The sequence below is a fragment of the Alnus glutinosa genome, chromosome 1 (genome assembly GCF_958979055.1).
Source record: "Alnus glutinosa chromosome 1, dhAlnGlut1.1, whole genome shotgun sequence".
Lineage (NCBI taxonomy): Eukaryota > Viridiplantae > Streptophyta > Magnoliopsida > Fagales > Betulaceae > Alnus > Alnus glutinosa.
The window spans coordinates 40,241,435-40,313,523 of NC_084886.1; the positions used below are offsets into that span (position 1 = coordinate 40,241,435).

At 35.5% G+C, this 72,089-nt stretch overlaps 5 protein-coding genes, 1 non-coding gene and 1 pseudogene across 7 annotated transcripts; 4 read left to right on the forward strand and 3 right to left on the reverse strand.

Annotated features, from left to right (window-relative positions):
• Positions 1-3,571: 3,571 nt before the first annotated feature.
• On the forward strand, positions 3,572-10,316 carry LOC133881133 (uncharacterized). The gene is made up of 6 exons (XM_062320092.1): positions 3,572-4,120; positions 4,610-4,821; positions 8,575-8,860; positions 8,947-9,032; positions 9,124-9,215; positions 9,458-10,316. The coding sequence occupies exons 1-6, from the start codon at positions 3,782-3,784 to the stop codon at positions 9,715-9,717; spliced, it is 1,275 nt and encodes a 424-aa protein (XP_062176076.1). The 5' UTR covers positions 3,572-3,781; the 3' UTR covers positions 9,718-10,316.
• Positions 10,317-12,217: 1,901 nt separating this feature from the next.
• On the reverse strand, positions 12,218-16,058 carry LOC133881142 (protein DEHYDRATION-INDUCED 19 homolog 4-like). Its single transcript, XM_062320099.1, has 5 exons — positions 15,720-16,058; positions 15,443-15,591; positions 14,523-14,600; positions 13,451-13,710; positions 12,218-12,673 (listed from the first exon to the last, which is right to left on the reverse strand). The coding sequence occupies exons 1-5, from the start codon at positions 15,781-15,783 to the stop codon at positions 12,565-12,567; spliced, it is 660 nt and encodes a 219-aa protein (XP_062176083.1). The 5' UTR covers positions 15,784-16,058; the 3' UTR covers positions 12,218-12,564.
• Positions 16,059-26,774: 10,716 nt separating this feature from the next.
• On the forward strand, positions 26,775-26,848 carry TRNAT-AGU (transfer RNA threonine (anticodon AGU)). Its single transcript has one exon. It is a non-coding gene; the product is annotated as a tRNA-Thr (tRNA).
• Positions 26,849-39,381: 12,533 nt separating this feature from the next.
• LOC133881151 (two-component response regulator ARR2-like) lies at positions 39,382-43,659 on the forward strand. 2 transcript variants are annotated; one of them, XM_062320107.1, is made up of 6 exons: positions 39,382-39,857; positions 40,375-40,527; positions 40,606-40,992; positions 41,401-41,477; positions 41,651-42,835; positions 42,920-43,659. In XM_062320107.1, exons 1-6 carry the CDS (start codon positions 39,683-39,685, stop codon positions 42,992-42,994), a joined length of 2,052 nt encoding a protein of 683 aa, XP_062176091.1. In that variant the 5' UTR covers positions 39,382-39,682; the 3' UTR covers positions 42,995-43,659. The 2 variants fall into 2 exon arrangements, with proteins under 2 accessions (XP_062176091.1, XP_062176099.1); XM_062320115.1 differs by having other exon boundaries at positions 42,923-43,659.
• A 998-nt stretch (positions 43,660-44,657) lies between these two features.
• Positions 44,658-47,960, reverse strand: LOC133881165 (COBRA-like protein 7). The gene is made up of 2 exons (XM_062320122.1): positions 47,324-47,960; positions 44,658-46,518 (listed from the first exon to the last, which is right to left on the reverse strand). The coding sequence occupies exons 1-2, from the start codon at positions 47,862-47,864 to the stop codon at positions 45,101-45,103; spliced, it is 1,959 nt and encodes a 652-aa protein (XP_062176106.1). The 5' UTR covers positions 47,865-47,960; the 3' UTR covers positions 44,658-45,100.
• Positions 47,961-66,050: 18,090 nt separating this feature from the next.
• Positions 66,051-67,100, forward strand: LOC133881174 (formin-like protein 20). The gene has a single exon (XM_062320126.1). It carries the CDS (start codon positions 66,225-66,227, stop codon positions 66,780-66,782), a length of 558 nt encoding a protein of 185 aa, XP_062176110.1. The 5' UTR covers positions 66,051-66,224; the 3' UTR covers positions 66,783-67,100.
• Positions 67,101-70,055: 2,955 nt separating this feature from the next.
• The window catches only part of LOC133860099 (glucan endo-1,3-beta-glucosidase-like), a 3,677-nt pseudogene continuing 1,643 nt past the window's right edge, over positions 70,056-72,089 (reverse strand).

Here is a 72,089-nt window from a genome sequence, read left to right on the forward strand (position 1 = left end):
ATTCTCTTCAAATTAAAAATCAATAAACAAAATTGAAAAGAAAGTTTTTTGAAAAAAAAAGAAGTAAAGAAAATCTCTGTTCAAAGATTCAGAAAATAAAAATAAATAAATTCTCAGTTTCTTACTGAAATTAAAATTTTCAATTAAATAAATTATGTACTTTTCGACATTCCCATAAGGCTTTGCCTAAATGACATATGAGATATATTAATAGCTGGTTCCATTACTTTTAATTTTTTTAATTACTTGGTCTGTAGGAAAAAGTTGGCGCCACAGGCCAACATGTATTAAGTAATGCATCCTTTAGGTTGAATTTGAAGAAAGTCAGACGTTGGTAATTGGTAAGTTGAGAAGAAAGTACAGACCCGGCCACCTATTAAACGCATCGTTTCAGTGACATATAATTTAAACGCAACGTTTTGACAAAATAACTAAAACACTGAAGTCGTCTTCTTCCCTCTTCTAACCTAAAATTCTTAACAGTAACATTAGAACTAACAAAAATACATAAAAACAGACCACCACCCACTCGTAACTATTTTTTTCAAGAAATTGAGGGGGGGCCATGGCCCGTACCCCCCCCCCCCCCCCCCCCCCCTCCTCCGTCACTGCACGTTACCATTTTTTCATTTATTATAACAGATAACGTTAACGGACGGGTGTTTTTTACACAAAATGGTAATTTGATAATTTTGGTGTATTCAAATGTTACACTTGTCATTTTGTGGGGCCAGCTCGAAAACGAGTGGTAATTTAGGGAGCAAAAGTATATTTATTCCCAAAAAATTATAAAGCTAATAATTAACAATGTCACATTAATAAAGTAAGATAAAAATATAGTGTATAACATTACTCTTATTAAAAACAATTTATGTCAAATGGTAGAAATGACCATTTTTAAGATACTTTTAGTATTTAACTCGATACCAAAAATACTAAAAATCATACTGTTATCCTACTTTGTCAATAAATTTGTTAGGCAAAAAAAAAAAGTGGTTCAAGTAAACCAACTTCATGCTGAAGCCCTTGTTCGTCGAATTACAAGCTAGTGTAACTTAGTTCGGCTATTGGACAGAGATGTAATCACAATATAAAGTAATATGAAAGTTTTAGCCTAAGCCATGTGGGACAACAAACATGAAAATTGATAAATCTCGACTGGCTATACTGACACTCATTCAAGTGGTGTGATTCACCTGATTTCGTTAAATTTGGGTTGTTTTTGACAATTTTTGCAGTGCGTGGGTGGTCAAGATAGATTGTTATTCATTAGATTTGTTGGGGTGCAACAATGCCGCCCTGCTCATCTAAACGGTTTTTAAAACATGCTATGAGGGGTACTATTTCAAATGTCATAAAAGCCTTTGACTTCATTCACTGATCACCAATTGGTTTTCGGATGAGATGATTTGTTGGGGTGTAACAATGCTGCCCTGCTCACCTAGACGGCTCTTAGAATATGCCTTGTGGGGTGCTATTTCAAATGCCATAAAAGACAATGACTTCCTTCACTAGACACCAATTAGTTTTCAGATAAGATGGTCAAAGCTAGGCCCGATTCAACAAATAGTATCAAAGCCAAGGTCATGGGTTCGAGTTGTAGGAGCGTCACATTGAGGGATGGATTATTGGGTTACAATAGTGCTTGCTCTGCTCACATAGACGGCTCTTAAAACATGCCTTGCGATGTGCGATTTTGAATACCATAAAAAGCTTTAGTTTTCCTCACTAGACACTAATTAGTTTTCAGATGAGATGGTCAAAGACTTGATCCAACAAGATTGTTAATGGAGGAAAACAATTCAAAATTGTAAAATATATATATATCAAATAGCTTTGGCAATTATGTGAGATGAGGTATGTTAATTAATTACCCAAAGAGTCTAACATAAATCAAGTGAGATATACATGGGGGTGCTTTGTAGGTAATAACTGAATATTTGAACGTCTCGTAACAGGTAATGCAACATGGCTTTGATTGATAAAACTTTTTTTTTCCTTAAAACTATTTTTATTTTTATGTTGCTTCATAACACCTTTTCAAATAAAAAGCAAAAAATATTATCTAAAAAGCATTAATAAACGAAGCCCATATGTCAATCACTAGAGCTAGGAAAAAACTATATCAAGTTTACGTGGCGTTCTAAACATTAATATATTAATGCTACATTAATATATTAATGCCAAAGTAACTAGTAGGCTAATTTTAGAGAGGGTAGGAATCAATAGTACTGTGGAAAGGAGAGTAAATGAGTAATGGGCACACCTCGGGACTTAGGGTTTCTCACTTTCTTTATAAGACCGAAGACCGCCATAAGTAAGCAAGTTTGATATGAAAAACATCGGAGGTCAAGGGTTTAGTACTATGGACACAGACAGATCCTCCTAAACGTTTTTCCTTCTAGATATTTCCTATCGTGCTCCTTTCTTAGAGGGTTAATCCTTTTTTACAGTGCTAGATCCCAATAGGCAAGGCCGTTAAGGGGGTGGTACTTTTCCTTTATATAGCCTGCTTAATGTGTATATATATCAGTCAGTTAGAGGACCGTCAGTTCATGAAACCCATTGAAGACCTTCAAACAACGTACTGAGGATTTGTCGATCAATCGTCTAGTTAAGGGGGCATTTCAATAGTTGGTGTTCCTTCATTCAGTAAACTTCCTTCATCCAGTAAACCATTCGAGGAACCCATGTTGGGGGGAGTCGGGGGACACTTGATCCCTTGCAGTATTTCATATCACCATTTTTCTTTTTCTTTTTGTCTTTTAGTTTTGTCCTCCAAACTTAAATTTTTAGTTCCAACCCTGGCTCACCGCAAATAAAAAAACTCAACAAGAAAATACCAATTACAATTTGAGAAATGATTATTGGACAACTCTTGACATAATTTTTGTACAACTCCAACAACTTTTTTTCAAACTAATTATCGGATTTGTTTTCCTACATGTGGATCTTAAATATCTAATGATTTATCTTATAAAAAATAAAAAAATAAAAAAATTGTACAAGATTTATATGAAAATTGTAAACTATTATAATATCTCTTAGAATTTAGCACTACAAAGATTTAGAACAACAATCATATAACATGAATGTGTGGCTCACAAGATTCGAATAAAGCTTAAGCCCAAATCTAAACACACAAATGGACTTTGGAGCCGAAACCAACACACACAATTGTGGGTTTGGACTTTGGATTGTGTTGTGTTCCATCATCATCCATGAACAAGGCCTACTGGGTCTGGTCCAAGCAACTTCCCCTACTAAAAAAAGAAGATTCCCAGAATAATAACAGTAGATGCGAAAGCTAACACAGACACAAACACTGGTCACTTTCTAGACTCTTCTCGTTTCCTCGAATCCCCATCTCCTTTTGACAAATGAATTTTGTATATCATGTGTTTATTTTTATTTTTACATTTTATTTTTAAATTTATAAAACTTATATATTAAAATTCATAAATTCAATAATAAATTTGAAACTTAATTATACGAAAAATAAATAAATAAATATACAAAAATGTGCAAAAATTTCCAGGTCTCCTTTTTCTTTTCCTTGAACAAAAGGCAAAAGCCACCGCACTCTCCTTCGCACACCAAAATAGCCATCAACACGAACATATAGAGTATTAAAATAATTAAGAAAGACAAATATAACAAATATCTTTGCACGCAAAAGAATAATTAAACCCTTTTGAAATCGTCCACTGTTCACCCAAACAAACCTGATTCTCTACCGATACCCATACGACGCCGTATCAGTTTCTATCGCCTGCCGACAATGTCCGTCTCCGGAGGTGTCTCGATTGCCCGGAACCGCGGCGAGAACCGGTTCTACAATCCCCCACACGTGCGACAACGACAACAGCAGCAACAACGACAACAAGTAGAGCAGCAGCAAGAGAAGCATCAGAGACCGTCGACTTGTTCTTCTTCGGTGGAGTCGGAGAAAAGGGCTGGCTCCGATGAGTGCGCGTCGTTTTCTTCTTCCACGACGATGAAGTCCGATTGTTCGGTTTCTGGGTTGGGTTCGGGTTTGGGAGCGAGCGATGCCGCCACGAATTTGGATCGGTTCTTGGAGTACACGACTCCGGCGGTGCCCGCTCAGTATTTTCCTAAGGTGAGTTTTGGATAAAGAGAAAAAAGAATCGAAATTTAGGGTTTCTAAACCCTAATTTGTTTCCTTTCCTGTTGGGTCCTTGTGCTTCTGTTTGGTTGCTGAGAAATCATTCGGAAATGTAATGAATATGAGGTTGAAGTTTTGGGTTTTGTTGGTTTTGATGATTTGAATTTAGATCATTAGGTCCCAAATGCTGAAATCTTATGATTCGTAATCAAAGCCTTTTTCTTAAAATCGCCAGCTTTTGTATCTCTATGATCAAAAAACTTGAACCCTTGTCCTTTAGAGATCAATTAGGATTAAAAAAAAAGAAATGTATGAAAATGCAACTAAATGGAGCCCAATTCGATTATAGGAATCAGGTTATTCTGATTTTAGGAATTGAAAGAAAACAATTACTTAACATTTGTTTGTGTGATTTTTTACTAGTGAATTGTTTTATCTTAAACGTATGGTTCTTATTAACGGCATTGTTTGGGGTAATATTAGACAAGCATGAGGGGATGGAGGACTCGTGAGCCGGAGTTGCATCCATACTTTGTGCTCGGCGATCTGTGGGAGTCCTTTAAGGAATGGAGCGCATATGGAGCAGGTGTGCCTCTTTTGTTGAATGGAAGTGACTCTGTCGTTCAGTATTATGTGCCATACTTGTCTGGCATTCAGCTCTATATAGATCCATCAAAGCCCTCTCCAAGACTGAGGTGAGGAATTATAACCGGGTTCTATATGTATTTTCAATTCAATTAACTGATTCTGTTTCAAATGAATATTCTATTTTATCCTTTTAATAGATTTATTCAGGTTTGGATTTTTGATGCACCAAACTATTAAATTTGTCTTTTAGGAGGACTTGCCTAGATAGAATTGTTGCTGCTCATGAAAAATTTATGAATTAAGAAATCCTCTTGGATATCAATAGACACCTGTAATTGCTTCTTTTAAGCAATGTGCTTGTTTGGATCTCTGCTGCTATGTTAATTTTGCATTTTTGTTATATTTAGGTTGTGAGGGTTTTGATTTAAATGCTATCTTGTGGAGAATCCCTCAATGCATAATTGAAATTAGCAAGAAATGTAGATGGAAACTGATATGTATTTTAATTAATGGGTTTTGGTTTTTTCTTGTACTTGGTTTTGGGTACTATGTCTCTTGAGTCCACTTCACAAGATTCAATTCTTTTCTTTTCTTTTCTTTTTCTGAGTCACAAGATTCAAGTCTTGCTCACAACATTCTTCTTGTTAGTGAGTCATAAGCTCAGAGAGGATTGTGTGTGTTCGCGCATGCAGGGGCACACGTGCCTTGTCTGGTAGTTGCATAATTTGCTTGCTGTCCCACCCAAGTCAATTTTCTATTCAGGGAGTCTTTCTCTTTTTGCTTTCTGACAAGGTAATGACAGCAAAATATGCAAGTCATGATTTTCACTTCTATGTTGCCCATCCTCTTGTTGTCTCTGTAATAATTTTAGATTACACATGTGAGAATTGGAATGCTTGGTCCTTTTTCCCTACGGTACAAAAGTTATTATCAATGTTTTGCACTTGTATTATTTACATTCTATCAAGCTGAACTATAGATCAGGTGAAAAAAACCTATATGGTTTTTGTATTAAACTAGTAGATTCTTCTCTATCCTTTTGTTGGAAAGTAAGATAAGTTTGTTAGCCTCAAAGTTTTCAAAATAATCATATGGTTCTGAAATTCATGATTAAAATGGATGAATGGAAAGTTTGCTTGGTATGTGGTGTGGCTTGACCACAAGAATTGGGCTTACGCACAAATTTAACTGCAGGAGATATTTAGTGTGAAATCCTTGAAAGGCCCCTACAAGCATGGGAAGATAGTAATGACATAACTACATGCCTTGAGAGGATGCCATTTTTGTGTGTTGCTTTATTGTTATTATAATTAATCTGCATTTTCTGATTAAAAATGTGGTAGGTCAGTGATGAATCTGCAGATCTGGAGACATTTGTTTCAAGATATTTGAGTTTGGTTTGAGAGAAACATAGTATTATGGGTATTCAGATATTGGTTGCTTTTTTTGTTTTTTTGTTTTAGTAAGTAATTACAATTTATTAAAAAGCGCAACCTAAGTACACAAGAAGTATACAAGAGAAACACCAAACCAATTTTAGAATAGAAATAAAGAAAATCATGAAAAATGAAAACAATCCAAAATAGCCGTCCATTGGTATAGGGTATTGAAGAAGAAAGCTTTTAACTCCCCCCACTGTTCTCTCACGGTTTTCAAAACTTCGATTATTTCTTTCCTCCAAATACACCACATCCGACAAGATGGAACCAACTTCCACAATGCTACACTTTGAAGACTAACATAATGCCCTCTCCAATAGGCAAAGAGGTCTACCACTTGTCTAGGCATGACCAACGTAACCCATACAAATTGAAAATATTATTCCATAATGCACTAGCAGTCTCACAGTGGAGTTAGAGATGATCAAATTTCCCACTCATTTTGCACATGCAACACCAATTTACCACTATGATATGTCGTTTCCTCAAGTTAACTGTCGTGAGAATCTTCCCTAACAAGGCTACCCTCAAAGGAACATTACTCCGCCAAATACTCCTCCGAAGGAAAGGATTACTTTTGGGGAATCAAGACATTGTAGAATGATCTAACATCAAACAACCCTCTCTTAGAATGGTCCCAACAAAGCTTATCTTCACCCTCCCGTCTCAATCTAAAAGAGTAAAACATATTAAAAATCAATCTCTCAATCGTGCGCCGCTCTAACAAAACTAATGCTCTACTGATGAGGGTCTAATCCCCACACCATACGTCATACCAAAATCTAATCTTAGAACCATTTCCTACCTTAAACCTAATATGACTAGAAAAATTCTCTCAACCCGTACTGATATTTTTTCAAAGGCCCACCCCATACGACCCATGAACGTGATTAGAACATCTTTTGCCCCTTGAGTTCCCATATTTCAAATCCACTACACCCTCCACAACGCTTCTCTCTCATGCACGTAGCGCCATAACGACTTCCCCAAAAAGGCATAGTTGAAAAGAAGTTTGTTTCTAACGCCCAAGCTCCTCAAAAATTAGAGAATATACCTTGGACCAGTTTACCGAGTGAAATTTGAAAGACCCACCCCCTACGACCCATAAATGGATTAGAACACCTCGCCCCACGAGTTGCCATATTTCAAATTCACCCCATGCGACCCATATTTATAAGTTTTTGACCCCCAACCCCCTCAAAAATCAGAGAATCGACCTTGGACTAGTCTTCACCAATGCCACCCCACAAAAGATCCAGCTACAACTTCTCTATGCAATTGGCAACACCGGCCAGGAAGGGAAAAATAGACACGAAGTAGGCATATTAGGTAAAGTGGTTTTTAATCAAGGTACCCCTCCGGGCCTCCCACCTTTTGACAAATACATTCTCTTCCATCCCTCCTACCTTTTGACAAAGAAACCCTGCAACCCAATAGTAGCCAGACCATTAACATTATTGACATTGCCAACAGGAATCTATCCTGATTTTGCCAGATTAATTTCAACCTTGAAACAACTTAGAAACATAAGAACAAAAATCACAAGTAACGAAGTTGATCTGGGTTTGCCCTGCGCAAAATCAAGGTATCATCCGCAAATAAAAGATGAGAAATGTTAAATGCACCAACATTCCTAGACCCCACCGAAATAAGTGTATGGATTTGTAGATTTATTCTGAGAGAAATCAATGAAGCAAAAACGGAATGATGGTTGAATTTCTTGATATGAGCCTTCTTTGATTGGTCTTTGGTTTACTTATCAAAAAAAGTTTTGTAGATTTAATCCATTTATTTTTAGCTCTAGTGGTTGTTGGGTGCATTCTGACTGGGGGAGTTCATTGTCTGAATATGATAGGGCAATCATATAGAACTGATATAAGCGTAAATAATAGCTCTCAAGTTTTGTTATGTATTTCAGTACCTTAGTGCCTAGTTTTTGGGTGTTCGTCAGTAAATATAGTAAATTCTGCTCCCGTTTTCACTGGGAATGCAGACCTATGGCAAGCTTTTGTTAACACCATAAAACACATCTACACAGTCTGAAATGAGACTCATGTGGGTACATGTTTGGCTATGATAAATCCCGCTGTCAATAGATCTTTTTAATCATACTGAAATCATTTGTAATAGCAGCAAGGCTAGTTGCCAGCCTATGTTTCTGGTGTGCTGGCTTAACGACTGCTTGTGTGTATCCTTTCATTGGAAGTCATAATAAACTAACAATCAATCCACCCTTCTTGACAAGGTTAGTTGGTACGTTCCTTGTCAAGCTCTAATACTTGATGAACCAGAGTATGACCTAATTGTCAGCTGTAAACCATAACTTAATTCAGTCTGTACTTTCAGTTCACAACGTCAGATCTATTGATTGCTAGGTGCAATAATACATTTGACCTTCTACTTGGTTACATCTTGTGACAGGAGGCCTGGTGAGGAGAGTGATTCCATGTCATCCAGGGAGTCAAGTAGTGACAGTAGCAGTGACTGTGGAGCAGAAATAGGAGCCAATGGCGTTGTTCATGGCACTTGGAGTCAGCAGAACATTACAGAAGCAAATATCCAGGGCTTGAAAAGAGTTTCACTGAGAAATAAAACCTTTACGGGTTCATCAAGTGACGAAAGCGAGAATGGCAAACCTTCAGGTCAGCTTGTGTACGAATACTTGGAGCGTGATCCACCATTTAGTCGTGAACCTTTGGCTGATAAGGCAAGTGCATTATTAAGAGTCTAGCATTTTAGTTTGCAATGATTTGTCTTTATTATAACATGCACTCATCGTCCTGCACTCAACAGATTTCAGTTCTTGCATCTCGGTTTCCAGAGCTGAGGACATACAAGAGCTCTGATCTATCACCTTCAAGTTGGATTTCTGTGGCATGGTACGTCTTTCTTGTCTGTTTCTGGATTTAGGATGTTATACTACTGGTTTAGTGCATCATATTTACTTACTATGTACATTTTTTTATGAAGGTATCCAATATACAGGATACCCACTGGTCCGACACTGCAGAACCTGGATGCCTGCTTCTTGACCTTTCATTCTTTGTCGACTCCCTTCAAAAGTACATCTCTCTCTCTCTCTCTCTCTCTCTCTCTCTCTCTCTCTCTCTCTCATAGATTGCTGTATTTATGCATGCATCTGTGTCTGCACACGTCTGTATGTCTGATCCCATTTATTCATGCTTTTGTATATCTATTTTTCATTGGTGTGTATGTGTGCACCTGCATATATGTGTGTGCATGCGCACCCTTTTATGCCTGCATACCTATATACTAAAATGTGGTTACCATGTTGTTGGGGCAGTTACAAGCTCTGATGGGCTGCATTTTCGTGGTTCAAGGCCAAAGGAGGTTCACAGCGCTGACTTGTCCATTAATCTTTCGTTGCCCATTTTTGGGCTTGCTTACTACAAGTTCAAAGTTTCTGTTTGGAATCCCAATGGAGCTTATGAATGTCAGAAAGCCAATTCTCTATTGCGAGCTGCTGACAACTGGCTCAGGCTATTGCAAGTCAATCACCCGGATTACAGTTTCTTTGTGTCCCACAACTCAAACTGGAGGTAAGAGGGATCTCCGACTAACTCATGTCTAATCTGAAAATGCAAGAGAATTTAACCTCAAATTGCAGAAAGGATTATTGATCGGATATTGAGTGTATTCAGATTCTAGTATTCCTTGGCTCCTTTTTCTGTCTAGTCGAAGAAGTGCCAAATAATACTCTGGTTATGGGATTTTTTTATGAAAGGCTTGGTAAGCAGAGTAAATGATGATGATGATGATGATATGATCCTTAAGGAAATGGCTGTTCTGAAAGGGGAGTGTGTCTCAATGATGGATATTACAGACGTGAATCCTTATGAGGTATTTTGATGATAATCCATATTTGAGTCGTTTTGTCTTGTGGGGAGGTGGCTTAAAATAGCCTGAAAATGACAGTTGATACAGACTTTTTAACTAGTTTGTCAGATGATGATGAAAAAAAAAAAGTTTAGTTCATCTGTATATATAGAACTGGCCTCGCTACATACTTTTTTGTGGCAATAGTTTCCAGGATTTGAGCATCTATTATAAACATCAATGTTTTGGCATGTATGGTTTTGAGCTATGTGTTATTTGATTCGTTTTTCTTGCCCGTGAAGCCATGAAAATGGCCAAGGGTCCCATCCACTCTTTCCTGGTCTTAATCTATTAGTGACAGCTGTGCTGAACGTCGCTTAACACATATATTGCTACAAGTAACCTCATTGAAAACAAAAAAAAAAAAAATAAAGGCGTTTTGGTACTAAGGTACTAAATCTGTGCTACTAGTCGCTTGTTGGGAATCTTGCGATCGTGTGGTTAGATAGTTCTATATCACAAGAGATATATCAGTTGTACAATAATTACACAACAATGCTAATGTGTTTAGCATTTTCAAATTTTTTTTTTTTTTAAAAAAAAAAATTATATATATATATTAGACACATCAACATTATTGTGCAAATAACATATTTAATGTTACAAATAAGGTTAGTAATTTTTTGCACAACCTGTTTAATTAAATGAATTATGTTAAGATTGATTTAGACAGTCTAATACGTTTGTCCTAACATGTGATGGCTTAAGGGTTAGCCAAGCTTTTACACAACTGACGAATCAAATACGAAATTAATAAGGTAAAATTGACTTAATTTTATATTATGTCTAGATACAATTCAACATTCAAATACGAATTGCCTCAATATAAACAAAGCCACGATGTGAAGAAAGGATCTATAAGTCGTTTTGGCTCTAATTCTGTGGTAAAACTCGTTTGTTGGAGGAAAAAGAGAACTATAATGTTGTTCAAGGCAAAGCAGGGTCCATGGTCAGGACTAGTATTGGGGCCATCGCAATGGTAGAATATGGACAGTGTCCTGTGTGCCATGTGGCAAGCTAAGGTGCATACAGCACCATACCGCGTGACTAGGGATGGGTTAAAACCCGCCAACCCGCCCCAACCCTTCACCCTATACCGGATTTCAAGGTTTTTTTGCGGGTACAGGTTAAATTTTGTCCAACCCATGCGGGGTGGGGCGGGTTGCGGGTTGGGGTTTTAAAAAGCCTCGAGGACCCGCACAGCAAGAAAGAAAAAAAAAATTAAAAAAAAAGACCTTAACCTGACCCTAACTAAAGTCACCGCACTTGCACTTCATCATTTTTCATCTTTTCTAGAGTCTTCGACTCTTCGGTTTTCATTCTAACTTCTAACCCTTCTAGACTCTTCTCTTCTTTCTTTCTCTTCTCTTCACGATTGCACTTCAGCCTTCTGCTAGGACCTGTCTCCCCATACGCCACTCTTCATCTTCTTCAAGTTTAATTTGTTTCTCTCTCAAGCTCTTCTTCAGTTTTTCTTAAATTCTAGGGTTTAGCATTTTTTAATGCTTCTGGTTGATTTGTATGTCTTCTTGTGGTTGATTTGTGGTCTCGGTCTCTGTGTTTCTTGGCCTGAATTTGGTGGGGCTACGGTGTATAAATTATTTTGTTAGCGAATGAGCGTTGATTTTTTGGGTTTTGTTTGTTTGGCATTGAATAAAGAATAGAAATTTCCTACAAACCGATTTGTAGGAAATTTCATACAACCCACATATAAAAATGACATGTGTCCCTTAGCATGTGAGAAGCACATGTTTTAATCGTATGTGTTTCTCACATATTTTTTTAATAGCATTAATAAAAAAACATATGATTCTCACATGTTTAAAGAACAAGTCATTCTTATACGTGGGTTGTATGAAATTTATTATAAACCAGTTTGTAAGAAATTTGTCCTTAAATAAATGTCTAACTATAAGCTTCATATTTGCTTGGCAGAAAACTGAGCCACCGTTTACTTCGACCCCGCCCTGCCCAACCCGCACCCCCCGCCCCGCACACTTTCCCCCTTTACTATGTAGTTCGCAGGTTGAAAATCATCAACCCGTAGTGTTGCAGGGTAGGGGCGAATCCGACCCGCCCGCCCCGTACACACCCCTAGGCGTGACACGCAGCTCAGCCTGCGTCCCATGGTGGTCCCTTTTAACATCAAAAGCTGATTTGGCACCTCTTTCAGAATTAATCACTTGGGATCTTGCAACTTGCCCATTCTTATATTCAACTTGAATAGATGGCTACCCACCTCGTCTATGTTATTCCAACTTTACAGGAACTAACAGAATTCTGAAATTCTTTTAAGGTACATTCAGGTTTATAATTTAGATGAAAAATATAGAAAGCAGCAGGCAAAGTAGGAGCAAGTTCTTCCATCTTTCCATTATGCACATAACTCTAATTACAACAAAATACATACTTCCTCTGACCTAACATAATATGCATCGGCATCTTCTATCTTAATCTTTGGCTCCCCAGTCCTACTATAACATCGCCATGTCTTCTATGCAATACCCTTTTAACTCATAAGTCATCATCAAAAACAGTGGACATCAACAGACCCTGGATGAATTCACACTTCCGAGTCTTCTCCTCTTGCTCCTTGTCCGATAACAGCAACTGTTGGACATTTCTGTCAAAATAAACTACTGTTAGATTTGGAAGAAATAATACCTTGATCCATAATCAGTTTAATATATATATAACAACATATAATTACCTCTCTCTCTCTCTCTCTCTCTCACACACACACACACACACAAACAACAAGCAAGGAAGAAAAATGGAAGGCTAACACAGACTTGAGTGCAAAAGAAACAGAAAAGGAGGTTTAAATAACAGCTTGCTAGCCCCAGGTACATCACATGCCGATATTCGTTCCCAAGGGAAAAAGGGGGGAGGTGGAGACAATATACGTATATTGCAGGTCAATCTAATAAATTAATTATGCCATGCCGTGAAGAACATCCTGCATTGATTCACTTGGTCTTACTTCAAAAGGGAGGAAGTTGACTACTGACTACTGACCACTGAAGCACGCACTAACAACAAAGAATCTGACTGTGAACAACAAAGAAGACCACAAGTCCTCAATAATATACAATTAGGTACAAATGATCAATCGATTTTCATAGATAGTCTCATTATTCAATTTTGCTGAATATACAGGTGAATTTACAGGCACAAAGCCTAGAAAAGTCAATACCCAATGCCCTTATTTAAACAAATTCATTTAGCACATTCATAAAAACAATCATAAGCAGATAATTGGCCCATACTTTAAGCCGTTAATAACCATATTATGTATTTTCTACAAAGTAAACCATGTGGATTTTCTCATTCACTTCTCAAATACTAAATAGGGAAACTTTAAAAAACAATATTATGAATTAAACCCAGTTTCACATACCTTTCCAAGGAATCCTCCTTTGAGCTTTCCTTTATTAAGCTTGCTTCCACCAAAGAACGAGACTGAACACTCTGAGTTTCATCAACTATTGGCGCATTATATATAAATGATGACAGCAAAGGATCAGGTTCTGTATTTGAGGAGACAATGCAAGAGGATCCTCCAAAAAGGGATTGTAAATTTCCATCTCTTAACTCTTTCCTCAATATAGAAAATGTAGAATTAGAACCACCTTTACGGAATCTCCTCTTGCGCTGCACGTGATCTGAAGTTAAGGAACAGCATGGGCTCTTCATTGTGTCACAAAAAAGCATGACCAAGCATCACAAAAAAGTGCGACCAAGCATCACAAACATGAGAGGGAAATCCTAGAGCTTTTATGGAAGAGATTGACATTATTAAAAATAAAGAAACAAAAGTCCAAAAAAGAAAGCTGCTTTTTGCGTAAGCAACAGATAAGTCAAACAGTAATATAACTGGAAAATGCAAATAAGGAGAAGATTTATAGTGACAGTGGACAAAAGGTACTGAAGATGGTTGGTGAAAAGTGAGCAGACATGAGGATAGATTCTTGAATAAACTGAATCTAAAAGACAGGTTCCCACAGTCAACTTGTCTTTGATTCCAGTCTGGAAACACTGAAATCAAAGAAGATTTGAAATGTGTAACAAATGGATTATAACAGATGTCATTGTGGGAAAACCAGCTCATGAACATCTTAGAGCCCCTCCACTGGGTGGAGACTCAGATCTATATATTGTTAAGTAGTTAAAAAAAATTTTAAAAAAAAAAAAAAAAAAAAAAAGAAAAAGAAAAAAAAGAGCGATGTTCTACCTAAAAGCTCATATTCCTCTCTTTAAATAAAGATAGCCAAGCAATGCTGCAAGAGCTGCTCATCATGTCTGCAAGGTCTTATTACGATATCAACATTTAAACCACGTATATATAGAATCCAACATTATGCAACCAGACCTTGCAGACATGATGAGCAGGTCTGAATCAGAACCAAAACAAGTAACAACACAGCCCAAAACTGAAGCATAACTAAAGTCAACTTGCAAATAAAGGATATCTTTAGAAAACTCCCGTGTTGCATCGTAACATGGCCAACCATATCCGTCCCCACCCTCTTTGCACAAATTGGACATACCTGGAAATCCAAGTAATAACATTGTGAGCAGACATTTAAACAAGCCAAAAGCAATGAGTCCTCTCAGTACTCGGCACTTATACTAATTAAACACAAAAGATAAATTAAATAAAAATACCTACCCCACAAAAATTCACATCCAATAGGTTGCACCACCACCCCAAATAAACATTGCGAGCAGACATGTAATCGAGCCGAAAGCAATAAATCCTCTCAGTAATCACCGCTTATACTATTTAAAAATAAATAAAATAAAATAAAATGCCTTCCCCATCATCCAATATGTTACACTACTACCCCAAATAAAAATTGCAAGATATCTGTCTACCATCTTTTAACAAAAAAGAAAAAAGAAAGTGCTAGAAAACCATCATCTATCAAAACCCAAATCCGTGTTAATAGAAACAAACACGTTGGTCACTAGTGCAGGACCAAAACCCAAGTGAAGCAAATTCTAGTTGATGACTTCATATAATTAAACTCAATGAGCAAGCAAACCCCTTCAAAGCCCAGGAGGCCATAGTAGTAAATCCATAGCCTCTCATTTCTACACTGTCAATTACTCCTACATTAAAAACCAAAAATGTTCTCCAAACACTTACAAAAGACTAGACTAGTATCAAAAATTTATTTTCACACTCAATTTACAAAACTAAACAAATTGTAAAGAATGTTTTCGCACACGCTTTGCTGATATTTACGATAAAAATTTATATAAAATAAATAAATAAATAAAAAGTTTTATTCACTAATTAAATTAAAAAAATAATAATAATAATAACTTTTAAAAGAGAATTATAACAAAAATAAAATAAAAGAAAAGAAAAAGAAAAAATGGGTACCCCATTCTTGGCCTCCACAGGATGCTCCTCATCGATATGGCAACAAAGCCCAACGACGTCGTAATCCTCAGCGCAAAACGGGCACAGAAACTCGGCCCTTGAGTCCTCGTCCCCGTCAATTTCCTCGTGACCCCCTCCCAGGTACAGATCTGCATCATCAAAAAGAAAAATTTAGAAAAAAAAAAACAAAAAAAACAAAAAAAAAGTTTCCAACACATTCTTGCGAAACAAACAGAAAGAGAGGGGCATAATGGGAAATAGAGAAAACAAAACGAACCCGATCGACTCTGGTAGCGCCGCGAAGCAGTGGAGAGGCGAGCGGTCCACGCATCGGAGTCCATTTTCAGGGTATATGATCGATCCTAAGAGAGAGAGAGAGAGAGAGAGAGAGAGCGGGAGGACTTGTTCTGTGGCGGTTGTGGTAATTTGGTAGTTTTAATTGGGAAATTCAGGGACTCTAAAATGGTGGGAGTGAAAAATAGAGCTTTATTGGAACCCTAGAAAGATGAAGGAAAGCGGGTAAAAGGAGCTGTATGCAGTCTCTGCGCGAGCGACGAAAGGAGGAGGAAATTGAGAGAGCCTGCGTCTTCGGGACCACAGTGTGTTGGTGTGAATGGCTAAAATGCCCCAGGCCCAGGGTTTTGTGGTGAAACTTCCAGAATGCCCCCCTAACTACCTCAGGTGGGTGGGACGCCCCCTGGAAAGACTTTAAAAAGGGCACGTTGACCGAATGGTAAAAAGTTAAAAACCCAGACAACTGTAACAGTACAAATGTCCGAATTTTGTTTAGCCCTTAACTCCGATTAGTTATGTATTTTTCAATATAGAATAGCTAATCAAAATCTATTTTATCTAGTTTAGCTAATGAATTTTAAATGCATTATACATCCGATTATCTATTCTTAACTCTATATTTTTTTTTTATTATTTTTAATTTATTTATTTCATTATAGTATTTTTTTCACGTGGGTCCCGCTTTATAACTCCACTACTTTGCACACTTTCTCTTAAATCTCTATTATAAAGGAAAAAAAAAAAAAAAAAAAAAAAAAAAAGAACGTGGAGTGGTGGAGGGAAAAAGAAAAAAAAACAAAGCTAAAAAAGTGGAGATAAAGAATAAAAAAAATAGATAAGTGAATAGTATAATTCTACATGGAGAGTTCCACTATTTATGGAATTAAGGAAAATCTATTATAGAGTTGGAATACATAAGAAGCTGATAGAGTCTCTTTTTAACACTTTTATTATCTATTCTAGCTTAAAGTTACAAATAAATAATCCATTGGGAGTGCTCTAATACCTGTTAACTAACTCAAAGGAATTCCGATTTAAATGAAATGGAGAGGAGCTGGTTTTTTGCATTTGTTAATTTTGATGGACGTTTTATCTTAAAAAATAAATAAATAAAGTTAAATTATTCTATTAAATTTATCACTTTTAAAATGTGGTATTTTTTGGATTTGTTACTTCTTTAATTTAAGATGAATTTTTTAATTTCCGAAGCCAATTTTATCTTGAAATTCTTAGTTTATAACTACGAAAAAATGTTAAATACTATAATTCATTCGATATGAATGACTGACATGGCAAATATTAAATAAGTAAAGTATTTTGATATTTATATTTATAATTCATTACACCTCACACATGATAAATAGTAAATAAATAAAATATGATTTATTTAAAAAAAAAAAGTATACATAACCTACTCAAACTACCACATTTTCGTCAATGTCCTTCCAAAGTTCTAAACTACAAATTGTGCCAATCTCTCCCTCTAAATTATTGAAAAATGTCAATGTCCTCCTACTGACAAAAATGTTCTTCATAAAAATATTAAAATTAAAAAAAAAATCTAAAATAACAAAAAGTAATACAAAAATAATAATAATAAAATAAAAAATAAAAACAGGTTTTTCTCTTTTTTTTAATTTATTTTATAATTTTCAGTTATTTTTTCGTTTTTTTTTAAATAAAATCGTTCTTTTTCTTCTTTTTTTTAATTTTTTTTTTCCTTTTTTTTAATTTTAAAAAAGTTATTTTTTTTTTAGTTTTTTTTATTTTTATTTTTTAGTTTTAATTTTTTTTCGAATTTATAAGGACATTTTTTTCTTAATGAAAAAAAAAAAATTATAGTCATTTTTGTCTTTTTGTTGGTCTTAGAGAGACATTGACATATTTTGGTAGTTTGAGAGAGAACATTAACACAATTGATAATTTGGAATAGGACATTAACAATTGAGTAGTAGTTTGAGAGAAATATGTGTATTTTTCCTATTATTTAATTAATGATTTGACGGAATTCACCATAAAGTTTTCAATAAAACTTATGCTCCGTTTGTTTCGGCTTAAAATGATTTATAGAAAATGATTTCGGTATTTTTCGGTGTTTGGTGGGAGGAAAATAATAGTCAACTAGAATTTTTCACAGGCGGCAAACGCAATCGACCCTCTTTTAAATGACACAGTTGACCTTCACGCTCCAGTCGATCATTGCTGGAATTCAGTAACCATAGTCGAATTCCGACAAGCCAGATTCCGGAACCAATCGGTGCCGAAGTCTGAAAATTTTTGTCGGAATCTAGCTAATCCAGCCGGATCAAGCCTAAATCTGGCCAAACCTGTCGGATCTAACCAAATTTCGGCCATACAGCCGGAGTCCGGCCATATTATGCCAGATTCTGACTGGATCCCGAAGTCCGACCATACAGCCGGACTTCGGCTGTATTAGGTCAAATTCCGACTACGACGACCGGACGTTTCAGGATTCTGGCCACTTTCACCGGAATTCAGCGAACCCTAATTCCAACAGTAGTAGCCGGAATCCGGTGAGAGTCGTTGAAATCCTACATTCCTGCCGGTCAATTATGGAATCTCGTCACCTTTGATTTTATATTATTTTACATAAATATTTATATATTGTGAATAAAAATATAGGGGTAATTACCTTTTCCCCCCATGAACTACCGGCCAGTGTCATTTTGCCCCCACGAACTACCCCTTCGACCAAAATAGAGCATCCAACTACCAATTTGACACCGTTTGCCCCCTTCCGTCAGTCAGACCCGTTATGTCCGACGGTCAACTGCTCACGTGCATGTCAAGTGCCGTCTACCCCATTTTTATTCCGAAAATGCCCTCCGGTACGATTAAAGGCGAGAATACCCTTATTAGCGTGGAATACCTCAAATGCCCTTGAATTTTGTTTCATTCTACCCTAATCTGCGCCGCACACTTCACTATTTTCGGATTCAAACCACACTTCACTTTGAACACTGAAAACCCTAGAACTCAATCCTCATGCAATCTTCAAACATCAAAATCAGCCTATAACAACTACCAATCTGCTACAAGTAACTCTGTTTGTTGGAGATTTTCGGAATTGTAAGTACTTTTTATTTAATTTGTTTGTTTTCATTGTCTCTGATCAATGACCTGTTGCTTTGTTATTGTTGATTTCTTTTTGTTGTTATTTGTTGGTAGTACCCGATAGATTTGCTACTTGGGATTTGGTTTTATTTGTTTAGGGTTTCCTCTTTGCCTTAAGTGGTCCCGCAGTGGTCGGCCCTTTGTCGGTCAGTGGTTCTTTTTTTTTTTTTTTGTTCGGAAGTGGCCCCCTTTGTTACTTTGTTCCCCTTTGTGTGTTAAAGTTCACCAATTTTCCCCTGAAGTGGTCCCCTTTGTTCCCCATTTGTTTGTTGTGTGTGTTTTGAAATTGTTTAAGGTTTTTTTTTTTCGATGAATAAAAACTTTATAAAGCACAATCTCAACATCCAACAAACACTCCAGTGAAGACTGGAAGCACTCCTGCACTACTCCTCAACGAAACACAACTAATAAAGCAACAAGCTACTACACACAACCAAAACAACAGAACAGAAAACAAACACTGCAGCAACCACAAACACCAGAATCAAATATCAAAACCAGAAAACCTCCGGGAACTTCATCTAGTACATCCGAATTATTGAAATATAACTAAAGATATTAATCATTTGACTCTACAAATTACAATTTATGTAAAATGTAAAATAATTTCATATGTAGGGTTTATATATACTTTTGAATTAATTGAATTAATAAATACTGTTATAAAAATATGTGAAAATAGGCTCTGCCCTATCAATCTTGACAGGGCAACGATCATCATACTTTATTTATCATTTAATTTACTTTGGTATTTCATACATTACATATTTGATTTAGCGCATCTTAGGGTGCATCTTAGGGTGCATCTTAGGGTGCATCACAATACTCAAGAGTCTCGTTATATTTTCAAATTCTCTTAGAAAAAATTTATCAATAGAAAACATTCAGAAAACATAAAGTTTTAAAATCGCATTATCAAAACCATCTTCTACTTAGTGACTAAAGCATCCCTACAAGCCAACCAACAAATAAATGAATGCCGAGGAATGGCTAAAGAAAACCAAACCAAATTCAGTGTTGGTTAAAATAATTGATCATCTACAACAGCCAAAGCATAAAATTTCATGCATTGGAGAAACTACTGTAAATATAACTATCTACAACAGCCCAACCTTCTTTTTTACCAAGGTTCTTTTTCTTCAACAATTCATGTGCCTGAAAGAGCAACAAATATGCAAATTCTTAAATGGACAATCTAGCACTCATGAACTTCAAAATCAAAACTGCATTTAAATTGAACAGGAAGACATTACCATGTTTATCCAGTTCAAATAAGATATTAGCAAGCCTCAGCATAAACCAAATAATATATATATATATATATATATATATATATATATATATATATATATATATATATATATATATATATATATATATATATATATATATATATATATATATATATGAGAGAGAGAGAGAGAGTTCTTTAAAGGAGCGACACTGTTCAAAATCTGAAAATTCAACAAAAACATAATAAGCATTCTATTTGTACCAAATGCAGTAAGTTGAGGAAAACACAAGACAAAGACTCATATGCCTTGAAAAACCAAGTAAACGCAAATCCCCTCAGGCTCATCCAACACAAGCACTAGGCATAGGCATATAGGATCATACATGCAAATATTTGCCTTCACTGAAGTGTATGTGTGTGTGTTCTTGTGGCTTCACTTGGCATTAGAGAAAGTACTATTTTCCGAATAATTTCAAGTCACTAATCAACAAAGTAGTTTGACTTCATTGTTCAGAAGTGACCGTGAAACTCTTTGTTAAAAAGTTTATGACCTATAAACTTCTAAGTTTTCGAAATAAAATTTAAAATTTAAAACTCAATTCAGTGTTTGTATGTTTTATGTGCAGTGTCAATCAATCCTATCACTTGAACAATGGCAAACAACGATGTCATTTTTAGGGTTCATTACGGGGGCCGGTTTGATCGGCGATACAAATGCACCTATGTTGGAGGGCAAATAGGGTTGTATGAAGAGTCGTATGACCTAGATTGTTTGTCTTTTTTTGAGATCGAAAGAGTAGCTGGAAAATTTGGATACGAACCAGGTGACCTGGTGTACTATCGAATACCCGGAAGAGAATTAGATGATGGGTTGGTTTTATTAACATCTGATGAGGATGTCTCCAGAATGGCCGATGTCTTATTAGGCCATACACTTGTATTACTGTACACGGTGTCTTTTGCAGATGCTGGTGCTGAAGTAGGGGCAAATGAGGGTGAGGGTAAGGGTGAAGATATTGTGGAAAGTGGTAATGAGGAAAGGAGGTTGAAGGTTGTAAATGATCCATACTGGCATGCATTGATGAGTGACGATGACGATGCATGGGATGGGGCTGATGAACCAGAAGCTGGTGGTTCAAAACGTGATGATGATTATAGTCCTCATTTTGATGATGAGGGTGATACTGATGAGGAGGATGGTGGTCATGGGGAGGGTAGCCATGAAAAGGCAGCTGATGTTGGTGGTTTAAGTGGTTCGGCTACTATGTTGGATGATGAGGAAGAGGATGAGGTATCCTCTAACTTAGCTAGAAGTGATATCCTCATAACTCCCCCTAAAAGTGATGAGGAGTATGAGGCGAGTAGTTGGCCTAAGTGTGTTACTAGGGTTTCCCAGTTTCAGGATGTGGACATGGAAGACCCACATTTGGATGTTGGCATGTCATTTGAATCTGCTGCTCAATTCAGGAAAGCTGTGAGAGAATACAATTTGTTTAGGGGTAAGGATGTTGTGTTCACAAAAAATGATGGGGATCGGGTTATTGGAGTTTGTAAGAGTAGGCCCAAGGGTTGTCCTTGGAGAGTTTATGGTTCACTGGTTACGGGTGAGAGAACTTTTATGCTTAAGTCACTGAACCCTAAACACCAGTGTACACGATGTTACAAGTCTTCGATTGTAACGTCTAGATGGATTGCAGACAGAATGACCCACAAATTTAGGACACAGCCAAACTATCCAATTGCAGCTCTCTTTGATGATGTAAAAAGGAAATGGAATGTGGATGTTACTCCTAGACAACTGTACAGGGCCAGGGTTAAGGCGAAAGAACAGGTAGAAGGTAAGCACAAGGAACAGTACAAGCGGCTATGGGATTATTGTGCAACAGTAAGACAAATGAATAGAGGGAGTACACTGTTGATGAAAGTTGAAAGGCCTACGTTAGACGTCCCACCTACTTTTCAAAGGTTGTATATGTCTTTGGCAGCATGCAAGGAGGGTTTTAAAAGGGCTTGTAGGCCCGTGATAGGTGTTGACGGCTGTTTCCTTAAGGGACATTTCGGGGGGCAATTGTTGGTTGCTGTGGGAAGAGATCCAAACGACAATATTTATCCGATTGCACTGGCTGTGGTTGAAGCTGAAACCAAGGATAGTTGGTCCTGGTTTCTAGAGACTCTAGTGGGGGACCTTGGTCCAAATGGCTGTACTGGGTGGACATTCATTTCTGACAGACAGAAGGTATATTAAAATATTGTCTTTTCATACATTTTCACTTGTGCATTTACTTTCATTGACTCAAATCTCTCTTTATTTATTTTTAATTTGTCTTCTATTGTTCTTTGCCTAGGGGTTGATACCAAGCTTCGAGGAGGTCCTACCAAGTGCACCGCATCGCATATGTATCCGACACTTATATGCAAACTTTAGGGGTGATGGGCACAAAGGATTGGTGCTAAAAGACAAGCTGTGGAAAGCAGCTGCTGCATATAATTTTTATGGGTATCAAAGGGAAATGGAGGCGCTGAGGAAATTGAGTCCAGCTGCCCATGCTTATTTGGAGAAGATTGACCCCCGTACCTGGGCTAGGGCTTTCTTTGACACCACCCCAAAGTGCGACTTGATCATGAACAACTTATGCGAGTGCTTCAACTCGTACATCATCCATGCCCGAGACAAGCCAATCATTACCATGCTGGAGATGATTAGGAAGAAGTTGATGATGCGATACCAGAAGAAGAGGCAAGGAATAAGGGAGTATGTCGGGGAATGGTGCCCGAAGATATTGGCAAAGTTAGACCAATGTGGAAAGGATGCTGCGGAATGTACTTCAACTTATGCTGGGGATGGAATCTATGAAGTGTTGTACAGTTATGGCACATTTGTGGTTAGCTTGACGGACCGTGTTTGTGGGTGCAGGCAGTGGGATATGACTGGCATTCCATGCCCACATGCCATCTCAGCCATTTTATATCATTCTGCCAAACCTGAACAGTACCTGCATCCGTATTACAGTGTTGAGAATTACAAAATGGCTTATGACCCAATGATATACCCAGTGCCAAGTGAGGACCAATGGGTCAGAACCGGGCAAGATGAGGTTCACCCACCCGTTATTAGAGCTACCCCAGGCCGGCCCAAGAAGCTCCGGAGAAGGGGTCCAGATGAGCCAAGAAACCCACATTGCATGAGGAAGGGTGGTGTAAGCATGAGATGCTCGAAGTGCAGGACAGTTGGCCATAATGCTAGGACTTGCCCTAGGAGGAAGAGGAAGTCCACTCCAAGCACTGCAACAGAGTTGAACTTAGATGATGTAAGTACATATATCTTAAATACCACTTTTTATTTTTTTATAACAAAAGACAATTGCCAACTTTGTTAATAATTTTCCTAACCTTGGTTGTTTTGTGTCGCAGATTCCTTCTCACCCAATTGCTGATGATTCACAGCCTACGGAATCATCTACAGCTGCACAACCTGTTTCACAGCCCAAAAAGAGAGTTCCACCTACTACTGTTGATGTAGGTATCAGTAACATTTGTTATTACAAATATATATGTGTTATTTCTAATGACGATGTTACATATGTAGCCTACTTCAACGAAAAGGAGTAAGACAATGGCTCCCTCAATGCATACTCGGGCATCACAAAGAGCAAATTCCACAGCTGTAAGTAAATACAGCTTTCCACCCTATACTTTATATGTAAATAGACTTTGAATTACTAATAAGAGTGTGTTGCACAGGCAAAATCTGTTGCTGCAAGGCCTATTAGGAGGTCTGGTAGGTTGATGGCAGCATTTAAGGAGCCCGATCCCAACAAAGAGATACCCACTATTGACCTAACATGTGATGATTCACAACCAGCAGTATGCACTCGGGAACCGGCCAGGGCACTCGGAGTTGTCATTCGAGAACCAGTAAGGAAGCCAGCAAGAGTGGTGGTACCAACAGTGGAGAAGGGTATACGAAGAATGGAAGCTAAAAACAAAGGGAAAAAACCAATATGGCAGCCTTGATGTGTTTTTATAAACTGTTGTTGGAAATATGATAGTCGACTATGTTGGTTTGTAGTTGGAAATATGATAGTCGACTATGTTGGTTTGTAGTTGGAAACTGTGTTTCGTTTGTTGTTGATAGGAACAGTTTCTTGATGTTGTAGTGGGAAATATGGACTATGTTGGTTTGATGTTGTTGGAAACAACTTGTTTAGGTTTGAAGGAAAATATGCAGGAACAATACTATGTTTTCTGATTTGTATGTTGGAACCTATTTGTTCAGGTTCCAAAACAGTGTAGTTGGAAACAATTTGGTTTGTTGTTGATAGGAACAATTTTTTGATGTTGTAGTGGGAAATATGGACTATGTTGGTTTGATGTTGTTGGAAACAACTTGTTTAGGTTTGAAGGAAAATATGCAGGAACAATGCTATGTTTTCTGATTTGAAATTATGCAAAAATACCAAAATGTTATGTTGATGATGCCAAAATGCAAAGTTGTACAGGAAACTATTTGTTCAAGTTTCGTATGTTGGAAGTATAGGTCAGTATTTTAGCATATGTACAAGGAATAATGAATCAAATTGGGGTTGTCAAAAAGCTATTTTGATGATACCAAATTTCATGCCAGGAAATTATACACATTTTTTACATTTTCGAAAAGAGGGAGACAAACATTACAAGTACACTACACATTACGAAGTTTACGAATACACTAGTTACAAGGTTTCAAAGTTACAAATACACTAATCATTACAAACATATTAGTCATTACAATTTTTCAAGGTAGCTGTTTGTAGGACATATGTCCTTGACTGACACCATACAAGTTGCCCCAAAACACAGCTAAGAAGACAACAAAAAAAACCCAAGAAAATGCCAAAATTCGGCTATTTGTCTTTGCAATTTTCACTTGCATGTCATATCGAATTGCTTTGATCTCTAGCTTGGCCTTCAATTCTACAACTTCCTTGTTCAGCATAGCGTGCTTGTGTTGCACACGAGTCAATGCTCGTCTAGCATGTTCACACATTTCAGAATCTTTCCATTGGAAGAATCCGCAAGACCGACCAACCTATTCAATTAGAGGTCTCATGAACAAAGTTAGTTTTTCAACGTTAAAAAAAGTTCAATGGAAGGCCAAGTATAATTAAGAGTTGATACCACTTTACTTACTAACATAATTATATTATAGGGGTAATTAATGTGGAAACAAGCATACAATGCAATTATGATACATATAGAAATGATGTACATATTAATCTGGCTCTTTTGGAATTTAAGCATGATCATATCTATAAATTAAAAAAATAGAAATCTAACATACATGACTAAGCTCACTGACCTCTTCTCTTTCGATTTGTTAAGATACAGTACATGCATATCACAAAAAGTGGTGCTTTCAATTTGCTTATCATTTAACCAAACCAAATACAACATAATGCTACTGAAATTATTTACAATGCCAAATAGTGGTGTCATTATTGCTAAAGTCCTCAGCAAATGACGAGAAGAAAGATATTAATGCTCTGATTTCATGAATTATCTAAGAGGTATTCATCATGCAATCATTGTCCGAACACAACTAAATAATAACCAATACCTCATTTCAGGATAATTTAACCAAAAACCACTCGAGCAAAAGAAAGAAAAAACGACCCATTGTCTTCAGTTACCCATTGTCCGAAAACAATAACCCCAAAACAGTTCAGGCAAAAAAAAAACACCTCATTGTCCAAAAACAGGAAACCAAGGAACAAAAAAAAAAATAAAATAAAATAAAATAAAAAAAATCCTAAGACAATAATCTAAGATCTAACTTTCAAACCCTAAAAAAATTACCCATTATCTATAAAATATAAGAGAATAAGCAGACGAAGAAGAGGTACTACCCATTATTTACAGATCCATTAAAAAAAAAATCTTACCTCATAGTTCACACAACCGTAGAACAAGCGGCCGAAATTTTCATCGGTAAAGGAAGTCTTCAAAGGTGCAGGTACTCCACACCGGCAGATGGGCTCTCCGGATGTTGCTTCGCTCTTCCATGAACAAGACATTGAAGCTCTTCAAGGACGACTCTTTCAGCGGGCTACTGCTTTGAAGTTGAAGTGGAACACCAAAGAAAATGACGTGAAAGAAGCTTCTGTTGCTTAGTTTGAATTGTTTTGTTTTGTTTTTCTTTTTTTCTTTTCATAAGCTTTAATCTACTGTACCGGAGGGCATTTTCGGAATAAAAATGGGGTAGACGGCACTTGACATGCACGTGAGCAGTTGACCGTCGGACATAACGGGTCTGACTGACGGAAGGGGGCAAACGGTGTCAAATTGGTAGTTGGATGCTCTATTTTGGTCGAAGGGGTAGTTCGTGGGGGCAAAATGACACTGGCCGGTAGTTCATGGGGGGAAAAGGTAATTACCCCAAAAATATAAAAGATATTTGCGATTTTTCGTATACTCCAAACACCGAAAAATACTTTTGACAAAATACAGTTTCCAGAAAAATGACTTTCCTAAAACCATTTTATGATGGAAATTATTTTCGGTCAAAACAAATTGTGCATCAGTAGATTTTAATTTTATTTTACTTGTACGAATTGTTCGATCTGATGCTGTATTTGTTAAAAGAAAATATTAGAGTTTGTGGAGGTATAAACTAGAAACTACAACCAGCAAGCTCTCGTAGCTCAGTTGGTTAGAGCACCCGTTTAGTAAGCGGGAGGTCTTGAGTTCGACTCTCAACGAGAGCACTGTGTCTCTAGGCGGCGATTACCCTTTTTCTTTTGGACTTACGTGGCAGCAAAAGAATTTGTGAAGCAAAAATGGACGCTGAAGCCATGGAGGGATTGAAACCATTGACTAAACCTATAATTATGAATTAGAACTCAAACCATAATGACTAATCCCATCTCACTATTACGGTGTATTATAATTTTTATTTTTTTTATTTTTTTATAATTGTATCATTGGTCTTTGAAGTTTGCCTAAATTACAAATAATTTCTTGTGGTTCAAAAAGTTAATGGAAGGTCTTTATAGTAAATTATAATTACATATCAGTCCATGAATACGTTTTTCATCCACCAAGTTAACAGATTTCGTTAATCAACCACGTCACACTCAATAAGAAGCCGACACATGTCCATTACAATAAAAATATAGAAATCTATAAAAATATAAATAAAGAAAACAAAAATATTTGTTTTTTTTTTTTTGTTTTAAAAAAAATAAATAACTGAAGGGGTGGCTGCCTCCCCAGCCAATGGGGGTGGACGTGCGCCATATGTGGCCGGCAGCCACCCCTTCAGTAGTTTTTTTTAAAAAAATTATTTATTTATATCTTTATTAGATTTTATTATTTTTTATTGTAATGGACACGTGTCAGGTTCTTATTGGGCGTGACGTAGATGACTAACAGAATCTGTTAACTTGGTAGATGGAAAACATGTTACGTGACTGATTTGTAATTATAGTTTATCACAAAGACCCTCTATGAACTTTTTGAATCACAAATAGTTATTTGTAATTTAAACCAGCCCCAGAGATCAATAATATAATTATCCATTTATCCCTATTTTATTTTTTTAATTCTCCTCACTCTTTTTGCTTTCCTCCCTATATCTCCCTCTATACATTTGTGTGTTTTACCCTGTACCAATCATATCATGAAAGTTGATTAATAATGCACTAATGCGTTCATATCATGAAAGATAAATTAATTTTTTTCATCTGCTGTACATTTCTGTATAATTTTTTTTTAATTTTTTTTTCAAATCAACAAGACAACCCACCTCCTTGTGAGGTCCTCTACCACCGTAGGTGGCTTCGCCAAGGGAGAAGGGATGGTTTTCTTTATCTCCCTCCTCCCTTTCCTCCTATCCATTATATCTCCCATGTTCTCTTTGTTCTTCCTCTTCTCTTCCTTTTTTATTTATTTTTTTTCCTACAAAACACTGTGGTAGCTCCCTCTCCGCCAAACCTAGCCCTTGCGCCTCACTTCGTCATTGTTCTTTCTTTAATGGTCGTTTTGGTACTGGTTTGGTTGTAGTTTTTGGATCTGTGACAGTCTAGGCCCGATCTATGAATTTCAATCACTCTCTGCTCCAAACATGCTGCTTCACCTTGTTTCTTGGGCCCTCCAATTCCTAGTGCACTACCACTCTTCTTCTTTCAACATCTACGCGCCGGAGCGTGGAACCAATTCGCCACACTCATGAATCTTACTCGCAAGCTCGAGTCCTATAAGCACTTGTGAGTGGAATGCTCTCCTCCACCTATGGCTTCTCTCGTGCTCTTTGTTATTGCTGACGTTTTGTAGTGTTTTATTTTTTTGCTTTGCTGATTTTTCTTTTTCTTTTTCTTTTTTTCTCTTTTTCGTTCTTGTCTTGTCTTGTGAGTTACTTAGGTTTTTGTCTTCCTGGTCTTCTATTGTGTTTTATTTTGGAGACTTTTGTACCAATTATTAGGTGTGTGCTCTCCCTCCCTTCAATTCTTTATGGATTTACAATGCCTCTTCAAGCTGGTCAGCTTCTTGGCCAACTTCTTCCAATACCACTTTGTGGTACCTGTTCTTGATTTTGCTTCCAACATCCAGAGAACCGAACTATTTTTTTTTTTTTTACCAATTTCTTGCTATTTGTTACATTGTATTTTTATTTTGGATATGATGTTAGGGAGTTTACTCCTTTTTTGGTTTTAGAATCGTCTACTCTCTCTTCTATTCGAATCAAGAGCGGAAAGAATCCTCCATTGTAATCCTTCTTTTTATTCAATTTTTTTTTTAAAAAAAAAAAAAGTAAGTAAGTAGGACAGATGATCAAGAATTATGCACAAACTTTTCATCCGTAATACAAGAAGGTTTCCTACAATTGATGGGCTCAATGATGACCTGAGACTTGGTATGTCTTGGATTTGGCCCAGACCCATTGGATTGGATCACCGACGTGATGAAGCATTATTCTTTGTACATGGTGAGCCTCAACAAAGCAGGGCTAAATTTGATGGCCCAAAAAAACAAGTACAGTCTGATTGATTGGGGTTTGGTTTGGGGCCGGGCGACGCCCACTGTATCACCCACAATCATCCAAATCAACAGTCGGCCGCAGTTTCCCTTCCACAAAGTCACAAGGCCTCAACACCATCCAATCCAACGATGGAATTTGATCTAACAGTCAACCCCAATCAGGATATACCAATTCATTATTGCTTCCTCCCCACAACAACACAAAAAGTGAGACAAACTATGTAAGTTTTTGATCAAACACCCACTGTTCCTTCTTGGAAAGTAGAGCTCAAAATGAGGCACGTGTCACTCATGTGTCACCCCACCCATGTTCATTTAATGTCTTATATTAACCATTCCTACTGCATGCTTCATTGCTTTGTTTAATCAAAATTCTCAAACCAAATGCTAGCTACTTCTTCACTTAAACTTATACAAGCCTCACCTATCAATCTTCGTCGACTTTCACTTAATACTATACGTCACTCACTTTCTGAGTCGAATTTATGACGCGATGTTCGCCTTTGATATTAAATGATATAAACTCCAGATAGGACTCACTCTTGAAAACTGATGTTTAATATAATTGCTTAAAAACTTATATACACATAATTAATATTACATCGATGCTTGATTGGAAGAGTGTATGTTTGTTTATATTAGATCCAACAAAATGCTCAATTTGCAGTCACCATTAGTCACCAAAAAAGAAATAGCTACAAAATATTGAGATGAAGCATTTCCATATAATATAAAATAATATCCCATGATCATTATTGTCATAGACAACCTCATGTGATGAGAAAATAAATTTTGTACTCTCCATTTGCAAATTTTAATGGACATGGCACATGAGAAGAGCATTGATCCCCACATGGTTCCAAGTTTCAATAACAGAAAACTAAAAAAACAAATCTAGTCTATATTTCAATTTAGTTCATGAATTTATAATTTTAAGAATTAGGTTTTTAAGTATTTCTTTTCAACTAAGTTTCCCATCAACCTACTATGAAATTAATTTACAATATTTCACATCTAGCCAATCCATTCATATAATATGGCTCACATTTGACACACAATGTGTCAACTTTACGTACCACGCAACAAATTTATTTTAAATTACAAATATATCATAAAGAAAAATCATATGACATCAAATGATTGGTATTATGTGGTATGCTATTAATTAATTGAACGATAGGATAACAGGGTGACTTATTTAAAATCGAAAGAAAACCTAAAAATCTAATTGTTGAAAATGAAAATTTAAGAATTAAATTCAAATCATATGAAAACCTAGAGATTAAATTTGATTTTTTCCGAAAAAAAAAAAAAAAAAAAAAAAAAAAGGTTCCTAGTATAATTGACAACCGGAGAGAATTTAGTCACCTCTTTGGTTAGGATAAAAATATATATCCTGTTAGTATTACAAGTACAAAGAGTTTAACACAATATTGTACTTGAACTCTTAGGTTGATTCCCACGCCAAAAAATGATTTGGATGCACCTGAAAATGTTTGTCCCATTTCCTTTGTTCTCTCCCATGTTTGTGTACTTTGGTTTTTCTTTCTTTCATTTATGTTACTAGTATGGAGAATAATGTTATACATCATATTTGCATTATCTTTGAATCATAAATAATAATAAATAAATAAAAAATCTATTTTCATGCACTACATGCATGCCAAGAGAAACATGTCACACAAGTCTAAGGTGATAAAGGATGACTTATAAATTTACTCATAATATGAGTGTTATTTTACTTTGGACAGGCATCCTGTAGATGGTTTGAGCTGCTGGAATAGTACACCATTCATCTCGGTGATATCTGGGTAAATCTTAAGCTATAAAGTTGTTCTTTTTTACTTTGTATATAATCTGGGTGAATCTTTTCATAAATAAATAAATAAAAAAAAAGAAATAAAGAAAAAGAACTGGGTGAATCTATCCATGTAGGACAAATCGAAACTGGATGGACCCACATGCATGCAAGCAAGCCTGGCGAAGGTGTACTAATTTGGAGATCGTGGATCTACACGGGTAAACCATATATAGGGTGTACCCTTTTTGCTCTGTTTTTATTTTTTTATTTTTTGTTTTGAGTCTTTGACAGCAAAGACAGGCAGTTCCAACCTTGCCTTTAACAATTCCTTGTGATTCACAAAATCCCATCGTGAAGAAGACTAGCTTAGTTGGGTGTTTGTTGCGTTGCACCACTACTTCTTCATCGATCTGCCACGTGCCCCACGTGCCCGATAATCCCTACTCTCTTAATATATATGTATTTATATATAATGCTAAGCTATGCCAATTCACGCCCCACTATCCACCATCAAATATTGAGAAAGAGATTCTCTTGTGTCCAAACACTCGGACTGTATGTAATTGTACCCTTGCTATCTCAACAATTGACAAAAGTCATTCAGCAAAGTAAGTTGTTGCTACTATCTGTCTATCTTGAATCGAATTGGCATCAATTAAGCAAGGCAAGAGTTACGGGTTTGGATTCTTCCAAATCAATCAAACGAGAGAAAAACGACACAAGGGACTCTTTTGAGCTACAGCACATTTACAGTGATATTCCCTTCCCTTCCCTTCCCTTTTCTTTCTTTTTACTCTCTCACCGGCCTTCACCCAATTAATTTCCCATCTTCCCACCATTCCTACTCCAATTCAGTATATGCTACTCCCCTTTCCTTGACAAGTATATACATCAAAAGACAAATGTTATATATATATATACTTCAATCCCCTCTACTGGACTGATATGAAAGTGTTCATCAGCTTTTAAATTTTTTATTTATCAAGAGCTATTCTAATAGCTGATGAATACTGACATATCAATCTAATTAGATGAGGGTAGGTAGAGATACAGTATGTAACATTACTCTAAAAAATGAAATAAATAAATAAATAAGAACTCATTTATGACACTTGCATTCATTTGTTGCCTCCTCCTAACCCCACGACACCTCCTCCATTTGGATTTGCCTTGGGCTTTAGTTTTAGCTTCTTCTTTTTTTAACTCGGTCTGCCCCTCTAGCAATCTTGCCCACCAACGCGTCGACTGGATCTCACGCGCCTTTGCGTCCTCGCCTTCTCCGCTGTTGGTGTTGCTGATTTCTGGACTTGGAGTATTTTTTCTGTTTATTGTTGTCTTTTTTGTGTTGTTGCTTTCAACTTAACCCAAACCGGTTAGGCTTCAAACTCTGTATGTGATGAAGACCCTATTTTCATTGTTCTTTTAAACATTAGTCTGTTTGACATTAGCCTGTTTGGCTTTTTTGAAAGCTGGTTTAAATCTAAGCTTATAGGAGTTCTCATAATCTTGATGGTTTTATCCATCATAATAAACAACGATTTTAATCAATTGCATGCTCAAGTAATGTTCCGTTTGTTTCGACATAAAATGATTTTCGTCGTAAAATGGTTTCAGGGAAGTCATTTTTCTGAAAAATATTTTTCGCCGAAAACATTTTTCGGTGTTTGGTGCGTACGGAAAATCACAAATATTTTTTTGTATTTTTATTCAATCATATTAACCTATAAAAATTAATTTTTATTCAAAACGTATAAATATTAATGTAAAATAATATAAAAATCACCGGAGACGAGATTCCGTCACTGACCGACTAGATTCTGACTACTTTTACCGAATTCTGGCTACTATAGCCAGAATCTAAAATAAAGGCCGGAATCCAGATAGTCTCTTCAGAATCTGGGTTGGCCGGGTTCCGGCGAAAGTGGCCGGATTCCAGCCAAAACTGCCGGACTCCGGCACAAAACGACCAGATTCCGGCATACTAGCCGGAAACTGCCAGAACCACTGGAATCCGATCGTTCTGGCCAGATCCTGGCCACTCGGCAGGGATCCGGCCGGGATTTTCTAGCCAGATTCCGGCCAGGTGGCCGGAATACAATCAATTTGGTCGCCTGGCCGAGATTTCGAAGACATTGACTTGAGGTTGTTGAATTTCGGTACCGGCACGATTTCGGTGATGGTCGACTGCTTTAACGTGAATGTCGACTGTGTCGTTTAAAATGGGTCGAATGCATTTGGCGTCTTTGGAAAATAATTTTCGCTTTTAAAAAGCGTAAATCATTTTTTGAAATTTACAAAGCATTTTTGGTCAAACAGAAGTCATTTTTCGGTTGACTATTATTTTCGCCTCTACCAAACAACGAAAAATTATTTTACACCGAAACAAACGAAGCATAACTTTCACCGTCCAGATTTCCTTTAATGCATTGAGAACTGAGATATTAATTATCTATTTAACTTGAGTTTTTCGGTTATTAAGCTTATATTTGTATTCTTTCTTTTTCTTCTTCTTCTTTTTTTTTTTTTTTTTTTTTGGTAGTTGTTGCTGTCATCTGTATTTTGTTTATGAAGTACATTAAAAAATAAAAGAAAAGAAAAAAGAAAAAAGAAAAAGAAAGTCGTCTATGAGCAAAGAAACCATAGAACTTGAATCTCAAAGAAACTTGAGTGATGTGAGCAAAACCTAGTCGCAGCTGAGCGAACCTAGTTTCTTTTCGGTCACACAAAAACCAAACCCTCTAATAGGCTATAGGCTAAAGGCTATAGTATTTCAGTTTGCGACGACAGGGACGTGTACGAGAGGCGCACGTACGGTGCAAAGTGGGCCCATTTCTTTTCACTGATGAGGTGTGGTGGGGGCCCAGCCCAACACCCTTCCGCGTTGGTCCACTTACTCCGTAACACATTGGCCGTTTGTACAGCTCGGAGGGCCCCACTCTTGCACTAAGAACACCACCACGTGGCCTTCCGATACCCGGGTTCAAGGTCGTCCTGCACGTCACGTCACTTGCCCCAATCCCTTCTAGCTTGCTGATGTGGACTGCTTCGAGAGTGGGCCTGTGGGCCCCTTTCCAAAAGTCATCTCTGCTCATTGTTGTTGTATAGCTGGATCTTGGTGTAAATACTGAATTTCCGATTAAAAAAATTCAAAACATGCTTATTGAGTAACTCCCATCCCTGACCCCTTTATCATCATTTAATTAAATCTTTTGAATATTTCTTTGTATGTTTCAATTTTGTCACGAGATATGTGACATTTAATAATAAATTATGAATTTAATCATTTAGTTAGCATTCTAATATATTATATGCTATTAAAATATTTTAAGATATTGGACATTTTTACGTCACGTGCATCACATGTTATTGACCCGTCTTCTATTAAATTTAATAGAAAATCCTTACCGTAGGAGTTAAGTAAAATGGATAAGTAGTTTGAAAAATCAATTACAACTTTTAAAAATTTTGAAAAATTTTGTCAAGTGGTTGGTAATTAGGAAAGATAAGTGTAATTTTTTCTTTATATATTATATATTATGAAAGCAAGTTAGTATAAAAGAAGAAATTCGCAACTTAGTTTTTGTTGGTACAATTTTGATAGTGATGTCTTGAGACTCATATACTGTGCTTATTCCTTGTCTTGGCAATCGAGGTATATTCATAAAATTCTCTAAGTAAGAAGCATCTGGGGTGTTTTCTATTCGAGATCCCTCTAGGCCAGATCCAAGGCATTTTTTGATTGTCCGAATCTTCATAGGATCTGACAAAATATGACTTTCTGATTGGCTTAACGGGTTGGATGGGCCCACAGGCTAGCTGTGGACTTATAAAAACTTTGAAAAAAATAATATTCTCAACGGTTTCCATTTTCAAATTCTTGATAGTTCATTATAAAGCACGAGTGAGAAGTGTGTTATGTTTATGAAAAAAGTTTCTTGTATAATAAGTTTCATAACATATGTACAGTACAAGACATATGTCGTGAGAATAATGTGATAGGACCTACCACATGTGTCCTATTACATTATTTGCATCCTATATATCTTGTGTTGTGCATGTATTATATAATTTTGTTGTGCACCAATCAAAACCGTCTGTTTGTACTTTAAAAGCATGCATCACCAAATTGATTAAGATTTGACATGAAGTTGAGAGCTATGCGCCTATGCCGGAGCCAGGAGGGAATCAGTAACCATGAAACGTGATAGCAGAGAGATGATGACATTGGTGGCACAAAAGGAAAAGGTGATGTCTAATTATTAATGAAACAAAAAGTTGATTGTAGAAATATTTGGGAAATTGGTCCCTGCACTGATTCAGTCAAGTGAGCAGGGGTCAGTTCAAATTGGTTGAACCTGTTGGGTCATACACCCCAACTGTTTACAGCTTAAATCATAATTAAGATCACTAAAATATATGCTAAAAACAAAGCTTAATTAGGTTTTGAAAAAAAAAAAAAAAAAAACCCTTTGAAAAACATTAAAGTATCCTTTAACATATACAAATTTTCTCTAATTTAATTTGGTGGAAATTTCTGTCTATTTTATATTAAACATATGAATTTTATGACAAACTTTTTGAAATGGTGGAATTAATTCTAAGTTTTGTGTATATTTTTCTCTTGAGTTAAAGTAGTTTCAATCTAGGTGAGTTTTATTGGCCAAATTGGTTATTGTTTTCAACTTTTCATAGGATACCTTGGTGTAAATACGAAAATGGGTGGAATGGACAACCTAATAAAACCCACTTTAGTCCCGGTTCACACCAATTCAACGACAAAACAGTACCGGAGGTTTAAGAATCTTGGATAGTGGTAATAATGGATTGTTTGTGATTTTTGGTGTTCAGACTTAGGATTGGTACGAGGTACGGCTTTACAGTTTCAGTGCTTTTGATGGTAGTGGTTCTTCGGTCGTGTCACACGGCTGATATTCAAGTTTTTTCACAAAGAATTAATTAATTGAACTCACAGTTAAGTGGTAATTAACACTATTAGATTAATAATCCATTTTGTTTAAAAAAATATTTCGTTTAGGAGTAGGTTTGAGAAAATGAAAACATTAAACAATCGTCATATTTTAAAAGTCAGGCCGTAAATTTTCCCTGATGCTAAATTTACTGTTATTAAGACATTGGTGCCGTAATAAATAAAGTAGATTGTGACATTCCGATGATGTAAAATTCCATATTGAGGTGAGCAATTCAGAATTAAAAATCAAGGAAGAAACAAAATAAATACAGGAACGAGTTTTATTTTATTGCCAAAAGGGGAGGTGGTTGCTTGGGATGGCAGTGATGATTTTGAGTAGAAATATATATATAAATAAATAAGAGAGAGGGAAAGTTGGGAAAATTTGGTAAAGGAAATTTGTGCAACTTCAATGAGACGCCACGTGGCAAAGAGGCAATCACCTGGAACCCACCGAGGGTAACGTAATTAAATGCGCGCGTGAAACGATTGCTCGCGGTTACACATAATAATATTCGATTTCCCTTAAAAGCATCTCAACCCCATAAAAAGCTTAAACCATATGCATTAAACAATTACCATTTTAAATCATTTTACTTTAAAGATTTGAATCTGTTGGGAACCCAAGCTAAAGTTACCAATCGCAGCTTAGACCCTCACTGCCATTTTCTGGGGCTCTGTAGCTTTGGCTTATGCCTCCTGATGGGGCTGCTCTATTTGTGTGACACCCGCTCAGTGCCTCAAACACTCAGGTTACGGGGGAATATACAGTTGCAGCATCCTACTTTAGCAAGCTCACTGCTTTTCTTGCAGTGAAAAAGCAACCTAGTATTTTTTTTTTTTTTTAATTTTTATATATGTTAATATTGTTTGTACTTTGTTTCTTAGAAAAAAAGAAAGAAAAAAATGGAGGTAAAATATCAAGAATGATATGCTCCCGATCCAAATCAGTGTCATTTGTACCGCACTCATGTTCTTTAAACCGATGCATTTATAATATTATTATTATTATTATTATTATTATTATTATTTTATTTTTTTTAAGCATATATAACAAATGTTTTGAATGGAAATAGCTCGGAGTTGAATCTTGGTTTGGGTAGATTAGTTTGTCTCTAGTGGGCACCAGTCCACGCATCCCTTCTACTATTAGCGCGCTCTTATATTATGCTGTGATATTATATATTAAAATTATCAGTTATATCAAAAGTTTAATATCCTATCATAATGGAAGTCTTGAGTTCTAACTTTAATTTTACAGTTTACTATTTATTTTTAATTAAAATATTTTACGTGTTATCTTGTACTCTCACATGTCAAGAGAGTGATTAAGTATAAATGAAAGGATAAAATTTATTATTTCCTATAAACTTAAACTTTTGGACAACTAGTGTTTGACCAAACAAAAAAGAAAAAAAAACCTCACTCCAAATTTCTTAATCAGAAATCATTCTTGGGCACCACCAAGTGGATAAAGAAACCATGAAAGTAACAACATAGAATACTTGAGGGACAATGTAATCAAAAGAGACGTTTATCGATAATTTAACATATTATTATAGCACATATCATAAGTTTAAACTTTAATTTTACAGTTTACTATCTATTTTTAACGAAAATATTACGTGTAATGTATCGTACTCTCACGTGTCAAAGAGTGTTCAAATATTACTTAAATAATTAAATTTATTATTTTATATTAGCTTAATTTTTAATTTTTAATTTTTTTAAAAAAACATATTATCCATCACCGTAAAATAGAGAAAGAAACCATGAAAGGAACAACAGAAAATACTTGAGGGAGAGAATAATCAAAAGAGACGTGTATTTTTCATTGTAGCTAAATTTGCTGAGCATATATATAATTTTTTTTTTTTTTTTTTTTTTTTTATCAACGGAAGGAAAAACAAGTCCGGTTGTAAATTTCTGTAAACGTCAGGAAAAGCCGAAACGTACAAGCAGTGAAGCAGATGGATCGATAGAAGCCAAGGAGACCTTATCCTTTTGTGCGGCGGAAAGCAACACGTGTCTGTTGGGGGAAGTTGTGGGCATCAACTAGAGTTCAGAGAAGCTGATCCAACGGTTAGCATCAACCGCTTAAAAAGAAGAGCTTGAAAAAGATCTTGGACTGCCTCTCCTAAATCTCTCACCTCCGTTTGTTTGTTGGGCCGTCACGGGGAATCCCTAAAGCCTGTTTTGATTGTTTTCTTTTTTACTTTTTACCTTTTGTGACCAATTAACAATGCCCATGTAGTAGAAAGTTTTTTTTCGAAAACAAAATAATAATAATAGAAAAATAAAAAGGTTTTTGGAGGCGATCGAGCCATTAAACAATGGGGCGTGCTTATATTGCATTATAATATTTATGGAGAGAGTTGAATAATATTATTGTAATTAGGTTGAGTTATTTGAAGGAATGAAAGGGTCATTTTTAGGTCAATTTCATATAAGTTGGCTTGAAATGCTTTTTGCGGTTTGGTGATAATAATAATAATAATAGAGTTTGACCTATGCAATAAGTGTGTGACAAATGCATTTTGGTCTTAAAATATGACACCCAAAATTTGGTCATGTTGGTACAAAGGACCCCCCCACCTTGATGGTATGGCATTAATGGAAGTTCAAAATGGCCATTGCTGCATTTATGAATGGGATGCCCACTATTTTTCCTTTTTTTCTTTTTTTCTTTTTTTTTTTTAAAAAAAAATTAATAATAATAATAATAGGTAGCTCACTTTGTCAGTTTGAGTAACTTTGACAATGACAAACAACAGAAAAAAAAAAAAAAAAAAAAAAAAAAAAAAAAAAAAAAAACTCAAATTAATTAAAGGACAAATTTTTTCATTTTATTTTTTTTTAATCCAGTTTGTTAAATTAACATGTATCTTTCATTCCAAAATAAAGAAAATTGTATGATTTTGAAATGTTATCCAAAGCCAATTATTGATTTATCAGTGTCGATAAATAGAAGGAGTGGGACTAACTTGGACCTAGCCATTTTTAGAATGATAGTACTTGTTCCAAATATTCAGCAATGAATAATGAAAAATAGAAAAAAGAAAATATAGTCAAACACTCACAATCCTTACCCATTTAACTGGCTAAAAAGAATGAAATAAAAAAAACATTTTTTTTTTCTTTTTCTTTTCTAAACAATATATAAAGTAGTAGTTAAAACTACTTGAACTAAACCTCCATGTTCGAAGGGTTTGAAAGTCATCCATATTAAGTTGGAAATTTTCAAACTAGTTTGACCTTTAAAGATTAATCACCAGCGGTTACGGTAACCAAATTACAAAGCTAAAAGAAAACTTAAGGAAGAGAGATTTGACCATTTATTCATGATAATTTTGTTTTTATAAAAAAAAAAAAAAAGTAGCAGTAACTTTTGAAGTTCATTGTGGGGTTAGTTAATCCTATGTGTGTGAGCTGGATCCACTCTTCCAGGAGTGACCCACCTATAAATAAAATAATCAAAGAACACAGAAAATAATTTAGTGAAAAAAAAAAAATCATAACCCAAAAACAGAGAGATCGAGCTTGGATTGAAGCAGAGCAAAGCAAAGCAGAGCCGAGGTCTTCAACTTCAGCAATCACCCAGAAAATATAGTTACAAGCTCAAATTCGTTTTTTCTCTTTCCCTCAGATTCTTGCATAACTCAATTGGGTTCTTCGGGTTTCGAACTGGGTGTCAAGCTTTTGATGCCAAGTTCAACTATGTGATTCAGTTTCTCTTGAAAGAATCTCTCTCTGTTTTTGTGTTTTGGGATTTGGGATTTTGTTTCTTTAGGAATGAATCCGAGTATTGGGAAGGGATCGATGTCAACGGCTAGTTCAAGCGCAGCTTGGAAGGCCGGCGACGTCGTTCCGGACAAGTTCCCGGCGGGACTGCGCGTCCTGGTCGTCGATGATGACCCCACATGCCTTGTGATCTTGGAGAAGATGCTAAGGACTTGTCTTTATGATGGTATTCTTTGTTAATTTCTCTTTGCTACTCTTTAATTAAGGTTCTCTCCCTCTCTTTTTGCGTTGTTTCTTGGGCTCTCTCAGTTTGTTTTGGTTAAGAATATGATTTTATTTTCTTTTGGGCTAGTTTGCTACAAGCATATATGCTCTTTCCATATTTCAATTGTTGTCTTTTAAAGTTTTCTGTTTTTGTGGATGGAACTGGGAATCTGTGGTAGAAGGGGGAACGACATGAACTTCTTGATTGTTGGCTATAGTTTTCTACTTCTTTAACACTTTCAGCTGTAATTCTAGTTGGATTGGTATTGTTGACATTGATAAAGATTGTGATTTGCTTCAACATAGCTTGTATTTTAGAAATTTCTCCTACTTTTTTATTTATTTATCTTGTTTCAGAGATCAATTTGAGTTTCAATTTGTGCATTCAGAACCATTTTTTGTGCATCTCTTTGTTCCTAGAAGGGTTTGTTTGTTTAAATCGTTGAATGATTGATTTAGTTTGTTTTGTGATATTTCAGTTACCAAATGCAATCGAGCGGAGATCGCATTGTCGTTGCTTCGAGAGAACAAAAACGGGTACGATATTGTTATAAGCGATGTTCACATGCCCGACATGGATGGATTCAAACTCCTGGAGCTCATTGGGCTAGAGATGGACCTGCCTGTAATCAGTATGTACCCTCTTATTCAGTGTGAATAGGTTTTGTTACTCCATGAATCCGCAGTATCTGATTTATGTAATTGAACAGTGATGTCGGCAGATGATGGCAAAAATGTTGTCATGAAGGGCGTGACTCATGGTGCCTGTGACTACCTAATCAAACCGGTCAGGATTGAAGCATTGAAGAACATATGGCAGCATGTGGTTCGGAAGAGAAAGAATGGTGGTGGGTGGAAGGACGTGGAGCAATCGGGTAGTGTCGAAGATGGAGATCGGCAGCAAAAGCCATCGGAAGATGTGGATTATTCATCCTCAGCTAATGAAGGGAATTGGAAAAACTCGAAGAAGAGGAAGGATGAGGAAGAAGATGCTGATGACAGGGATGATTCATCCACATTGAAGAAGCCACGGGTAGTTTGGTCCGTTGAGCTCCATCAGCAGTTTGTTGCTGCTGTTAATCAACTAGGCATTGACAGTGCGTATTCTTCACCTGCATCTCTCAATTTGCTACTCAATTATTTCTTGCCTGACCTATATACCATAGCATAGTACCTCTTCAAGTTACATGTTTAGAGAAACAAAGTATCAAAATCTTGTAGAAACGAATTTTGCAGTTGTGGACTTACGCGATGCAAGTCATAATCAAACTTGTTTTCGTTGTTTACATCTTTCATTTTGCCTAATGCTAAGCTCATGCTTCTGACTGAAATCTATGTTACAGTGGCTACACGAACTGGATTCTGTATCAGGCTTTAACCTTCCCTTGCGAGTTTGATTTTTATTTTTTTTGGAATTACTCTTTTTATGTTATGTGTTATGTCTGTTTATTTTATTTCAACCATCTCTGTTTCCTCTTACTTTATCACGTGTCGAATGCGTACAGAGGCTGTTCCTAAGAAAATTCTGGAGTTGATGAATGTTCCTGGGCTCACTAGAGAAAATGTTGCTAGTCACCTTCAGGTATGGTACAATTGCACCTAAATTGCAATATTCCAAGGAGCATATAAAAGTTTGTGATTCATGCTTATATGTACTGTTTTTGTGTGACTTGTTGTGTATTCCATGAAATGGCCATTTAAAAAAAAAAAAAAAAAATCTTTATTATAAACTGACTAGTCAACATTTCGGTACAGAAATATCGCTTGTACCTTAGAAGGCTAAGTGGGGTTCCACCGCACCAAAGTGGTCTGAATAATTCTTTCATCAGCCCTCAAGAAGCATCTTTTGGACCGATGTCTTCGCTCAACGGGCTTGACCTTCAAACTCTTGCTGTTAGTGGTCAACTACCTGCACAAAGTCTTGCCACACTTCAAGCGGCCGGACTTGGTAGGTCAACCACAAAATCCGGCATTCAAATGCCGCTGGTTGATCAAAGGAACCTTTTTAGCTTTGAAAATCCAAAGTTAAGGTTTGGAGAGGGGCAACAGCAACATCTGAGCAATAGTAAACCAATGAATTTACTTCATGGAATCCCAACAAATATGGAGCCAAAGCAGCTTGCCACTTTGCACCAGTCTGCGCAGTCACTTGGGGGCCTGAATATGCAAGTCAATGCCCATGGAGGACAAAGTAGCTCTTTGCTGATGCAGATGGCTCAACCACAGTCAAGAGGCCAGATACTAAATGAATCTACTGGCAGTCATGTTCCTAGGCTTCCATCATCCATAGGACAGCCTATTATGTCAAATGGCATTGCTGGTGGGGTTATAGGAAGAAATGGTATTAGTGATAATGGCAGAGGGACAGGGTACAATCAAGTTCCGCCAACAACTTCAATGCTGAGTTTTCCAATGAACCACACCACAGAATTGCCTGGCAACAGTTTCCCTCTTGGAAGTACTCCTGGGATATCCAGTGTCACATCTAAAGGAGCATTTCATGAAGAGGTTAGCTCAGAAATGAAAGAATCACCGGGATTTTTACATAGTTATGATATTTTCAATGACTTGCATCAGCACAAATCCCAAGATTGGGAGTTACAGAATGTTGGCTTGCACTTTGATGCCTCTCAAAATCCAAACCCTATTCAAGGCAGCCTTGAAGTCTCACCATCGGTTTTAGTTCATCAAGGCTGCTACTCTTCTAGCCAAAGGAGTGGACAGAACAGGAATGCATCTGCCCTAGGCAGGGCAATGTTCTCAGTGGTGGAAGGTACTGAGCAAAGGAATACACAAAATGTTGGTCAACACCTTAATAACCTTCTTGTTGACAATTCTGTCAGGATCAAGGCTGAGAGAATTCCTGATGCAAGCAGTCAGATAACCGTCTTTCCTGAACACTTTGGTCAGGAGGATCTCATGAGTGCACTTCTCAAACAGGTTTGTCATTTAGATGTTTGCGATGGGTTTTATGTAATCTATGTATTTTTTGTCACTGATACAGAAAATTCTTCTGTTTTTCAGCAGCAAGGAGGTATCGGACCGGCTGAAACTGAGTTCGACTTTGATGGGTATTCCATGGATAATATTCCCGTGTAGAAAGTGGTTCATGTTCCAGTTCTTTCTATGCTTGCAGTTCTGATGTACATACTTGCTACCGCAGATGGAATTTTAACCTGCAATCATACAATGGAGATTCAACTTTCTACCTGAAGATACAGGGCTAAATTATTTCACTTATTTGCATCGTCCTTTGTGAATAGCCTGCTATGCCACTTTAACTTGGAGATTTAAGGATCAGACCAATGGATAATTGAGATGAATCAATTACGTTGGAACAAATAGTGAAGCAGGTAAGTTGCCACTGCATGATACGCAAAGGCGTACATGCAAATTTTGACTGCTGTTAGTAGCAAAATACAGAAAGAAGCTACTAATTTTAGGGTGCTTGTGAAGGCTTCCATTGGTTTTGGGCTCATGTGGAGACAAGGTTTTGATACATCTGCAGATTTGTAGGAGCTTTTCTAACTCTAATAACAGGTCAAGTTTGGATGTTTTTCTCTCTCTCTCTCTCTCTCTCTCTTTTTTCTCTTCAATTTTTTTTTTTTCTCTCTTATTTAGCAATTGAAAATGATGTATATATTCCATTTTATTGCTCAAGACATAAGTCTTGGTATTCTTTTGTGGTTGTTTTCCTGTACTTAATATTTGAGGAGGTTCTCACTTATGCTTTATAATAGCTTTATGTGGCAACCACTTTATTACGTGACTCCATGGTTCATTCTGCTTTCCATTTTAGGTACAGGATATCTGATTTCTTGAATGAGAAATGCTATTTAGTAGACCGATATATGACTGTTATATGACTAGAATGACATGGCAGTGAAAATCAACCCCAAGTTTTTCTTTTTACAAGTCTTTTTTAATTCAAAAGCTGATTTTTACTGTCATGTCATTTTAATTATATGATAGTTATATAACAGTTTACTAAATAACATTGCTTTGCTCGGGGGCATATTATCACCCTATGATTAACAAGGAGATCTGGCTCTATAAAAATGTAATTGCAAACAAGAATGTTCAACAAACACTTAATGGTTGGGATAAGACTTGGTGTGGATAAGCTAAATTTAGGCTTCATTCCAATTGTCGTTCCAAAGAAATAAGAACAAGGAATTTATCTAACTGATCAAATCATAAGGACATTTTTTACTTGAAGTTTTCTGCCGTAAGATTTATGTCTAATTGACCAACTTGCCCGAGACGTGAACATTTTGATTCTTTCCTTCCGTGCCGATCCATAATTATGGTCATTCACTTTTAGCTGATCTTTGTGTTATGTTAGAACATGAATATCAAACGGGATAATTTAGGATAGGTTCATAGAAGGAACCTGAATTTTCTTCAAATAAGGGTTTGAAAATAAACTACTCTTTATTAGTTTTATTCATAAAATTGATTTAAAGAAAGACTTTTAAACTCTTACTGACTCAAAGACCCTAAATATAAAACAACTTACAATTAAAGACTCCTTATAAAACTCAAATACTTGAGAGACCAGGCAAACGGACTTCAAGTCCTAAGCATTGAAGGACTGTAACATGGTTTCACCATTTGCAGTCCTGGAGATGGATGTTCTGCTTGCTAGGATTAAGATAATCCGGGGAATCCGGGTGATTCCTTCTTTTTTATTTCCCACTGAACAGTGCAGGTGGATTGTGAAACTGTTCTCATCCAAAAGCAAGTGTTGCCATGACAATGGTGAACGCAAGAAAAATTCAATTTACCTATAACAAAATCCAGGAAAAAAAGAAAAGAGAAACCCAGAAACAGGGTGAAAACTATTTTTTCCTTTAGACAACAGTCTACTTGTCTTGTACCTAAGTCACAGTAAAGAATCTCATCTGCTCAAAACATCAAACAAGAGGAGAGAGTTGGAGACATGAAACACAGCATGAAGAATCAAATTGAGCAACAGAGTTCAATGATGTTTACACAACATAAAATTCTACATCACTTCGAAAACTTGCCGTTCACGTGTCATCGTTTTCATTTTCTTCTCGCCAAGCCTACGAAGCCATAGTTGGAGTATCATAACATCCTGTATGTAACAATCAGAGTGTACACGTCTTCTGCTAATCTAATCACTGAAAGAATAAAAAAATCAGCAGCAACTGCAAAACCAAGCAATGCCTCATCCCCCAGCTATTGCTGCATCAACATGAACACTATAACTGCTAGGATCCAAAGTGCTAAAGCTGGGCCCTTTCTACTGCCACCGCTTGGAATTACTGAAGGAAGTGAGCACTCCTCTCCATTGAAGTATACTTTAGTGGGAAACCCATCTCTATTAGGTACATTAATTCCAGGGGTCAATTTCTTGGTAAAGGAGATCACAGACTGTTGTTTCCCAGGCACCCTAGGATCCTTCTGCGGGTCAGCTCCATCAGTTTCAGCCACAAGATAGTTTAGTCCTGGATTACCCTGCATGAATACGGTATTGTTGACACCGTTCAAGGCCAAGGTAGTTCCATTGAGCGAGTACATTGCTTGGAAACCGGGGGTGGCCTTGTCCAATTGCACTGCAGCAAACCAATCAGCAAAGGAAGTATCCTCCCAATTGAATATCGTGATTCTTGCGCTCCATCCGTTACTGTAGTCTGTATACAAATGCCAGTTAATACTAACCCCACAGTTATCTCCACAGGGCATTGGGTTTGGCACCGGCTGATGTTTAAGTTGAGCCCAAGCTGTAGCCAAGCTAGTCCGATTTTCAAAAGGAACAAGAAGTGCATTTGGTGGAAGAAGCATAGCTGGATTTGTCACACTACAAGTTCGAGCATTGTTACTAGGGCACCCACATGCACAAGTTTTGCATGGAATGACAGACTCATTGTAGTAAGCAGAAAATGAGACACAACATTTGGGGCTTTCTCCCTTGGGATGTGTTATATTGCAGACCACCTGCCAGCTGGCAACTGCAGTTGTATTCGATGGTAAGCCACTTGGGTCAGGGAATTCGCTAGGACTCACCCGCACTGGCTGGCCACATTGATAATTAGGGTTCATTGTACCGTTGATCTTCCAATTCCGTGGTGGTGTAAGCAGAGACCGGTTGAGATCTGGTGGCATTTTATACACTTCAATCTGAAATGCTGAAATCGACTTGCTTAGGTCCATCTCTTGTGGCAAGATTGTACCATTTCGGCAACAATAGGGGATCAGCCCAACAGCTGTGTCATTGTACTTCGTCGGAGGCAGGTCAATTATGGTCGGTGTTGTTTCACAATTTAACACTTGGGAGAAGTCCTTAGCCTGGTAATATGCTCCTTGTGGGCCAAATATGCATCCAGAAGAATCAACAACAGATGGATATGCCCCTCTCATTGCAGAGATAAACTCATTTTTCGTCCATTGCCAGCTCAATTTCCAGTTATCAAGACGGCCAAGAGGATTATGGTTAGCAATTGTGACCTTTGCCCAGTAACTCGAGTCATATGTTTGAGTAACATCATACATTATAGTAAGGTCACCACTCTGGCGAGGCAGGAACCCATCATCTAATGTGATGTTTGATTTAAAGTTTGGGTCTTGTGTGCAACAGACTGCTGTCGTCCCATTCCCTGAGAAACCACCATTCATGCTCATGAACACATTCTATTCAAGCTCAAACCCCAAATCATCATAAAAACCATACAAATATATAAAACATAATAATAATAAATGTGTCTACAACAAGAAAGAAATAGCTAAATAATGGATTTTCAAGAAGGAAGAACTTTCTTTCAGGCTCCATTTCATTTTCTATCACAATCATGACTCTTTTTCTATGGTAGTTATGAACCCAACAAGTCTCTCCTCATGAAAGAGGCACGCAAAGATTTATCACACAAGTCAACAAAATGAGGCAAACACACAAAAAAACAGTTTCTCTCACACAGGTTTTGATATGGTCCAATTCATAATAGTAGGAAATGCTGACAAAGTCTTGATCCAATTCTCTAAACAAAACAACACAACTAACACCAATAAAGTGTTTTGCATATTACTGATGGTTTTCCTCTTTTCGTCTTTGGCCCAATTGACAATTCTCCAGTGAAACAACCTTCACAACCAAATCTGAGGGTACACCACCATCCTATTCTGTCGTGGCAAAATGATATTGTTCAGATTTTAAGAACTAAACCTCGAAGTTACACTAGAAAATCTAGAACGCCCTGATCCGCTAAATATAACCCAGATCACAAATCTCCCGGAAGAACCACTACTACATCTCAAAACAATCTAATATCCCAAATACTGGAATATCCAACAAAATTCAAAAAGAATTCAAAAAAAAAAAAAAAAAGAACACCCAAAAACGAAGAGCATCACCAAATATCCATTTCAAAAAACCACGAAACGAAATCAAAACAAAGAAAATCTTACCTGAAGAAGTTAAGCTATTGCAAACCCACCCATCATTGGCCAGCGAGATGTTAGTCGGCATCGGAACGGCAGGGGGAGCCACACCGAACTGTGTCCCCACCAGGTTGACCTGGACCTGCGTCTGGGTCGGGTCGCCGGCGGTATCCACCGCCGTCTTGAGGTCCGTCACCGGGGACCCAGAGAAAATTGTGCCGTTCCCCACTCCCGCCGGCAGTCTGGTCCCGTCGGCGAGCACGGCGTTGGCCGCGGAGACCAAGATCTCGTCGTGCTGAAACCCCACGAAGACCATCCAAGACTTGAGCTCCACAAGGCCGTTGTTGAGCACCGTGAGGACCGACTCGAACCGGTACGGTTGGCGGGCCGGGTCGGACTTCATAGTCGGCGTGAGCTCCCTTCCGTCCGTGTAGGCGTACGACACGTAAATCCCGTTGCACGTCTCGTTTCCCGACGCCGGCAGTGACTGAGCGATCGAGAAGGGTAAAATAGTAAGCACGACGAAAACGGCGACGCAGTAGTGGTGGTGGAAACGGAAGAAGGCCATGCTTTTGGGTCTGGGATTTTGAACTCGTTTGAATGCCAGCAACAGAGATAGAGAGAGAGAGAGAGAGAGAGAGACCAGAGGGGATTTATGGAGAAATATATATATAAACCGGAAGCGCGTAAGAGTGTGGTAATAATGTGTGCGTGTACAGCTTAGAGGAAGCTGGTGTTTTGAAAGAGAAAGAGTGTTTCTTTTCTTTTTATTTGATTTTGGAAAATATATTTGTTTTTGTTTGTGGGTCACTGGGTGTGCCTGCCCGCCGTCTTGGAGTCGTTCAAGAGAGAAGTGAGACGGCGTTGTCAAAGAGAAAAAACAAATATGTTTGAATGTGAAACGGTGTTGGCAAGAATAGTTCCGTTGTTTCATCATAAGCTTCTCTCATCTGCCTTTTTCTTTAATTTGAATTTGTAGAAGCAGTCCGTTGGCCTCCCGGAGGTGCTTTAAGCTTTTCTTGGATACAGTCAAATACAGAGTATAGGTTTTTTTTTTTTTTTTTTTTTTTTGGGGACTTCCAATCATGTCATGCCACGTGGACGACTTTGACTTTTCATTTTATTTTTAAGACACCCCGTTATTCTCTGTATGGAAAATTGGAAATAAATATTGATCTATTCTCGATCTTTCAATTGTAATGAAAAATGTTAAAAGTTATACTTTTATCTTAATATAATTAATTATTATTTTCAAAAAATTAAATATTAATTCACAGTATTACATAAATAAAGTGAGATTAATGGTGTGTTTGGTTCGAATGTTTTTCAACATTCGAATCGGGTATTTTTTCAAAAACTCGGAACCCGGAACCAATCCGAATAAAACCCGAATGATGCTTGAATGATGCTTGAATATGGTTTGAATTTTGAGGTGAAATGATGACATGGTGGACCTGCTTTTCAGACTCGTAGCATTGATTGCTACTCTCAAACCAGCTTTTTCCTTCTTTTGTTTTCTTCTTTTTAAAAACAAAACTCTCTCTCTCTCGTTCTCTCCGGCTGGCGAAGAAGCTCAAGACGACGGGATTTGGAAGGCTGGCGGGATCAGGATGACGGGTCGGGATGCTCGGTCAGATCTAGGCGGTTTTCTGGTCAGATCTGGGTTTGGATCGGGACGCATGGACGGATTTGGGCAGTTCGGGCTTTGGATGGCATGATTTTCCGGCCGGATTTGGATTTCTGGCTGGATCTCTCAAACCCACGTTGGTGTGCGTGGGTTCCTGCCGGATCTTTCCCGAGCTCAGTCGCCGACCGTCCATGGCCTTGGGAAATGGACGCTCAGTGGTGACTGTCTTGGAGGTGGTGATGCCGACGTGTTCCGGGGTGGTTGTGCCGAGTGGTTCGTGTTTTGGGTGGGTGGTTCGAGGGCACCGATCTTCCTATTGTGCCTGAGAAGAAAACCAAAAAACACAAAAAATAAAGATGGGAGTAAGCTTTTGGGTGTGAGTGTAGCAGAAATGATTTGTGAAACCGTCCCCCATGTTGCTCTCGTGAGTGTAGCAGCCTTTTTTTTTTTTTTTTATTAACCCAGATTTTTGCTATTAACCCAAACCTCTTTTTTTTTTTTGTCAAAAATAAAAATAAAAATAAAATTTTAGTTTTTTGAGTTTTTAATTTTTAATTTTTAATTTTTAAACTTTTTTTTGAGTTTTTTTTATTATCAGTTTTATTTTTTTAATTGAAAAGTGACACGTGGCAGGGGTAATATGAGAATCTTTCATCAAATATGGCATTTTTCAAAGGTTTTGGTAGTTTGGGGGACCGGAGTCGAAGTGTTGGCAGTTTGTAGGGCTAAAATGGTATTTTTCCCAAGATTAATTTTCATCATACCAATCATTATTTACAATTTTTCAATATTATTTTTTTTCAATTTCAAAAATTTAATACTTATTTTCATAACACTAATCATTATACACAACTTTTCATACAATCCAATCATTTCCAATCACTTTCTATCATTAAAAAATATTTTTTTTCCAATCTCAAAATTCAACACCCAAACATATATTCAAAAAGAATCTAAATTTTATTCAACATCCAAACACATTTTCATTACCTCGAAATTCACAAACAGATTCAGAATATTATTCATATTCGAAATATTTAATACCCAAACGCACCATAAAATGTAACATATAATATTACTATTAAAGTTATTGCTTCGACTTCTGTGCAGTGAAAAAATTTGACAGTAATTTGTCATTTTGTTGTAGTTCTTTGGACAGTTCAGATTTAATTTTTGACTTTATTAAATGAAATGATGTCGTGGGAAAACAAAAACAAACTCCCGCTCCTCTCTCTTTTATCAATTTAAATTTAATATTATAACAATTTTTTTTATTATTATTATTATAATTGAGATCCACATTATAGCGCTATGGTTTAAATTTAAGAGTCAAGACTATTGCCCCGTTTACTAACTCCCTCTCCTTCCCCTTCCCTTTCCCCCCTTACTTTTACATTTTTCAAAAAACATCAAATTTAATTTTTTTTTTTTACTTTTTATATCACATCAATAATTTTTTATTATTAATTAAATAAAAAAATTCACTACAATACAAATTTTTTTTACTTTTCCATATAAATTCGTTCTACTTTATATCACATCAATCACTTCCTATTTTCACACAACAAAAAAATTCTCACAAAGGGAAGGGGAGGGAAAGGGGAAGGGGAGGAGATTACTAAACGGGGCATATGATTCAAATAAAATAAAAGAATACCCTTCAAAAAAAAAAAAAAAAAAAAAATAAGAATTTGATCATTTAATTAGTATTCTAACATTCTAATAAGATCTACATATAATATACTTCAATGCCATCTTAATTAAAAGGGATAAATACAAAAAAGCAAATTGTCTAAACCTATTGTAAGAAGTTTAATTAATATAAGGGAGAAGAAGTCTACATAATCGTCTCAAATTATTACTCAATTGACAATGTCTCTTAAAATTTTGGTAGGGACAATGTTTCCTCCAAATTACCAAAAAATTGTCAACGTCCCCTTCAAGGCCAGCAAAAAAACAAAAATGAACCTAATTTTTTTCATTAAGACAAAAATACCTTATAATTTTATTTTTATTTTTATTTTTTTAAAAAAATAAACACGAAAAAACTAGGGCCTAATGGGGGTGGTGGTGGCTCGGCCACCCTCTCAAGCTGGCTAATTCTCTTTAACAGTCTTGGACGTACGCATCCGCTTAAATGTTTATAAAACCTAGCGTGAGAGAGAGATATGGGTGCCAAAGTCAACGGTTAATTACGCATCATCTACCTCTAAGTGTAATGCCCTGTATAATTAAATGGCGATTATTTTCAAAAGTTATTGATTTACCATTCACGAAAATTTCTATTTATTTGTAAATGTTATAGCGTAGAAATTAGCTATACAATATAAGCACTATTGCATCTATGTCCATATGTTTCTCATAAGTGTTAAAAGGTTTAATTATTTTAGAAATTTTTGAGATCCGAACGATCAATGCTACCATCGATCATTCGATGTAAAAACCCTAATAACAAACGATTGACTCGAGAAACGAATGATCGATAGGCAATTACAAGCAGTTAAAAATTAAAATAGACCTTTCTACCATTTTTCTCATGCATGGGATGACCATATAACCACTCTCTCGTCCAGAACTATCATTTTTGTTGTCCCTAACATCTAAAAATCCTAAAGTGGGAGATAGAAAGGAAATGGGGAGTGTAAGAGGACCTTTGCTTGAAAGAATTGATTCTCAAACGTTGAGAGCTTATACCTTGAGGTAATCATTATCATCCAAACTTTTTACTTACTGTTTTCCTTCATGCACCTACTTTTTCATAGTATTTAGCTAATCCCATCGATACAAGTTAAGCTCAGGCTTGGCAATTTTTGACACGACCCGCAAACCTGGCACAAACACGACACGAAAAAACAGGGTTTGAGTTTACTATTATCGGGTTCGGGTCAACCCGATTATGACACGATTATATTAAAAAAAAAAAAAAAAAAAAAGTTCAACCAAGACACCAAGTAGAAACGAAGGAACCCTAGCCACACCGCGCACACCACTCACAGCACTTTCCCTTTTTCAGTCTTTCACTTGTTCACCAACTTCACCCGAATCACCCGCCGTTCACAGTTCGATGCCACGAGCCCATGCCCCGTTGACCTCTCCGGCCAACTCCAACCCAATACTCCGAACCTAACTACCGTGATGCTCGAAAATGAGAACCCTAGCCGCATGCCTTTCGAGTTTTGAACCTTTTCACCACTTTCAGTCTTTCGGTCTTTCCGAAAATCGTCCTTCCGCCGAACCACCGATGATCGACTCCTGTAATCCTGTTTGGTCTCCCTACCTCTCGGGTCTACTCGGCTCTTCGGGTCATATGGGTTTGGTCTCTCTTCGCTGGTGATCTCTAGCTCTAAAGGCGTCGTTCCACCGCAGATCGGCCAGAATTCGGGTCCTCAACCACGGCATCATTTTTTACTCCACCGGCCAACAACCCAGCCCTCCGATCGGACTCACTCTCTCAACTGATCTCTCTTATAGTGTTTCTCTCCTGATTTCCCCCAACCTCTTCAATTCTTCTTTAGAGTTCAGTGAATCGAAGGAAGTAAACGGGTTACCAGGTCGTGTTCGGGTAACTCGGTTGGCAATCGGGTCGTGTTCGGGTTTAAGGTTTTGACCCCCGATTAATAAGCGAGTCGGATTCGTGTTAGACCCGATTGTGAAATCGGATCGGTCGGGTCGACACAAACCCGACCCGTCGACCCGAATTGCCAACCCTAGTTAAGCTTATGGTTTACTTTAAAGGTAATGGTTCTTGCACAAGTTTTAAAACCATATATTTGGTTTTAGAAATCAAAACAGTAACTCGATATATTTATTACAATGAGTTTGATTTATATTAGATGATTGATTTACAATGGTCATTTACTTTGAAAATAAGATCTATTATCTTTAAATGTTTTGAGAAAATGAATCGGGTTTTGATTGAGTATACTTGGTTTAAACATGTATGTGTGTTATATATGGTGTTTTAGGATCTCTAACTCTCTCTCTCTCTCTCTCTATATATATATATATATTAAGAGTTGGATTATTGCATGGGATTAGGATTATTTTTTATTTTTAGTTAGATCTAAGTTTTTATTACTGTCATAGAGGGTCAAACGTTTGGTTTTCGAGCACCGAACGATCAAAGATGGCAACAAGAGTTTTATTAGAATGCTATTTGCATTGTCCCGATTAAATGTTTGAAAAAAAATATGAGAAATGCTAGAAGTATTAATTTTTTTTTACCAAGAGATTTATTAATTATTTTAATCATCGCTAGCATTTTTTTTTTAAAAAAAAAAAAAATTGTCAACTGTGTAGTTTGAATATGTTTTTGAACTTTTTCCTTAAATATTATCTCACATGACTGTGTCAAGGGAAATGATCAAGTAGCTGTGTCTGCAATTCTTATGGGTTGATCTGATCAACTTATTAGAATTGCAAACACCACTCTTGCTTTTCTTTTCCATTAACATTATGATTTATTCTTTTTAGAAGAAAATCATCTGTTAGAATATATATATAATCTGGGTGTTATCTTACAGTTGGAAGAAGTAAAACACTTATAAGAGGGCCAAATAGTGTGGGAGAATAACCCTTCCCTTCCCACGGTCCCACCTGAAGCGCAGGGATTCCTGCCTTGTGTTGCGGCCACGTCTTTGTCGCGATTCGTCAAAACTACCTCTTCCTCGCCATAAATTGAGGGCTATGAATATTGGGCTCCTTTGGCTTGGGTAATTTTTCCTCCTCCTTTTCACTTATTTTAAATACAATTAACTTCAAAACATTTTAATTTTATATTACATCAATAATTTTTTATTATTATTTAAACAAAAAAAATTTACTACAAAACGAAACTTTTTTACTTTTCTATACAAATTATTTTTACTTTATATCACATCTATCACTTCCAACTCCCACTACTAGTTCCCCTTCTCTTATCAAACAAAGCCATTAAGAAATGGTAGAACTCCTCTTAACGTTATTTTGAGATATATTATTCGTACATCACATTATTCTACATCAATCCTATATCAAGACATATTGGGTGTGAAATCCATGTATATGAGATTCACGTATATAAGACTTATATGCATGAGTCCCACACTCTATGTGTCTTGATGAAAGATTATTGTAGAGTAGAAAAATCATTTTTTTTTATTATTATTATTTTGAATCTTTCTATACTAATATGACACATTATTTTTAATAAAAAAAATTTACAACTTGAATTTATTTTTTTTTTTCTCTTATTTTTATTAAAAAATAAAAAATATTGTATCAGCGTAGAAGGAACAAAAAACCTCTAAAATGAGCAACGGCACTCCTCCCGAATATTATTCCAATTATTTACGTCTTTTCTCCCTATTCTCTAAGATTTCTATCGGTATTAAAGATTAGATCCGTTAGTGGGCTCCTCACAGGAGGTTTGTTATGATGATAATGATATTTCCATTTCTTAACGGTTGTCCTGATGAGATTGATAAAAGTCCCACCCCATCATTTTTCAAAATCTGGCCAATGGCTATTCAAATAAACATTTCTTGAAGTGTTAAAACAGTCAATAAAAAGGTAAATTTTTGTGTGTATTCAGTGACATATTGGTCTACAACTAAATCTTTTTCTTGCCGCATTCTCACTGCTTCCCCTTCCCTTCCCTCAATTCCCATCGTAAGTAGGAAAGATGCACCTTATATTGAGCTAATCAGTAGTTAGTTTTTACCTATTAGTTGGTTTATTTTACTTCTGTGCTTAAGCTTGTTAGTTGTTGGTTTTGTTTTCAATGTACTTAAAAAAAAAAAAAAAAAAAAAAGTAAACATATTTGCATTTCCCTCGTTAAAATGAATAACTATTCTCTTACTCGATCGGTTGCATTACTATTATTACTCCTAAAATGAGGAGTTTTTAGTGTTCTTCTTAAGTTTTTTTATGCTGACGTGATATCATGCATTTTTTAATAAAATTAAAAGAGAGAAATCAAGTTGTAGTTTTTATTTATTAAAAATAGGGTGTTATGTCAGCATAAAAAGACTTCAAAAAAACACCAGAATGAGTTCCAGAACTTATCTTGCCAAATTATGAAAGTTTGCCACCATACGGGAGATATTTATTTCATGGTTTTACATTAAATTTTATAAATTTAATAGTAAATATATTACAACGCTATCAAATTTTTTTAAATAACATGAGACCGTATGAACCGCTAAATATGTTAAAAAAAAAAGAAACCTTGACTGATCTTCAGATCTTATCCGCGATCATTGGGTTTGTCACCGACAAGAATGTCAAACATGCTCCATCAAGATTAATTTATAAAAGCTGGAGTTGAGGGTGATGGGCTCATTGCGGCAAATTGGGCTTTAAATGGGCCTAATTGTCCATTTCCATGATATCGAACTACTGATGGGGCCTCACCTAAAACCCAATTGGATCTTGCTTCACTAAACAAATTGGAGTCTTGCTTTTCAGTTGCGTGCACTGAGCTCCACCAGAGGTTCTTAAACTAAGATTTTTTTTTTTTTTTTTTTTTTTATTTTTTTGGAATTTTAAATTAAATTACGAACATTATTACATGCTGTTATTAAAAAGTCGTTATTTATATATGAAGTTGATGAAGGGCGGCACTCACATGCTCTCATGCAAATTATGTTGGGATGCTGTTAATCTTTTTTTGGCGAATACAGTATTAAGTAAATTATGGTTCAATTGATCGTGAAGGAATGTTTGTGATTTCAATTATTTAAGTCATTTGTAAGCGATGTTTTCATCATGCCAATTCTATCATAGTCACGCTCAAATAAAATTGTCACTTTAATCGTCTTGTCCTACCTTTCAATTTACTTAGAATTGAGTCAATTGACTCCTCCCCCTCTCTTCTTCCCCTTCTCTCTTGTTGTAGACGTAGTTATCTATTTTTCTTTCCCCTCGCCAATTATTTTCCTTGTAGTTTTGCTAAAATAAAAAAATAATAATAAAAAAAAGAGAAAGCAATATCATTGACCTGTAATCACTTCACACATTTGACAGGGGTCGTGTTCTTAAAAGAACAGACGTTGACCAAGACCGAATTAATGATCTATTTAGTTTTGTTATTAGTGGCTGTGACCAACTAAAGAACAGCTTTATGTGTACTAAGACAACGACAATAGCAGCCACCAATTTCTCTCGGTTCACAAACAATACAGCCCCATAGATTTGCTGATTGTGAGGCCCAAGTGCAGCTACATATATATATAAAAAGATCGAGAAGGGTTAGAAATTATATTTTTATATCATGTTAAAATTGTAAAATAATTATAAAATAAAAATATAATTATTAGCATTACTCGTAAAAATTGATTTTATCGAGGAAAGCAGAGATGAGAGAACTTTTTATCTCATAATATTGACGTGGCAATATCAGCTAACTCTTTGATTTTTTGTTTTAAAAAAATTATTAATCTGAAGGTTAGTTGATATTGACTATTACATCAGCATCGTTAGATATTTTGTAAGATAAAAATGTAATACAATAATAAAACATAAAAGGGAGTATGTATAATATATATTGGTATGTATACGTACATCTATGTTAATAGAGATGAAACGAGATAAACAATAAAAACAAAAAGAAAAAGAAGTAGACATGATTGGATATAGGAATGGGTATCTAATACATTTAATAATTCCTTAGCATTACTTTATTTGTAATTTAATGCAAAGAATTATTATAGTACACTTTGTTGTGGTAGGCGTTACAGTAATTGAGAGAAGCCACCTCAATCTGAAATTGGTCCAAGAAACTCACTGCTTGAAAAAAGATTTAAGTTGGTGCATGTTAAAATTCTGTAATAACTATTTCATTTATATCAAGATTTCGTTTGGTTTGCGAAATAAGTCCTTAAAATAGAATAATTATTTCATTAGAATAATTATTCTTTTATTTGGTAGAGACTTATTCTTTGGAATAACTATTATATGAGAATAACTATTCCCTTTTCGTTATTCCTCTAATTTTTTAGAGAAATAGTTATTCTTGAGGGAATAGACAGCCTTTTTTTTTAAAAAAAAAAAAAACCATTTTTTTTTTTAAAATTTTTCTAAACTAAACTTAAAAAAAAAAAAAAAAAAAAAACAAGAATTTAGATCACATATCTAAGGTCCCATTTTATTTTATTTTTTAAGATTTGAGTATTTTTGAAAAATAAGAAATTATGTGGATTTTTTTTAATAATTTTGAGTCAATTTCAATTGTGGTATATGTGTTGTCACCAAACTAGAGGAGTAATGCTACACATCATCTCATTGTCCTCTTTTTGTCTCCCCAAAATTGATGTGGCTCTTAAAATCACCATTGAATTTTTAATATATCACTATTGAATTTTGATCTAATGGTGATTTTAAGAGCCATATTAATTTTGGGAGGACAAGGAGATGATGTGTAGCATTACTTAATACTTATTCTGCGAACTAAACTAGGCCCAAACTAAGCCCAAAGGTTTAAAAAGACATGACGAAAATCTCATATCAAGGAATTAGAATAATGACTTAAAAGTATGAATATCATACAATATTAGCAAGTGTACAGACAACAGTGGCAACCGAACGGGAACCTTGTCTCATTCACAATATAATGGCCTGTATCTCTTTGATTGTAGTGTCGCTTTAGAATAATTCCATGCATTATATTTACGTCTCTTTTATATGTATTTAAAACTAATGTGTCTTTTAAACTTAGAATTTGATTAAAATCTAATAATTCACCTATATATATATATATATGATCCAATTTAAGCAATGTCACGGTCTATAAGCTAATCAGTAGATGAGTCGAGAAGTCATCTTCCATCTATAAGCTAATCAGTAGATGAGTCCAGAAGCCATCCTCCATTGCCTGTCAAATGTCAATTCAATGGTACAAAAGTTGGTGACTCGACTTACCAATTACAGCCTTTATAATTCATCAACCACCTTCTAGGCTTCAACAATATCCAACTAATTTTCTGCAATTCAAAAGGCAATCATGCATATTCATACCTAAGTATGCTGTCACCGTGATTCAATTTGGACCTATTGATGATTTCTTCAACTTCTCTGTTGTCATCAATTGTAGTTTGTAAACGTCTAGTTTTCACGAGACTTAGTTTTATCCTATTGGACAGCTTCTATTTTTTTTTGTTTTGTTTTGTTTTGGGATAACTATGAATTTATTGAAAGAGACTCAACTAGAACAAAAAGGATTAATTCGCAAGTAATCCTTAAAAAAACAAGACATCCGAAGGGGCCTACACAAACCAACGACTATAAGGAAGTAAAAACGGGCAAACAAAACTAAAATGTGATATCAGAAAAACCCTAAGACTCAGCTAGAGAGCGATTAATAGAAAAATCACAGACACTTTCAATAAATTAACTTTGGATCTAATCCAAAACAAAATCTCCTATAGAACAATCTTGCATTTCTTTCGTAGCAACAATGGAGAAAATAAGATTTGCCTTTGAAGTATGAGGCCATCTATCAAATAAACTCCTCTTAGTTCAAATGAGACCAAAAAATATTACCCCATTGGATTTTGTTGCCATTTGATCCTTGTTACATTCTGTCCACAATCTTGTTTACACTTTGGGCACCTCCAACTAAGCTTATGATGCTGGGAAAGAACTTAGAAAATGGTTCATGAGGTGTAGAAGATCCCCTTAACCAACCAAAGAGAAAAAGCAAGAAAAAGAATGAGTAAAGATGGGGATTCTTTGAAGTTTTTTAATTGGAAAACTATACAAATCATGTGGCTATACTGGACCCTTTGAATTTTAAATGTATTCTTAAGAGCATTCCCACACTAAAATTCTATTGTTAATTGACAATTACAAAACTTTCCAATATCCTTTCTGCAGATTCTAAAGATCCAAGAAGGAAAATGTGAAAGGGGTAAAGAGTATGTAAAGAAGAAGCATTCTATTAAACTATGTAATGGAGGATATAAATATATTGACAATGTGAACAGATCAAACTTTTTGAATATCAAACTCGTTGAGTTAACTAATGGGAAAAATCTGTAATGGAACTTCACGTGTTTATCGGCTTTATTTGTTAATGTCCCCCAATGATAAAAATACACTTAATAAAATAAGAAACCCCGTCTGAAAAATATTAACAAACGGAACTAAATTTCATGACTTTCATTTGTGTACATCCTAAGAAAATTGAGAGGAGAAGGGGCAACATTTTTGAGTGATTGTGATCCACATCAGTTAGCTACAATTTGAACAGTTAATGCGAGAGGGTATATATGAAACCCACCTGCTCAAATACATTTTGGGTTATTCGACCGCCTATCCGAACAAGTAGGTTCCATATATGTTTTTTGACATTATCTACCTAAATTACTAGTAATTTGAGCAGCTAATTATCATGAATTTTAATCAAATCTCTGAATGCTGTTTTTTGACACTCCTTGAGATTAGAGCATCTCCAGCAATAGAAGTTATTTTAACTACTTAAGATACACATTTTTCTATTTTAGCCACTAGTTTTTTTAATACAAATTCTAACAAATTATTTATCATACTCTCTACTTTTTTTAAAAAAAATATTATTTTTCAATATATTTTTATTGTGAAAGTTGAGGGAGACGGAGAAAGAGGAGAGAGAAAAAAAAAACAAAAAAAACAAAATTAAGTGTAGCAAAATGGATGAAAATGTTTAATTTTAAAGCTTTTGTGAAGGGATAAAGTTACTCTATTTAAAAGCTGAATGAAAGTTTTTTAAAATTTAAATTCTATTCAAATTTTATCTAACATTTTTGATATTGTCTTAGGTTTTTTAAATCATCTAATTAGAATTTTTAAAAATAAATTCTCTAAATATTCACAATTTTAAATATTTTTTATTAAAAAAAAAAAAAGGCACAGTCAATCAAGCCCTAAACAATTTGACGAATGGGAATGCATTATTGTTACCATTATTGCGGAGGCCTGTGTTGAGGGATTTTATGCAAAGCTATGCTAGCGTGCACCATCCAAACAGCCTGGAAAGATGCAATGGACGGCTCTTCAGTCTTCCCTTCACCATTGCCAATAAAAATAGCACCGAAATGCATGCCCTCAGAAACTACAAAGTCAAAATGTGCAAAAGTTCTCGGATCTCTCCATCCCGATTTCCTAATAAGCCTTTCGCCATTCACTGTTAACGCAAAGATATATGCCTACCATCATCTTATTCTTACTATTTTCTATTATTTTTCATCAATTTAACATTTTAAAATAAACAATAATTTTGTAATTGTATGAAAATATATGATATTTTACTCGAACCTTACCTTTACCTTTCATGTAAGCATTCACATTGGCTAGTCATTTTTAGATTTTTTTTTAAAAAATATTCTTTTTCTATCTTAACGGTATATTGTTTCAAAACACATACGCCTCATTCTCTATTTTAATTATTTACTTTTACTATTCTATTTAAATATTTTTTTTTTTATCTATTCTTACTTTATTATTTCTTTCCAATAATTTCATTTCAATATTTTATTTTTTACTTTGGCTAGTGCTATAATACTTAACAAATTTGTTGAGTACCACTCAACAAACATTTTGACTAGCTTAGATAGTCGGATGATGTAGGATGCTCTTGATAAGCAATCGGAAAACTGCATTGGAGTAGCGATCCCAATCGCTAAGCCATATCCGAGTAGCGATCCCGATCAGTGATAAAGACCATGAAGGAAACCACAAATAGTTTATAACATTTGATGTGTGTATTAATGGCCAATATTTTAGAAGGAGAATCCATGATCGCCAAGTTTGAGATTTTATTTTATTTTGTCTAAGTAATTAAGAATTTATTTCCTTATAGGAATGTAATTATTGGGAAATGATTGTTGGGGGACGGTCATCCGTCCCCCAACAACCCATTAATAATAAAAAATTAGTTTTTTATTAAAAAATTGCCTCTGATGTGACATCAGAGGCAATTTTTTAATATTAATGGGATGACAGGGGACGGATGACCGTCCCCTGTCTAGAACGGCTCGTAATTATTTCATTTTTTTACTAGGTTTAGGTTTACTTCTTCTACTAGGAGTTTATTTACTTTCTCTTTAAGTATTGTTTTAGTATAAATATTGAAGGTAGTAATATGTAATAGTAGAGTTGTCAATTTTGATACGATATGCGAACCCAATACAAACATGACACAAAATTACAGAGTTAGAGTTTAAGCTAAACGAGTTGATGAGTTGACCCGTTTACAACCCGTTTAGTAATTGGGTCACCTGCCAACCCACCAACTCGCAGGTTAACATGTTCAACCCATTTACTTATTAATTTTTTAAAAAAAAAAAGAAAAAAAAAATCAGAGTAGTAAAAGTGTAAAACTGGAACTTGAAATTCATTTTTGTATTGTTCTTCACCAATCCTAAATTCATTTCCTTGAAAGTGTATAACTGTAAGGACTTTTCAGCATAACAAGCTTATGATTATATACACAAAATTCATTATCAAGAAAACATAAAAGTAAACACAATTCTGCTTTGAAAAAATATTTAAAAAATTTGGGTCGTGTAGGGTTAACATGACCTGCTTGTTTAATTATGTCGTGTCGAGTAACCCAATGGATTAGTCGTGTCGTGTTTGGGTTACGGGTTTTAATCCGATTAATAATCGTGTCGGGTACGAGTTGGCCTAATCAAGTTAGCAAGTCAAGAGGGTTGACCTGAACTCGACACGCAAACCCGAATTGCCCACCCTATGTAAAAGTTAACCATTGAATTATTATCAAATATAAAAATTTCTTAAAACACTATGTGAAGTTTATTGTTCCTTTAAGTTTGCGAGCTTGTTTTATTTTTTGGTCGAAAGACGCAGACGCTTTTGATTGTTGTAACCAAATCTTCCGCTACATCACTGGATGCAGCACTTATACATATATGTGTGTAGTTTGCTTTAGGGCTAGCCAAATTAACATTTAGCTAGCTAGATGTGAGTGTTTAGAGCATCGTTAGCAATATTAGCTATTTTAATTAACAAAAAATACGAAGTTCTATGTTATCTACTACTTTTTGAATATAAACTCCATTAATATATTTTCTACTACATTCTCTATTTCATTTAAATATTATTTTTATGTGTTTCCTTTTATTATTTTCCACTCCAAAACATATTACTTCTATTTCAAATATTAAACCACATTCTCTCTCATCTCCTCCAGCAATATATGAAATACAAGCTCGGAGAAGATGAAAGAGAAAAGATTAAAAAAATATTGGAACATTCTTATACAATTTACAAGGCGGCTTCGGTTTTTTTTTTTTCTTAAAAAAAAAAAAAAAAAAAAAATCAAACTTCATTCCTAAAAATACTAGAGCATAAAGCTCTATATAGCTAAAGCAGATTACTCTAAAAATACAATATCGCGGATACCTTCATAAATTTCTCCTATTCATATCCTATATATGAATTATTTGATAGTTGCCATGAGCCGCAAAATTAGCCTCTCTTTTGATATGCGAATATGGCAACTCAATAAAGAATTTAAAAACGCCTATAACATCCACAACTCAATAAAGAATAGAGTAATGTTTATGAGTAATTCTATTAGTATATTAAATGTCTATTAAAAAATGATGTGACTTTTAAAATCATCATTGGGCGTGTGATTGATCAAATGATGATTTTAATCAAATGATGATTTTAAAAGCCACTTCATTTTTTTATGGATAGTTGATTGACACTTAATGTACTCATAGAATTACTCAATGTTTTTTGCACAACTCTAACTATTTTTTTTTTTTTTTTTTTTATGATCAACCATTGGATTTATTTTTTTATATGAGAGCCCTAAACATTCAATGGTTGATCTTAAAAAAAAGTTGTTAAAATTGTATAAAAATTGTGCAATAAACATTACTCTAAAGAATATATGAGTTACATATTTTAAAAATAAATGTTAATTTAATATGCCGAATTGAATAAATTTTATTCGATCCAATTTGAAGGAAAGTTTTGTTAGTATGCTGCTCTTTAAATTTTTAGTAAATTGATTTTATTTTCCTCTTCGTGGTCCATTTTATAATATGACATTTTTCTGAAATTTTATTTAAAAACATACATTTAACTTATAGAATCGTAAAGCCAAACAAACTCTAAGTGAGAAGGGAAATGGGTTCTATTTTTTATTTTTCTAAGTAAATAAAAATGAAAAACTAATTTTGCTGATTTTCTCACGGAAAAGGAATTGGTTTAGCTGAGAAGATACTTTCTCATCTATCCATTTCCCTATCTTTCCAATTAATAGAGGCTGTTTTTTATTCTTTGTTCAAACAAATATTACGATATAACATAAAAATAAATATAATTTAAAGTATTTTTGTTAATATTTTTATTTAGAGAATAAAAAATAAAAATTCACCAGGGTCAAGAAATTAGCCTGCTCCCGAGAGATCCACTGGTGAAAACTTTATTACGAAGAAAAATAATAATTTTAATATATTATATTTTTTAAATCGATCATTAAATCTGCTATCCATAATTAAAGCTTATATATTAATGTTGATTACTTATTAAAATAGATCTACCGTGAATGTGCGTGACGCATCTATGAAGTTCCTGGCATTTTTGCCATCTTCTACATGGTTGCTTGCGAGTTGCGTCTTCTTTACGTCTATGCTCCTTCGACCGCGTCATTCCACGTGTGAACATCTGCATGCAAGTCAAGCCCACCTATGATGACTGTGCATTCACTATTGACTCTACCATTTATAACAGACTTTAACAGTTCACTGGCCTCTCCAGTTACTTGTCGTTTGCAGGGTTTCTAAGCAAGGCCTTTTGTCTACCATTTTAAGGGATAAAAGTTCCATTAAACTCGATTGGATATATATATATATATATATATTTTAATTTAATTCATAAAATTATCATGTATATCTTTAAATATGTTAAAATTATATGCTAATTAAAAAATTATCTATTTTTCATATGCTAAGAAATAAATGATACTTTTATAGACTAAATTAAATTTTGAATTCAAGACTTTTATTCTAATATGATAATACTGTTGTATTTTTTAGAATTATAACAAACTCATAAGGTATCTAAGAATTTGTATTAAAAAAAAAAAAATACTATGAGCTTGTTTACTAAAGCTTTTTTAAGACTTTTTTCTTTTTTATTTATTTATTTTTTTACATTTTTAATAAAACAAAATAAATTATAGAAGGTTCTATTTGATACAGGTAAGAGAAGAACCCAACTCAGTATTCTTAAAAGAATAGGAAAATCAGAACCCCCGAACAAAGCTTACAACTTTCATCATACTATGCTATCCAAAGAGCAACTCTTCTTAAAATTTCAAAAGGTGCTGAATTAGTTCTAACTAAGGATTCTTGTGATTTTGGAAGATCGAATAACTCAACATTCAAAACTAATAATAAAAAAGCAAAAAGCATTAGCAAACTACCCATATATAGTTACTTATGCTCCGTTTGTTTCGACGTAAAATGATTTCCGTTGTAAAATAATTTCGACGAAATTATTTTCAGAAAAAATGATTTTCTTGAAAATATTTTTCGGTGTTTGATTTGCACGAAAAAAATTACGAAATACAAAAATCAGAGTTTGGCAAATGTCGCCGGAATCCGGCAACGTCCGATCGCCGTCGCCGGATTCCGGAGATAAAGTTTGACCGGATCCGGCCAAAATGGCCGGATTCCAGCCGGAATCTTCCGGATCCGGTCATATCTGGCCGGATCTCGGCCATTTTGGCCAGATCCAGACGGAATCTTCCGGATCCGGTCATATCCGGCCGGATCCTGGCCGTTTTGGCCAGATCCGGCTGGATCAATAGTCGGATCCTAACCGGATCAATGGCCGGAAACCGGTAAATTCCGGCCGGAATTTGGTCATCCGGTGACCGGATGTTGTCGGATTCCGACGCCGACCGAATTCCGACGACCGATAATTGTTAAATTCTGACGATCGGATATCAAACATGTGTGTAAGGACGAAGAGTTTCATTTCGTAAAACGATTTACGGTTTTAAAAATCGTAAATCGTTTTCCGAAAATTAAAGGAGCTTTTACGGTCAAACCGAAAATGATTTTCGTTGACCATTATTTTCGTCTCTACCAAACACCGGAAAATGCTGAAATCGTTTTCCAGAAATCATTTTACGCCGGAATAAACGGAGCATTAGTTTCATTGTTATTGTTGAACATGTAAGAGAATTTACATTAAACTCTTTAAAATTACTCTAAATTTAATTCTAAAAATTTACTTTAATTGATTTATCTAGCCACTTTTCATAACTACTAAACATCAAATTCTTTAAATATTTTTATACTTTAACTAAATATTTAATTTCATTGATGAAACCAACTATATATTGAACTCTTTGGCTTATACGTTAAAAATTTACTTGAGTTGAGAGGAAAGAAGAAAAAATATGAAAGAGCAAGAACATTAAAAAATATTTAACTTTCAATTTAAGAGTATTCACAATGAACTTTCTACTTGTAACTTTTCTCTAAAAATTTAACAAACTATCAACTCAATTTTAAATTTAACTTTGGTAAGTTATGCTCTTTAAATGTAAAGAGTTCAAAAGTCAAAGTTAAAGACTTTTTAATATTATTTCTCTTTCATACTTTTTCTTCTTTCCTCTAAACTAAAGTAGATTTTTGAGGTAAAGAGTCTAAAAGTTAGTTTTATCATTAAAATATAATATTTAGTTTAAATAGATAAATATTTAGAGAGTTTGATGTTTAATAAATTTGAAAAGTGGCTAGTTAAATCAACTAAAATAAAATTTTAGAGTTAAATTTAGAAAAATTTTAAAGAGCTCGTTGTGAATGCTTGTAATTCTTTACATTTAGAGAGCATTATTGACAAGAATTAACATTGAGTAAAGAGTTTGCTAAATATTGTAATTTATTAGATTTTTTAAAAATATTCAAAAAAAAAAAAAAAAAAAGGAAAAAAAGAAAAAGAAAAAGAAAAAGAACAAAAAGGAATTCATCTCGAATGCTCTATACATTTTTACCAAAGGTCGTCAGAATTAACTTCAATTCCGTGTACTTGCTCATCTGTGTTCAAATGTGGCTGCTTTCTGTGAAAGTAAGACGTGTCGGTGTCGCTCCCCCATCTTTTCAATATCTTAACTCTTTCTTAAATCCATAATAAAAAGGCATGGAGCAGCTTCAAGGATAAGTCTCCCTGCTACTCTTCCTCTTTAACGTACACTTGCCCAGCCACTACTACCCCCCACTCTCTCTCTCTCTCTCAATCTTGTTAGCAATTCTCTGGATCTCTCTCTCTCTATTCTCTAAGCAGGCTTTCCAAAAATGGAGACAGCCAGAAACCATGTATTAACAGCAATACTCCCTCTAATGTCGCTCCTGATGATCATGCCTCTGCCGGAGGCAATGGCAACTCCAGAAGCACACACCTCGTCCAAGTACCAGATCGCATGCACAATGTGCTCGGCCTGTGACAACCCTTGCAACCCAGTGCCATCGCCCCCACCACCCTCGCCGCCTCCAGCCTCGCCACCTCCGCCACCGCCAACAACATCCACCCCCTCCAACTGCCCACCACCGCCATCCCCACCAAGCTCCGGGGGCGGAGGCGGCGGAGGAGGCTCGTACTACTACTCTCCACCCCCGCCATCTCAGCCCTCCTACACTTACTCCTCACCGCCGCCACCAATTATTGGCGGCGCAGTCTATCCTCCGCCAAACTACAAGAACTACCCAGGGCCGCCACCCCCTAATCCCATTGTGCCATACTTTCCGTTCTACTATCACAGCCCCCCTCCTCCATCTATCGGCAGCTCGTTGAGGGGTTCTTTGGTTTATACTGCCGCTACTATTGGGTTTGCTATTCTTGTTTGCTTGTTTTGATGGTAAAGAAAATAAGAGGAACAAAAGGGTGGAATATTGTGGCAGATTGGCAGATCTAGGGTCTTGATCTTTCATTCTTTACAAGGAAGAAAGAAACTGAGTTGGGAGAGGACAAGGACCAAGGTTGCTGTGCACCGAGACCAGAAAACAAGCAATCCTGACTCATTTCAAGTAATCTCTCTCTCTTTCTCGTTCTCCTTCTCTTTCTGTCTTGCTATAGAGTGATCTGTAATTTGTTTACAAGTTGTACCTTTTTAATTCCGTTGGATACAAATTATGGATGAAAATAATGGAATTTTAGCCATTTTTATCAGTGAATTTATAGTCCCTCATTCAACTGTTAAAGCACACGTGATTACTGATTCTTTGATTTGGTTCAGTTGGTGACAGACAGTTTTAGTTTAGTGATGTTAAATATGAAAAATATTTTATATTTTGCTTTCTCATATTATTTGGCCAATAATTGTAGGACCACCGACCACATTTTATCGATTCAATTTTAGGTAGAGAAGTCTTCGTGCAGCATTTAATGGTTGCTTCAACTGTTCAAACTCAAAGATTTCTTGCGGAATATTTTTATTTGTAAATACAATATGAAACTACAAAGCAAGAAAAACAGAAAAATTAACTAGTTGAGGGAGGTGGGTCTTTCTCAGTACAACTAGGGATAGAGGGGACGCCAAAAAAAAGAAGAAAAAAAGAAGAAAAAAAAAAGTAAAAGTGAAAATACAGTCTAATTTGCACTTTTGTGAATTTTTCTGGTCACTAGCAGCAGATTCCTAACCATTTTTCCTATATTTAGGGAACAAAACTACTTTTTGCTTCCCCATAAAAAAATACCCCACAATAGATTTTCTTACTTTTCTCTATATCAATTAAATATTATTTTTTTGCTCTTATTTTATTCTTTTTCTCCCTTTCTTACTTTTTCTCTATTCCCTATATCAATTAATTATACTTCTTTTATATTAAAATAATACATAGGGAATGAATAGTAGACATGTATACATAGGGAATCACTATTCATTCTCAACCCCCTCATCTAAATATAGGGCATCTGCTGTGGAAGATTTTTTGATGTTTTTCATGAAATTTTTCCTAAATATAGGAAAGGGAACCAATATAAGATAACTGTTACTAGTGCTCTAACCCTAATAGTAATAGAAATAGAGAGAATGGTAGCAATGGAGTCAGAGAATCTGAACCTGGTCGAATATCTACCTTCAACCGTTAAAGTTTATCCCGAAGAATTTTCAATTGTAGACCCCACGAGCTGTGACACAATTACAAAAGATGTCACTGTTATAGATGGCTCCTCGTGATCTTGGAATGTTTAAGACTAAACAATAATAATAACAAAAATTTTTTTTTTTAAAAAAAGCTCAAAAGCCAAACCCAATGCTAAAATACTTCTATACGTCTTACATATATCCATCTCAAAATACGGCACGTCATTAACGTAAGATTTGGTAAAGCTCAAACGAAAAGTATTATTTTCGCATATATTTATTAAAGAATAATAAAACTCAGTGGGCGCTTGTAAAAAATATAGAATTACTATTTATTGAAGCCCCCGGAAATTTTTTTACATTGAAATAATGTGGAGGGCGCAGCATAGAGTACAGTTCCCACCAATCACGTTCTATGCTGTCCACGTAGGATCTGGAAGGTCCTCTTCTCTGACACAGATGATTCTGTAGGATTATATTATAACTAATAATGCAGATTTTACCTTTTAATTGTGCTCGAAATTACTTTATTATGCTCAAAATTTGTGAGCGTGCCCCGTCAATCAAATTTCGGAGGATGCCCTCTCTTTTTCACGATCACGAATGTGGTGTACGAAAGTTTTGCCTTTTTCCCATAATTCCATGTGCAGAAAAAGTGGCATTTCCCTCTTTTTACAACAAAAAGACGAAAACTTTTTTTTTTTTTTTTTTTTTGAAAAATAGATTTAAAGATCAAATTGATTGCGCACCGTTGGATTCATTGACAGTGTGCTGCAATTGGCAAATAGGAGGAAGCCAGCAAGGATGAGTTGTTAGGCACATTTAAATTGGGAAAAAACATATTGAGGAAAAAAGAAAAAGAAAAAGGAAAGACAAAAAATGTGGATGGGAGCAAACGAGGCGGACACGTCGTGGGGACAAATAGCTGGATGGCATGTAGTATGATGGATGGAGGGGTCCAGTCCGCTTGGCATGGCATCAAAAGTGGGCACTCATCAATTGAGCCCTTTTAAAAGAGTACAAAAATAGGTGCCTAGTTTATATATATATATATATATATATATATATATATATATATATATATATATATATGCCCCAATGCCATCATGATAAAGGATTCCCATCCCGGTCGACTTGTCCGAGCAAATGAGTGGACAGTTTAAAACTTACTTTGATGGATGAACCTTATATTTACTTCTTCTTCTTTTTTTTTTTTTTCTTTTTTTTTTTTTTTTATATATTTGTTGTTTGAATTATTGATAATTTGAGCAGCAAATTCCATCCCATGAGAAATTGGTTCCTCTTACTAATCCTTTGTAATAGAGAAAGGTAAGAGTGTGATACATGAAAACAACCAAAAAGGTTGTTAAATTTGGGTTGGAAAGACTACCCAAGGGTTGGGCCACTTAGAAATTATGGGTCAGGCCCACCCTTGCTAATGTGGCACATTCTTCGACCACAATGTCTCAAGGCATATGATCAACAATTAACATAATAATACATCTATCATGAATTTTCAATTATATTTTCTCTAGTTGTCCTATGAATTCTCTCTTCATAATTGTCAAGGTTGGTCCAAATTTAAGGTCCGTTTGGTTCGCGGAATGAGTGCTTTATTAAGGAAATGAATAGTTATTATTGAAAATGAAATAGTGTGAAATAGAATAGTTATTCCCATCATTTAGTTTGGTGACAAAAGATGTCTCACTTGGAATTTAATCAAAATTACTAAAAAATCCAATATGATTTTTTTTTTCCCAAAAAACATTATTATTATTTTAATAAAAAGAAAAACGTTTAATTGTTGTGGGTGGCCAACCACCCATTGAAGAACCGGGGGGGTGGTGCGGCCACCCACAACAATTCAATGTTTTCAAATTTTTTTTTAAAGGTTCAATGGTTAAAATAAAATAAAATTAAAAAAATGTTTTTTTTGGAGGGGGGAGGGGGTGGTGAAACACAATAATGACTATTTTATAAGAATAATCATTCCATTTCAATAATCTATTACTCAAACCAAATGGCCCTAAAGTGTTGGTTTGATTCACCCTCCTGTTAACCACAATTCACTTGAGAAAATAGTGTAGAGGAAACAAGGGAAAGAAGCTTATATATTTTACGTATTTTAACTCTGGGAAATTTCACTTATCTCCACAAGTACCACGAGATTTGTAATCTCCTCCTTCAATTTTAAAATTTGCAATATGGGGTTCTAATATATTATGTTGGGCTTTGATTTGTTGTTGTTTGACCTCCTATGTGACTTCTTAGCCATCAAGTAGATGGAGCTACAATTTGGGTTGGTGGATCGGCCCCATTACGGAAAGATCGGTCCATAAAAGCGGATGGCTGGCCTTATAAGCTCCAGGTTCATGTTTGACCATGTATTGGAACGGGGAACTCCATGTAACCTCCACCCCAACAAAACGAAAAAAGTGTTTGATTTTTTATTTTCCTTGTTTTTGTTCTTTTTACTCAATTTTTTCCCTACTCTTTTCATTTATTTTATTCTCTCCTTTTACAGAAATTTGCTCCACCAATTCCCAAAAATAATTTTCAAATGCGCAGACGTCTATTTGTAGGAAATAACCAAAGAAAAAAAAAAAGAAATGAAAATTTTTATTTAGCATAATTTTATGATTGTAAATATTGGAAAAAATACATTTACTATCCTCAAATTTCGGAGAAAATACTAAACTTTTAAAAGTGATAAAATCATCTACTCAAACTACTACTTTATTGCAAGTTATACGATCTCTTAAAGTGAACAAAAAGTGTTACACAAGATGTGCATGTGCTAATTTTTTATTTAAAATGATTAAAATATGCCTATATATAAAGTCACGGGGACCTACCGGAGAATCACACTTTATTAGGTTTTTGTTAGTCGACGGGCAACGAAAAGGGAAAGAAGCTCATTCGGGGACTATCTAGTTTGAACAAAAATTGCACTAGTTTAACAGGAATCAAACTTCCTTTGTAAAAACTACCTCAAATCCGATTCTCACCAAAACTAAACCTATCTTTACTGTTAAATCACCACTTATCTTAAAAGTTTAAACTGATAGAAATAGATAAATTTAATGGCTTAATAAATATTTTAACCCTTACAATGCCTAAGAATTTCGTTCGCATAAAGAAATAAAAATACATTTTCAAAATGATTGGAGTTAATTATCATTATTTTTTTTTTTCTTGAGTTATTGACATTCTAAAAATATTAGATCAATCGGAATTCGTTTGAGGGCCAAAAATAAATTAAAGTGAACATGTACATAGAAACTTTGTTCATGTGAAATAATGGACAAGGGATCTCTAAATGCTTTGAGTAATATATCGAAATGTTCATCCACGAGACATCTAGTTACCCTTAAAATTTCAAGTCAATCAAAGTTCATTTCTGGGTCGAAAATGGACCAAGAAGACAAGCCAAGTTGGCAACCAATGAGAGGCAGCCATGTGGCAGCTTAGATGACATTACCATGTTGACATCAGAATAATTGGGCTGTAAGTAAATGCCACATCACCAGGTGGCATGAGAGTATGATGTCCCCTTACTAATGTCGTGATGACATCACAAGCTTGGCATCCAATCTTGTGACACATGGCCAAAATCTGGCTCTCCACCCCCGCCACGTGCCAAAGATCCGAACACCCTCCAATCCTATAAATAAGACCTCGATCTTCCTTCTCCCGCTTCATTCTTGCACCATCTTCATTCCAAAAATTTGAAGAAGAGTTCTAGTGAGTCTTGAGAGTTGTGAGAGCTTAATTATGTCGTTATCATGTCTAAATAGCCCTAGAAAGATTAGGTTGGATATTTTAATTAATAATGTGGCCATTATATTCAATTATATTCAAAATAATATTTAAATATTACAATGACGCTGTTATAATGCATAAACATGTTTATGAAATATTATGATAGAGTCGTTGTAATGGCCGAATATTTATAAAAGAAATAGTCAAATATAATACTAATGCTGCAATAATGTTTGTATGAAAATATGTGAAAAAGTTATATAGCCGTTGTAATGCTCAAATAACATTATAATACTTTAAATATACCGCAGTAATA

Bases quoted from the DNA above. Each gene is read 5' to 3' on its own strand.
- LOC133881142 (XM_062320099.1), bottom strand. From the start codon at position 15,783: ATGGACTCCGATGCGTGGACCGCTCGCCTCTCCACTGCTTCGCGGCGC. The intron at 14,601-15,442 runs GTACCCATTTTT...TTGGATTTCCAG, and splicing joins CTGTGGAGGCCAAGAATGGG to GTATGTCCAATTTGTGCAAA. The intron at 13,711-14,522 runs ATATCCTTTATT...ACTTCAGATCAC, and splicing joins AACACGGGAGTTTTCTAAAG to GTGCAGCGCAAGAGGAGATT.
- LOC133881165 (XM_062320122.1), bottom strand. From the start codon at position 47,864: ATGGCCTTCTTCCGTTTCCACCACCACTACTGCGTCGCCGTTTTCGTC. The intron at 46,519-47,323 runs GTAAGATTTTCT...GTGGTTTCTCAG, and splicing joins CAATAGCTTAACTTCTTCAG to GGAATGGGACGACAGCAGTC.
- LOC133881174 (XM_062320126.1), top strand. From the start codon at position 66,225: ATGGAGACAGCCAGAAACCATGTATTAACAGCAATACTCCCTCTAATG.
- LOC133881151 (XM_062320107.1), top strand. From the start codon at position 39,683: ATGAATCCGAGTATTGGGAAGGGATCGATGTCAACGGCTAGTTCAAGC. The intron at 40,993-41,400 runs GTGCGTATTCTT...GAATGCGTACAG, and splicing joins TAATCAACTAGGCATTGACA to AGGCTGTTCCTAAGAAAATT. The intron at 42,836-42,919 runs GTTTGTCATTTA...TCTGTTTTTCAG, and splicing joins TGAGTGCACTTCTCAAACAG to CAGCAAGGAGGTATCGGACC.
- LOC133881133 (XM_062320092.1), top strand. From the start codon at position 3,782: ATGTCCGTCTCCGGAGGTGTCTCGATTGCCCGGAACCGCGGCGAGAAC. The intron at 4,121-4,609 runs GTGAGTTTTGGA...GGGTAATATTAG, and splicing joins CCGCTCAGTATTTTCCTAAG to ACAAGCATGAGGGGATGGAG. The intron at 9,033-9,123 runs GTACGTCTTTCT...TTTTTTATGAAG, and splicing joins AGTTGGATTTCTGTGGCATG to GTATCCAATATACAGGATAC.